Source organism: Hyposmocoma kahamanoa, unplaced genomic scaffold (assembly GCF_003589595.1).
Source record: "Hyposmocoma kahamanoa isolate Upper Pololo Valley unplaced genomic scaffold, ASM358959v1 64, whole genome shotgun sequence".
Classification (NCBI taxonomy): domain Eukaryota; kingdom Metazoa; phylum Arthropoda; class Insecta; order Lepidoptera; family Cosmopterigidae; genus Hyposmocoma; species Hyposmocoma kahamanoa.
This window is the reverse complement of record NW_020653852.1, coordinates 8590597-8659540: the sequence shown is the minus strand read 5'-3', so window position 1 is coordinate 8659540 and position 68944 is coordinate 8590597. Positions and strand designations below refer to the sequence as shown.

Below are 68944 nucleotides of genomic sequence, written 5' to 3'. Positions count from 1 at the left end.
GCCGTTTACCAGTTACTAAAAATCTCATGTGCGATATACATTTTAAAGATCACAAACATTAATGTAACGGGAATAATATTTATAAAAATGGATTTATTACCACTATTTCTTTACCTCTTTTGAATTCTGAACGTTAAACTCACTAAGCGAGATTTGCGGTTGACAGAACATCCCAAGAGGCTACATTATAATCGACACGATTTGCTTAAGCGGTGCCAATCCACCAACAGCATCAGCACCCTTTCAGATTGCCTCTCCCGATCGGAAACTGCGTCTCTCCCGAGTCGAGGCGCGTAATTGCGATTCACAAGCGGCGGGTCGGAAACTTTTGACTTTTCAAATCAGGTTCATCTTCTCGATTTCGGAAACCCATTTGATTTCGAGACTCGGATGGGCTACCCGATCGGATAGATTGCGATTTTAATTAAAATCAGCCTGCAAAAACTACTCTACCAACAGAACGCCTGTTGCTGTTAAAGTACTGGTATGGAAGCCAGTCGAATGTCGTGCGATAGGGAAACAGTTTTTCGAATGTATGCAGGTTGCACAGCGGGGTGAGGCAGGGGTAATTGGCGTTTCCCAAATTGTTCAACCTGTACATAAACAGACTAATTGAGGAGCTCAGCGGTGCTAGGGTGGGGTGCTCGATTGGTGGCCGTATCATCAACAATATTAGTTATGCTGATGATATGGTGCTGTTGAGCCCCTCAGTCGGTGCTTTGAGGAGATTGTTGAAAATCTGTGAGCAATATGAAAAGTGAGCTGCTAGTTTTCAAGGCGGACACGAAAACGTATAACACTGTTCCACCTGTTATACTAGATGGTGCTCCTCTCAGGGAAGTATAGCAATTTAAATACCTGGGTCAGTGGGTAACTGATGCGCTCACAAATAACTTGGAGCTGGATAGGGAGCGCAGGGCATTGACGGTAAGGTGCAATATCTTGGCTCGCAGGTTTGCACGGTGTACGAACGAGGTCAGGAACATCTACGGCCTGTGGGTTAATTAGACGCAGAAATCCTTCAATGCCCTGAAGGTCCACTACAATAACACCTTTAGAATGCTGTTGCGGTTGCCCCCGTTCTGTAGAGCGTCCAGCATGTTTGCGGAGGCGCGTAACGACGGTTTTGACGACGCAGTTATACGGAAACGCATTTCGTCGAGTCATGAGCATGATGCGTGGCAGCGGTAACAGCCATCTGAACACCATATCGAAGGATGTAGCGTATTCGATATTGTGCCATTGGACCAGAATTCATGTTACCAAGAAGGGAGGGTGACATCAATTCTAATTCCGCAAACCGATTGTTAATTTCTATTATTTATTTTGAAGTGTTTCAATTTTTTTTAAGTGTAATTTACTAACATAATCCAAAGTTTTCAATTGTTACTAACAAAGTGGAAATAAATAATTATTATAAAATAAATTATTCTTAATTACAGAATATCAAACATGTACGCAGAGTCGTCCGAAGAATACCTAACCTTCCAGCTGTCTGACGATGGTATAGAAATGGTTCATACAGAATACTCTTCCACGCTTGGCGAGTTGGTAGAGCTGCATTTACACCATCATCGGTCTATACCGGTATTTTTGTCCGCGCTTACTATGGAACTTTTTACTAGGACTACTATGCAACAGCAGGATTGTTAGGTCATTAAATAAATAGAAGTTCGGTTTAAACCCTCGCCGTTAGGCGGAATTATAAACAATAGGGATATCGAGGTCGAAAGTTAATACGGGCCCTACCACTTTTGGGTTCAATAGTACCTTGTGCCGAGAAGAAAATGAGTTATTTCGAATTGAGTCGAAACCCCTTAAACTAACGACTTTTATTCTATAACACACTTTTTGAATTCACTTGTCGTCTGCAGATTAAACACGCAAGGTGAAAGAATGCGGTATTATGTTATGTTGGGTGCTATTAACATATGTAACATTTGGAAAAAAATGTTCTTTTTTCAAAGCGCAAATTTGTAACACACACAATATAATCAGTCTTTCCGGCTCGGTGTTGCCACTTCAAAAACTGATTCTATTTTGACTTTCGACCGTGTTGTCATTTAATCCACATTTTTGTAATAACGCACACACTCCATGGTTATCACATCAGCTCTTTATCGATTTGTATGGGAAGGAAAAAAAAGCGTTGTGGGAAATTATAAAAGTCGTCGAACAAAAGTGTTTTAATCGTAGAAACCAGGTTTCGGGTTAATTCAAAACCTTATTCAATGGATGTCATTTTCATATTATGTATTGAACTGGTAAATATAGTGTTCATACAAACTCACCATTGGAATATGTATTGTAAATGGAACTCCAAGGAGTAAGCACTTTATGGTGCGATTTTAGGTGGATTAATTCTTGCGTGAAATTATTGTGTGTCAAGTATGTAAAATCAAAAGTTGATGTAATGTAATATCTATGTGCATGAATGTTAATTGATGGTTAAGTGACATGTTTCAACTACATAAATTAATTATAATTATTAATATAAGCAAAATTCCTTTGACATGACAGGACTTGAACCTGTGACCACGCCAAACATTTTTTTCGAATAGATCGAATGAAAGTCTTTGTGTTCAACCTTTTTCACCAAATGTTGTTAATATCACGGTGATTAAATATCTCGAATTATTCAATAAAAATCAATATTACTTTAATATTGGGCCAATAGATGGCACCACGCGTTAAATATCCACGAGCTTTCTCACGGGAATTATGCAGTTTAAAGGTAGCGAAGGCCGTTTGTAGAGCATGGCGATAACAACTATTAAGAAAACGACCATGCTAAGCCTGTACATAATTCAATGTGATCAAGAACAATGAATATCGGGCTTTGCTTGCAAGCCAAACCTGGTTGCGGTTCTCAGGGCCATATTATACATACACGCCAAATTACACGTGTGTCGTTCACATCAACTATTGTTAATTGACCTATATACACGAACACAGAGTAGGGCGCTAATTGTTGGACGTCGTGCATGGCCGTGATCTTACATTATAGCCAACCGTAACAGTCAACTAAAGAGGTCGTTCATCTTCATGATAAGTTTACATGGATAATTAATAAGAAATTAAGTATAAGTCACGAATTTTATTAGATTTATTTTACCGGTATTAATTGTAACTCTTGAGGGTTTATGCTTCTATAATTGAAAGTGATTAAAACTCGAGATAATCACGTACCGGTTTAGTTGACTGAACTCGATCGAGCGTAGATATTAGAAAAGTGGATTGTATCTCAAATCTAGTTTAAGCGCGTTCGCGCGCTGCACCCGGTACGTATTCGTTCCGTATCCGAGAATTTACAAATCTAGAGAACTCGGACCCACTTTGGATGTCGCTTGTGCAGTAAGTCTGTTTCATATCCGACAAAATACGAATATCGCTTGCATATCTACAGATAAAATGATTCCTGTGACATTTCGGACCGTCATTTCTCGGATTCGGAACTGGGGGTCTACTCTCGATCTCCGTCCGACATCCGTCCGAAACAATTACTGCCAAATAAGCGATACTTGACCAAATGAAAAGAGGCGTGATGCGAATGAAGCTTCATACTTGATACTTGTATTTTAATATTACTTATTTGACAGTAATTGTTTCGGACGGATGTCAGACGGAGATCGAAAGTAGACCCCCTGATACGAATCGGACGCAGTGCAAAAATGCTCTATATGAACTCGTATTTTCTTTTTTTTTATGAATTTAATAGTAGTTCATGTGACTGTTACGTAATGAAAGGCATTAAAATACGAGTGTGGGTTTAGGTTATTTCATAAAAACATTTCACGAGTGTTTTAACGCTTAATTATGTACAGTTACATACACTGCTTTATCTACGCATATATTATAAGCTCTCTGTCATATGTTCAGTAACCGCATGTTGCGACTAGCGAAATGGCGGCAAATAAAAATTTTTCTCACGCATATCACACAACCCTAGTTTTTATTTTTAATTCATAGACAAACTAGAATCGGCCCCAACTATCATGTCGTTCGATATCAAGTAACGTGTGAAATTGTCAAAATTGTTTGCTATTGATATTTCGCTTCGAATGAAACTTCATCTCGACTGATATTAGAATTGAGGTCCAATCAAATTGTTGCTTTTCAGAGATGTTCGAAATTTGAATGTAATAATTTCGATGTTATTATGAAGCAATAATAACATTTTCACGAAAGTTCTAACAAAACCGTTTACGTTTATGCTGGTCGTAATTTGCGGTTTTTGAACATATTATAGAGAGTTTATGATATGTGTGTAGATAAAAGTTACTTTTACTATTTTGAAGTCCAAGCTTCAGAGCCATTCTAGTTTTAAACAAACAGGCGAATATAATTATTATTAACTCTTTAATAGTTTAACCCACCGCTTCTCAAGCAGAGGCCGTGAGTTCCAATTCAAGCTCGCACTTCAGACTTTCTCGGAATTTATGTGCGGAATATTTGAAATTTACTATGAGATAAAACATCTTGATGAAAGTTCCACATCGAAGAAGGTTCACAACACTCGGATTGAGTCCCCAACCCACATGGGGCCAGGGTTGGCGGACTAGGGCCTAAACTCTCGCCTATGAGGTGAGTTGTGCTCAGCGGTGGAATGTATACGTGGGTTGGTGATAATGAACTTTTTAGTCATGGGTAAGCGACACAAACATGAACCTTTATAAGTAAGCTTTTAAATGCGAAAGAGAAATAAGTGATCTAAATAGTAAAATAATACAAAATGAAATAGCTTAGTAATGTAATCACCAAATTCAAATAACTTATAGCTCCGAAGCTTGGATTTAAAAAAAAGTATTGTAGTCACTTTTTTATGTGAATGTGCATGAAACTGAACAACTTAAGCCAATATGTTAATTATGGTGGTATACTTTACTTATTTTCATACAAATATGTTGTTGAAGCTTATTAGTGTGCTCTGCTATAGAACTTAAAAGCAATGATTAAGTTTTAAGTATATACTAACCAAAAGCTTATTATAAGTTTAAAGTATTCCATGATTCGAATTTTCGCGATCCGAATGTAATATTATTTGATCCCATGGTAAAACATTCCTATTAAACAGCTCTTGTTATATTGGAACTGTATGTTACATTGCGACATGTAAACTTCAAGTTAAGTATGAACTTTCACCGTTTTGGAAATTTTCATGAGGTAAGGTAAGGTTCATTGAGTATCGAATATTGACGAAAAATGTTAATAGCGCCACAATGGGAGAATTCATATTTAATTTGTCAATTACGCGCCTTCAAATAGTATAAATTCAATATAAGTGATTCAAATGATATGAACATTGTTTTATTATAGTATACATATTTGCAGTAGAGCTCCTTGTAAAAGAGTTCATCCAGTACTGCCTAACCTTATTTATTTCTGCCGCCAAGCAGTAATGTCAGCATTACTGTGTTCTGGTTTTGAAGGGTAGGTAGGGGTGCTGGTGAAATTACAGGCACATGGGACTTTTCAACTCATGTCTCAGGGTGACGGGCGCAGTGGCAACTGCCCCTCAGATCTTTGCGATTTAAAGCTCTGGGTGGCACTGCGACTGTTATGGACAGGCGTGTAGCTTATCATCAGGCGCACGACTTGCTCGTCCCGTCACTTAATATAATATAATAAATAAGTACTCATACAATATGACACTCCAATCGGAGAAGCAAAGATTACATCTAATGCCACGTTCTGGCATATTTTTTTACTTCCTCCACTCGCATACGGTACTCTTCTGTCCTTGGTACTTATCGTTTATATAATCAGAAATAGAGACGAAATGTCATTTTATTTGGTTGAAAACTATTTTGCCAAATGATTACGGTGACAACTGTGCTCCGACTGGCCAGCCCGAATTTGAAACGATTGACGGGTGTCGTCAATTATTTCAATTCAAAACGACCAGTTTAACTTGAGCTTTGCTATAATGGACGAAAATGAATAAATAACATATTTAATTACCGATAAAATGTGATTCCGTTTGTTTTGTAATTAGATGTTTTGATATTTATCCCACACCACCGAATGGGACAGAAATTTAGTTGTTAGAGAAATTTTTCTTTATTACAATAAATACAGAATATTTAGGAAATGAAACTATTTTTCCGGATTTCGTCTTGTTGGGTTGACAGTCAACCGTGACCATGGGACCTGTAAAGGGCCCGAAACGTCCGATTGTTTGAAAAAACAAATATACGCGATTTAAATCCGGAAAAATAGTTTCATTCATCATTCATTATCAGAATATTTTTTGGAATATACGGAGACGTACATACAGGTTAGTTGTTGGCGCTGTACTATTTCAGCTTTCTAATTTGTGATTTCAGCGCAAACGAGAGTTGACATTTATATATTTAAAAATGATATAAGGCCCCATTTGCCTGATGAATTGCCAGGAATGGATGGCCATTATTTCGTCTCTATTTCTGATTATATACTCGATATCGAGTCAACCGTGACCAAGGGACCTGTAAAAGGCCAGAAACGTCGGTTTGTTTAAAAAAACAAATATACGCTATTTAAATCCGGAAAAATGAGTTTCATTTCCTATGTGTAACAAACGCGAAAACCTAAGAACTCGATATATATACTCGATATTGGTACTAAAGACCTAGTCTTTAAGAAGAATGGTAAAATAAACAGTATTCGTACGAGTATACAGAGGGTTATTTGTAAAATACGAACAACCTCGCAGGATATTACTAACATCTTAAACAACAATTTTTGTTTGAAGACAATAATTCATCAGATTTTACTTTCATCCAAAAATAAAAATATTTTAATAGAGAGCGCTAAACGGTGGTAACTCTGTGCGGTAATAAAAGAAGCGTAAATACCAGTCCGATGCAAAATGCATCATGCAACGAAAACTTTAATTTTTGGTATATTTATTATGTTTTGTAAAAAGTCATTGAACAAAAGCTGTTTATGATGTTGTAGTACGAATAATAATTATATGTCTAAAATGTAAACAAAGTAGTTAACAGAGTAAAAAAATACATTTGAAATGGTAGTTTCCTAGTTTAGAACAAGCTGGTTATTGTGAAAAAAGCTTAGAACAAGTCACATTTTGCAATGTATATTTTTACTTAATTTTTCTTTTAATATAATAATTATAATAAAAGACTATGTTTAAGGTCGTAAATAATTTTATGACACGGGTATCGGCGATGAAAACATTTTATGTGCCGCCATTTTATCGTGTCATAGATGTCATTTGTGCTTCTTTTCTCGAACTCGAATGTTTTCTTGTCTCCGTAGTAGGTACGTTAGATTATTGGTTGTTGTTGTTAAAGGTTTTGTTTACTGGTAATATTTTGTAATATATAATTAAAATTGTAGAATATGAATACATACGTCCTTTTACAATTACGTTAAAAATAGAAAGTTTAGCATACCTGCATTCACCCTTTGAGAATGACATTTCATGACATTTCTTTGTTTACATTTTGGACCTCTAATTATGATTCATTCATATTCATATTTATAGCTCTGCAAGGTTGTTAGATTTTACAAATAACCCAGTATTTACGAAAAACAATATTAGACTAGGCGTCTCAGTAGCTTGGCCAAAGGATTAATTGGGGTGGCTTAGTATTTAAAGTGATTAAAGAAAACTACATAATAATTCAGTGTAAAATATTTATGAAGAAACGAGGACAATATATTATACATCATCTAAAGTTTGCAATGAATCAAAGTACAACAATTTAGTTAAGTAGACAGTAACAACTTGATAATAATAGCACTAAGAAGTAATTGACGCAGCCTAAAAACGTACAATGTAACTTACGACGTGTCCACATTCAATACCTGTTACAATAGAGGGGCTAATATACTTATTAAAGAAAAACACACATTTACAAAGAGGATTAAAAACAAATAGGCATAAGGTATGTAAGATGCTAACAAATTATGTGTAGATAATTTTGGAGCCGTCATTTTTCTTCAGATGGTTCAATTTAAAATACAAATAAAAATACTATACGATTTGATATTTTACTTTCCTGTAAAGGCGAATTTATAATGGTCAACCATAGGTAAAGCTAATCTCAAATAGCGCTACCATCGCTGGTGCTTGCATCAATTGTCATTGATGTTATAATTTGAGGTTTTAAACATTGGCCTCCATGGAACTAGCCTTGAAACTCTTAATTTTTCTCTCTATCTTCCGCGATAAAACTCATCAGGTTTAGGTGTACCATTTTTTCTGTATAATGCATTGATACATAGCTTCTTTGGATTTCGAAGGAAAGCGACGTACTTCTTTATTTGGACATTGTATTGCATTGCACAGAGGCAGATTAGTTATTATTGTATAATGTATTGTTTAATGTTTGAAATTTTACTATGCGTGGTGCATTGTCAAACTTGCGTACATGCACCACCTAGCTGGAGTAATAATCATATGCATTTAAAAAGAAATGAAGTAATATCATGAAATTGACATTTAATTTTATAGTGAATTGGCCAATGTTAGTTTTACAGGTTGTTTAAGAGTTATCAACAGGGTGTGGATAATTACATTTTCTTCAGTTTCTCCAAAAAAACTAACATATATATTAATTTTACTTCAAACTGACTATAATTAAAATAATTGGCTCTAAATGTATCTTTACCTATTTGTTAGTACATTGTATTTGTTCACCATGCTGAAGTATCGAGTCCATATTAAAATAATGGCATTCGTATCATGGTACATCGGCGGCGATATTAATTTCACCGCATATGAAAGCATAGATCCCGTAATTAATCCTGGTGACAAAGCCAGCATAAAACTTATTAGCATAGTATCTGAAATTAGTGACATAAAAAGATAACTTAACAGTTACACAAAAAGATAGACATTATATAATAAGATAAAATATAAGAGAAACCTTAAACTGCATTTTAAGAAATATTGAAAAAAGAGTATCTTAAGCCTTTGCATTTAAAAAGTTACTAAAACAGTAATAACTAACATTTAAATATTCAGGGAAATCGCGTTAGCCGCGAAAGGACAGAGCCAATTAACGTGTAAATTGAATGAATGAATAAAGGTAATGTTGTTTATTGCAAAATAAAATTTACAATGACAACACAACACAGTAATGTAAGTATATTAGAATAAACTAAAGTGCCACAGGCGGCCCTACAGCTTAGTAGCAATTTATTCTAAGTAATCATTCAAATCAATCAAATAAATAGTAGATTTACTATCTTGATTAGGAGGTGCAACGTGCCACAAAAAAATCAAAATAATACTTGAAAAATGTGTTTCTCTTGTATTTTTCATTGAATTTAAACAAGTGAAAACTACGAATACAAAAATGGTAACGTAGTAATTTGTAACGAATTATGTATATTTACGAATGTGGACCTTAAGAAATCGAACGTTTAAACTATTTAAAGCTAAGCAGGACGTCAAGAGAGTCAACTCACTACAAGTACAGTGGCATCACACAACGCTTCCTTCCATTACACTCGCACTAAAATTATTCTTGGAAAATATTTGGAAATAATTTAAAAAAGTAACAATCAATTACTTTTCCCTAAAGTCTATAAATAGATCACCAATTTTTTTTGCAATTTAACAAAAGGCTTGTCGGAAATAATAATTAAAAAACTCTTACATACACATAATACTGAAAGCGTATTAACAGTTATTCTAAACGCGTCCGATTTTTTTAGATCTCTATATCTGACCTCAATTAATAAAAAAAACAAAGAATTAAACATAAATTCCATACAAAATTTTCAATAAAATTATTGCACTAAACTTCATAGTTCATAACTTATTAATAAATATTGCATAAGCGTTAATACCACGTTTCGTGATGTAAACTTAATCTTAAAATTCTAAGAGTTCATTAAGAATATTTATGTCAGTCCGATGAAATTTGCTTCACCTCTAAGCTTTGTTTGAATCGGCATACAACAAGACGGAAAGTAAATTTCGCTACAATAAAGAAACACCTAATAAATCCCGAACATTGTGCTAACTACGTATTGATAAAATATTTTGACTAAATATTAAGTACAATTTGGTGCTCAAATTTTAATTAGTAATGTGTTATGTGTTATTAAGACTATAGAATTATTTATCTACAAAGTATGAAAAGTGCTACAGGTTCTGTAAATTTAACTAATCTACTATAGAAATATAACTACGAATACGAATTTTGAAAAGGAACCTGCCATAATGACAATGGCTTCGGATAGACGAAACCGCTGTTTGTAGTATGATTTTTTTTTATAGATTCGGGTGCATCGTAAAGTGCCCTCGTTACCACAACTTTAGCCGGCCAAATCATCAAACGATAAACTGGCTTAAAAACTGTGACTAATGTGCCCGATTCCAGGGTAGGTCTTTGCAAATCGACATAGGTACATAAAAAATGTAATAGTGATTTATCGAGGATGTGGCCGAGGTGCCAAAATGACCGCCGATTTTGTTTATGGTACAAATCTGAAGACGAAACAGTGTTTCTCATCATTTTTCACAAAAATGTTGAGTACTTTACCACGTTTCTTCGAAGCGAATTTCAAATGAATATTACGTGCACCCCTTCCGAGAAACTTTTCAGAATAACTAGTGCCAAATAATTACTTTTTTTAAAGGATGCTCTTGTACGTACAATTTAATGAATTCTATGTAAATTTCATTTTGTTAAATGTATTTTACGTCTAACAAAATTGTACTTTACATTTAACAGAATGAAATTCATAGAAGAGTAATATTTGTCGAATGTAAATTCTAAATAGTGGGTATTAGGAATTTCACAAAAGTACTTTTTTAAAGTACGTACAGTTGCTATGCTATTTTCTTCGTCACAATATATAACGAAATATTATGTTTAATCCCGTGAAACACAAAATCTAGAAGAGTCTATGACTATAGAACGCGCGTGTCGTCATCACCTCTCTCAAAATTCACACTATTGTTCGTAATATTTTTGCTCCCTGTGAACAAACGAGAAAGTTGAAATAAATAAATAAAATACGCCAGCAACTATACAATTAATTATATGGACTCGGGACTGAGGTTTACATATGAGTACCGCTTACTTACCAGAAAATAATAATTTGCAGATATATATTAGTTTACCCGTAGGAGCCATTAATGTTGTGCTGAAATATAAAATGTTACAGATTGCGCACGTCTTTCGTATATAACGGTATAACTACAAAAATGTATTGAACACTTTAAGTATTCCATTGAGCAGCCATTAACTTTACCGATAAATTGAATTGCCGAAGATATGTTTGTGATAACAAAAACAGTATCGGGTTTTGTACCTTGATGCACACAGTGCATGATTTTATATTTTAGGTAAATCGACTAGTTACTATAATAACATCTCATTGATTTTTCTCTGATTTCACTTGATTCGTGTCGATTAAAATTTCACCTTGCTCACCTGTGCAAGGTCCGGGATGCATAGGATCCACAACGCGTCCGGCATGGCACGCAGCTCTTTGCAGTCTGCACCAGGAGGGGTAAGTGCGCGCATCGGAGCCGCAAAGCGGGCGGCGAGAACCGCCGCTCCCGCCGCCGCACGAGCCGCAGGACACGCAGCGGGCGCCACTAGCGCCGCCTGACATGCAACGCTGCCCCGCGTTGCAGGTTACCGTTGCGCAGGTTGCGTTCGCTGCGATCGAGAAAATAATCACATTTGGAAAGGTCGCTCAGAGGATGAGTAAATAATTTTAGCCAAAACAGTGAATATGTCCGGTTCGAAGGACCAAATAGACGGCAAAATAGAGGCATAGAAAGTAAAGGCTGTTGATGAAGCATAATTTACTGTTACCAATACAAGGTCCTCTGTAGGCAAGCGGCAGGGCTTTTCCGCGTTCGCAGGCGGCGCGGCGCAGTGCGCAGATGCCGGCGTAGGTGCGGCCGTCGACGGCGCAGACGGGTGCACCCGCCACGCTGCACGCACCGCACCGCACACAATGCGCGCCCAGTTCAGCATCGAGCACACAACGCTTGTCGCCGCCGCATCGAACGCCTTCACAGCTACCCACTGCGAATGCGAAGGGACAATGTTAACAGAATTACCTACCGTCGATGTCGGCAGAAGATATACCGAGTACGAACACAGTATATTTAGTTTTATTTTTCTTATCATATAGATGGCATAAACTATACTACTGTCATCCAGAACTCGGTCACACCGTCTGCGTCACCATCATTAAAATCTCAAGCGTGCAGATGTTAGAGCACGCAGGGCACGATGTGAGGTGTCCATCGCTTGAATCGTACTCGTACCGCACAAACAATTCAGGTTAGAACCATCTGAAAATCCCCATCTGAACAAAATTGTCTGTACTCTGGCAATCTGAACCCCCAGCCTATTTAATGACTCCAAGATCGGCCATGGCAATTCGTGTCCAGGAGGGAGACTCAGAATTCGGGACAAAGGTAGATAGATGGTACTCTTTGGCGTCAATACCTGGCTCAATGTTTTATTGTAGAAAATATATCTACTGAAAGAAACCTACATTTACTTTAAACATCTGTTTTAGAATTTAACGTGTAATCTGATAGACGAGATACCCAGCAAATATGTCGAGGCTATTCAATTGTTTTGTGCAAGGAGATATAGGAAAAGAAGGGATATATAACACAAAGATTTAATATTTCTAGTAATAGAAATCCTGAAAATAAACGATCTAAAATATAGCTCTTGAAGTAGCTATTACGACAAATGGTCTAGTCTAACTCGGGAATAACGGCCTACAGACACATTATGCAGCCGAGTTGCAACACTGGCCATCAATCAAACACAATTAACATGCAGCCCGCGCACAGGTCACACGACATTAGCATGCGGTAATCTATCACAGGCAATTTACCCGCATGATGGATCGCTAGCCCATATTGCAGTCTGGCGAATAGTATGGTCAGCTGCATATTTAGGTTGCGTCTACTATATTGAGCCCTTTGTACTATAAATACTTCTATACTACTTAATTGAATAAAGTCAGCGGACTAGGGCCCGAAACGTTGTTATAGTTTGAGAAAACAAAATTAAATATAAGCGTTTTAGATCCGAAAAACATAGTTTCACTTGGATCTCGGTGCCTTAGGCTCAATTTACATTTCGACGGAACGGAATGGAAGCGAATTTTTGTGACGAAATTGTATACGCCAGCACATCAAGCTACACATTGACGTATCTTGTTCCGTTGCACTGGAGGCGATTTTCGAACAAAAATGTATAGTCTGATGTGCCGTTGTCCGTACATAACAAAATGAACACTATCAATCCTGTAACTTACAAAATACATACGAGCCAAAAAACTAGTCGCGCGTCTTTCGGCGAATTCTTGCGCATGCTCGGGAATGCTCGCGCATTCGCGGGAATTTCCGCAGCTGCCTAGGCGACGCATATACACACGCCAGCACATCAACCTACATATTGACGTATCTTGTTCCGTTGCAATGGAGGCAAATTTCGAACAAAAATGTGTAGTCTGATGTGCCCTTGTCCGTACTTTACTAATGCTTATAAGTAAATGAAAAAAAAAAACGGCAATGTAAATTGAGCCTTATGAGCACATTGAGCGCTCTTTCATCTACATAGGAAGTCCTTAGTTCGACTTTCGTTTGAACCAAGTTAGGATTAGTAATATTTAAGGTTGTTTTGGTTGACGAGCAAGTAAATAGAGTGATTGTCGAGCACACGAAATAAAAGTTTAGCATTAAAATACCTTTAAATATTTATATTTTAACATCGATATACGGTGGTTTATTCGAGGATGCTTCTGGGATGATTTAGACGTTGCCTTGAGGGTGCACTTTTCTTTCTCGAAGACCAGTGAAAAAGGAGACAGCGAAACACTGCATACTTCAGATAAATGAAAAAGGCTAAGGCTGACATTTATAAAATTGACTTTGACTTTGACCAAGCAAAATAAGCTAAGCAAGTTTTTTGGATTTACAAAACGAACTTGCCTAAATTTGAGCAAGAAATTACGAAGTAAACTCAAAGTTTAATTTCTTTCTTAAATTTAGGCGGATTTCGTTTTATAAATACGAAAAACTTGTTTAGCTAGCCTCTTTTTATAATATCAGGTGACGCCTAGTGCACCTGATGGTAAGCTACACACCTGTCCATAACAGTTGCAGTACTATTCAGAGCTTTAAATCGCAATATCTGAGGCGCACTTCCGGTTCTAAAGGCTAACCTTTAAAACCGGAACGCAGTAATGCTGATATTACTGCTTGGTGGCAGAAATAGGTAAGGTGGCAGTGCTTCCCTGGACGAACTCTTTCACAAGGAGCTCTACTGCTCTATAAAATTTGTGCTTAATCGAAAACAAAGTTCTTTTATTATAAGTCTCAGCCTAAGAAAAGACGCACAAGAGAGAAATTGGAAGTTACTACGATGAGAAAAAGGATATTTCAATAATAGTAGAAAAACAATATTACCTTGGCTGTTTCGACGTATATGTGAATTTGTAGACGTGCTGTACCTACATAGGTGTTGTAAATTTGTTAATATTATTTTTAGGTACCATAATTCTACAAGAGCGGAACTTCTGCCACTGACTGTACAAACGAGATTACGCAAATTATTATGTCCAGTCAGGAACGTAGCTTCTTTGAAACAGGATAAACACGTCAAGCTTTATATTAATCGTCACCTAAGGGATACCTCTAAATAATGCCTGACTAGATAGCGGGATTCTTGGCAAAACGGTACAGGTTAAGGTACTTTAGTAGCAGTAGAGCTCCTTGTCAAAGAATTCGTCCAGAGAGGCACTGCTACCTTACCTATGTCTGCCGCCAAGCAGTAATGTGAATATTATTGCGTTTCGGTTTCGAAGAGTCCTTACCCTTGTGCTGGTGAAATTACAGGCACATTGGGCTTGTCAACTTATGTGTCAGGTTGTCGGGCGCAGTGGCAGTGCCCCTCAGATCTTTGTGATTTAAAGCTCTGAGCTGTCACTGCAACTGTTAGGGACAGGGGTGTCGCTTACCACCACGCACACGAATTGTTCGTCCCGTCACTTAGTATTATAAAAACGAAGATAAAAAGCAAAGGGTTAGTAGGCTTAGTAATGGGGACCCTGTTACGACGATATAATGGAAATATTTATTAATGATTCGGTAATAAAGTAAATGAAGCCTCATGTTGGAAATATTCACTATGATTGTAACATCAATTATAGTAAACTTAATATTGCCGTGTGGCAACATCTCTCTTCTCTCGGTGTTGCTGTAATTTGCAGTAGAACGCTTTGTGAAATATTTCGCTCAGAGAAGTACTGTCACCTTACCTATATATGCCCCAAACAGTAATGAGAGCATTACTGCGTTCCGATTTTCAAAGGTGCTGGTGAAATTACAGACACATAAGATTTGTCAACTTATGTCTCAGTTGACGGGCGCAATGGTAGTGCCCCTTAGATCTTTGCGACTTAAAGGTCTGATAGGCACTGCAACTGCTATGGCTAGACGTGTTGCTTACCACCAGGCGCACGACTTCTTTGTTCTGTCACTAGGTATCATAAAAATATGTAAATAGTTAAAAAAATGTTTAAAAATTCATTCTTTGCCTGCTGCCATGTTTAAAATATAAAAAAAAAATCATAAATATAATAATAATATTGCGCCAAACAACCACGCCAATTGTGTGATCTCAAACTAGGGAATTTCCTGTACTATGAGAACTAGTGCAACGGGATTTCACTCTGGGCCCTTCCCAGAACACCTAAATCAGAACCAATTTAGAAAAGTTCATTTCCCAAATTGGTCCAGCTGGGAATCGACCCTCGCCTCCTCATCCAGTGTCCACTGTGCTAACCGTTGGGCCACCGAGGTCGTCTATTGAACAACTTACATGGGGGTATTGATTAATTCATTATTTAGTTACATGTAACAAAGAGCATGAGGCATGAAAAGAAACTCAAATACCTTGTAGAGTGTGACACTTTTATTTCTCTTTATAAATCTGGTAGTAAACCAAACCCGTCCAAGTAAAGATTTTCAATACTATCGGCCCTGAGTAAATTTGAAATTTTTGAAAAGTTTATTAATTAGTTATGTGCACATATTTACAGTAATTAACTTAATATCACACAAACAATGTCATTTCATTTGGGGTTGCTCAACAACCGAGCATGAGAAGACTCGCGACGATATTTTTAAAAAACTTCGCCATTATGGTGTGGCGCGCCGTGATCTCGGCCTTCTTAATTTATGTTTGAGTTAGAGGGTCAACGTTAGCGGTACGAGGTGATGACCTCGCTACGCTTCGTAAGATAACTGCAATCTCTGATGAGAAATGGCAATAAACCTGATCGTCTCTCGAAATTCAATTCAAATTGTAGATCCATTTTTTATTTTCAGTTCGTAACGACTTACCTAGTGATAATATCATAAGTTACTGTTGTTAGCTGATTATAATTTTTAATTGTTATAAATTTTATATGGTGCCACGTGGCGAGATGAACAAGTCGTGCACCTGATGGTAAGAGACACGCCTGTCCATCTGTTACAGTGCCACACTGAGCTTTAAGTCAAATCAAGAGCTGAGGGGCTGCCACTGTGTCCGTCACCCTGAAACATAACAAGTCCTATGTGCCTGTAATTTCACCAATATCCTTATTCTTCAAAACTAAAACGCAGTAATTCTCACATTACTGCTTGTCGGTAGAAATAGGTAAGGAACTTCCCTGGAGGAACTCTTCCACACGGAGCTCTACTGCTACATACATTAAATACTATAAAAGGCATCGATGTGAAAAAGGCTTTATCCAATCTTTCAAATTGTGTATAATTTTAATTACCTTAAGTTCGACAAACAGTCACAAATATATGGATACGCTTGTATTTTATATCTATATACTAAAATAATTGCAATTCGGTAAACATAATTAATCAAGTTGGCGAAACGGCTCCGCTTCCAGTATACGCGATTTAAAAAAATCAACAACTTTCAGAGACGTAAATTGGTTCATTTTTGGGATACGACACCAACATAACACAATATTTGTTATGCAGAATCGTGCTGTCCGGACAATTTGGGCCCCGGGCAACAAACTGGGCGCCGGAGTATCTCTGAGAAATCAATTTAAAGATTTTTACGACGCCAAACGCCGCAGTGCATTTAATATTTAGAACAATTATAAATCTTTCATGAACCACTTATAGTGATAAAAATAGTACAAGGAGCAGAAATATAATGACGGTTCTTCATACCTGTCCTCTCCACAAAGCCACATACTGATTTACTATTAGGCGGCAATATATACGTTTCTTTAATAATATCCCCCTATTGAAAATGACTCAAAATGTCTTTTTACGTAGATTAAAACTTTTGTGAAAAGTTTTATACAAAAGGTTATTATTATATACAATTTCTGCTTACTCGCGTGATAAACTTTGATGAGAGTAATCTATTTGCTCCCTCAGGTTAAAGAATCAATAAGTTGAAGAATCAAAAAGATGTATATAAAAAAAATTATAAATTTTATTTACAAGCAAACTGTAAAGTTTCTTCTCAGGGGAATCTTGTCTGAGAAGAAACTCTACATCCTTACAAATGAGTAATAATGTTAGTCAGTGTGACGATTTCAAGTGTGGTTTGTTATAATGAAATAAATATATTCCGTATTTTGAATGTTTGCATCGTTTTTAGCCGAGTTTAGGGGTGCTCCCCGCTCACTTCTTTCCAGTACGTCTGGCGCTCCGTGGGCAACAGTCGGCGCGTATTTTACGCCGATTAGATCCTTTCACCACGATGGTAAGCATTAGTGTATGCCCTCGATACGATAAGAATAGATATATTCTTTATTGCACAAACTATGTCGATATTTGTAACATCCAAGTAACAAACATAGTCGAGTATGGCAAGAAGAAGGGTCTGCGCAAGCATAATTTTGGTATGAAAAGGGAGAAAGTATTGGAGTCGTTTGAGAGAATGAAATGAGTAGTGCAGTCGTCTACTGACCTCATTGACATGAGAAGTCCAAGATAAACCTACTTTAAGAGATTTTTTAATAATATCAGGTGACGGGACGAACAAGGTAAGCATCACGTCTGTTACAGTTACAGCGCCAGTCAAAGCTTTTAATTGCAAAGATCAGAGGGACACTGCCACTGCGCCTGTTGCCCTGAGACATAAGTTGACAAGTCCCATATGCCTGTAATTTCACCAACACCTTTACCCTTCAAAGCCGGAACGCAGACGGCAGAAATAGGTAAAGTGGCAATACTTCCCTGGACGAACTGTTTCACAGGGAGCTCTACTGCTACGAAATGCTACGAGATGGAGAACAATGTAACTTTACACGTTTTGGGATTTTGCCCGGGAAAATGGAGCATTATCGTTAAATTTTTGTAGGTAATATTTAGCTGCCTTTGAAGCATGACCCCTTAAGGTCCCCGGGACCTGCGAAGTTTTGTCAGTTGTACCAGTTTGTCGCGCCGCTGTTTGTATGTCGGCCTTTGCTTTATATTGCATTGTACACAAACATGTTCGCGTAACGATAACTCGCGTAACGGTTCTCGTAATTGTCTTCATTCACCAAAATGACATTATCGCTAGCTCATTATGCTTTTTATCTATAAAAAGGTCTTGCATCAAGTAATAAATAGTAACCATATTTGAACACCTCTTTAGTTTGTCAGAGTAAGTAAATTAATCTAACGAAATTTTCTCACTTTTACCTATTTCATTGTACGGTATATATGATTTACAATACGACAATGTGCACCATAATATATTTATATACGATACTATACATATAAGTACCAATTTCTGCAAGTGTCAAAAGTTTGGATTACACATATGTAACTGTATATATAATAAACCAGATTTTTTTAATTATACCATTACAAATAATGTTAAAAATCTTTTTTTAATTAAATTTTTATTGAATTGATATTCAATTATTTTTTGTGAAATTACTCTAGTTTGTTATAATTATTAATACAAAGATCGAACACTCAGAAAAAACACTCAGAAAAAATTCCTTCGATCCGGTCGGATAAATCTGCAATAGATTTCTCATAGATCGCTACGACTAAAAAGTCGTTGAAAGACCAAGTACAAAGACACGACGCAAGCACATAGAAAAATTCGTGAGGTCCGTTGGTTCGTTCCGTGGCTTAGTTGGTATAGCGTCTGGCACGGTATGCAAGAAGACGTCGGTTCGCATCCGACTGGATCGAAGGAATTTTTTCTGAGTGTTTTTTCTGAGTGTTCGATCTTTGTATTAATAATCTTTTTTTTTTATAATATCAAGTGAAGGGACGAACAAGTCGTGCGCCTGATGCTAAGCCTGATCTTCTTGGTTAGGTAGGTACTTTCAATTAAAAAAAATATACCCATTGAATATTCTAGCATAATTATATTATAATTTCATGTTGCATCGTGAATCAGTTATTATTTCGATCTAGTAAAGTGGTAATGAAAAAAAAAACGATTCAAACTTTATACGCGAATAGGCCTTACTTACATAGATTACTCCATGCGAATACTTATAATAAATACGTTAAGTATTATTTTGTTTTTCCTCTGCAACTTATTAGTATACCTCTACATAATATTTTACTCTTATCGCGTAGAGCAGTTTTCATTCACAGGCTGCCCCGAGCGACAGGTTTCCATATCGGGAGTAGCAATGAGCCATTATGCGCTCCGATGCCAATAGAGATGTATACTCAGGCGCAGGCGAAACCATACAAACTGCACTTATTTAACCTCCTAAGGCACCGTGTACATCAAAGTTACATCAAAATGTACATAATACGTGATTCAGACCCGAGACAATATTATTTCTATGATCATGTGAACGTTCTGTGTAAATTATAATAAAAATATCGCAATCAAATTTAGAGCTATTCTATATGACCATAGGGTATCTAGAAAAGTAAGTTTTTCATAAAGAACTATTTCATAATATTTAGTAATGTACTTTTTAATATAAGTTCATTTTAATGTACATTGGGCGTGTATCGCTTTCCCTATTGTAGTTTGCTGGGACTTGAGAGGTTAAATTGCAGCTTTTAACTCTACTTAAATGATGTAATGTTCTATTTTCAAGAAATAGTTTCGATGTTGTGGGCATATATTATTTCGGTATGGTTCAATATAATAGCCTGAACTCTACCACATATAGTACATCGTAGAACACGTTTATTTCTTATTTATTGCAAATTTTTCAAACCACTAACAAACTTCAAGGAAGTTAGATCTGGATTACCTACTAGCAATCAATTTTATATTTTTAAGTGATTTGTAAATATGTATTGCTGCAAAAATGTTTTCCATTCAAGTATGAACTATTTGTATTTTTTAAACTTATGTTTGACCACCATGATACTAAATTATTTTTATCAAATTGGGGTGAGCTTCAGCTTAAATTGTTATGTAAATATAAAAGATAATTTACTGCATTTATATCTCTAAGTAATTTTATGTCTAGGAACACGAACAAATTCCGATAGCGGAGGAGTGTCTATACGGGACCGGGATTAATGTATGCGTGGATACTCGATGTGCGATTGTTCCCAAACAAAATTATATTTCTGTATACCTTTAATGCTACTTGCGGGCGCGGACTAAGGTGACGTGGATCATGTAATGTATATTAAAAAAAATGTATATACAAAATTTTTATCCTAAGGAAGAAATCGTTACGTAGCAATAAGGTCGTCTGTTGCACATTAACTTACTGTTTTTATAATTTTTAAATTAATTGATAATCATGGTGTTTTACTGATGATCATGATGATCAATTATTTTGTTGATATTCATGATATTAAATTATTTTTTGTGAAATTACTCCACCACTTTGTTATAATTATTAATACAAAGATCGACCACTAAGAAAAATTCTTTCGATCCGGATAGATTCGAACTAGCACCTTCAAGCAATTCGCGCCAGATTTACTATTTGTATACTTAAGTTACTGTTCTGTGCTGCCACTGCGTCATAAAAAATTAAATAAAACATTTTTTTTAAATTAACAATAATAAAATTAAAATAGACTTAAAATCAAAGAAATTAATAGATACGAATATATTATACGTATAATCCCTAGTATTTAAGTTATACGAAGAAAAATTCTCGTGTGCCTAAGGGATTTAAACGACGACTAAAAATTCACTACACTTCATTTTGTTATAGATATCTGATAAAGTATATAGTCTTCCATGACTTCATACTTTATCAGATATTAAAATCTCAACGGCGTACCACAGGGCACTTTTCTTACTCCTTGATGCGCTTATTTAGACGCGAGCGCAGGCGGACCGCATTATCTATCGTAAATGACGCCATTGTCTGCGACTACCATGCTCCGCTGGCATAATTTAAATAGCATTAGTTAGTTATATTTTTTAATATATTAGATGTCGGTCACCGTATTTAATTGATTGAAAAACTTTGGTTTATATAAACCCAACAGGCAAGAGTCGCAGACCGTACCGCCTCGTCGTTAGTTAGAGGCGTTTACCTGCCCACCAATACTGCAAATCCCAGTACAGTGTTTTATAATTTCCTTACAACAAGAATCTGCCGGCTGGTTATCAATGCAAAACCAATTTATTATCATGACTAGATAGAGTTATTTAATATCTAATGTACAAAGTAAGATAAATATGTCTTTTTAACCGACTTAAAAAGGAGGAGGTTCTCAATTCGACCGAATTTTGTTATGTATGTTATGGGATTACTCTGGTATTTGTGAACGGATTTTCATGATTATTTCTTTGTTAGAAAGAGGGTACCTCAGTATTGATTCCATTTTAACTTGAAGCAATTATTCCACTTCTAAGGGTGGCAAACTAGTTCCGGTGACCGATTTCAATAAAACTTGGCAAATAGATGTAATTCCACGAATTTTTGAGGTCGTTTTTTTTATAAAAAAAATATTATGTTATTAACTTGAAAAATAATAAACATTCTTGTTGCAGCGTTTCCTGAAAATGATGTTTGCTATTACTGTGTTTTGGTTTGACACGGTAGACTCCCCCGGCATCGTTGGATGAATGAATTAATTATATAATAAAATAATGAATCAATCAAAACTCAAGGTGTCGTCATTTTTTTTTGGAAGTACACTTATCTACAAATAAATTGTAGAAACTGGGTATTAGACATGTCCGCATGTCCCAAGAATGCGGGGCCTCTATAAATTTATTACATTACATAGCAAAGACATTACTATTAGAAGGTGAATAAAATGTCACAACAGTGTTTTATATAATTTACAACATGTTATAATGGTCTTGGTAGTGTAAGAATCAACGTTGGCGCCAGTTTGGCATGCCTCGTTAGTTTTAATACTATTTTTATGTGGTGTGTTAAAAATAAACCGATTCTCTAATTAATTTGCCTTGAACTGACTATGAACTCTATAAAGGGTTGCACAACCCTACAAACTTGTAATTGTAGATTTTGAAATAGATAATATTGCTTGATTCGTTATACGATAGTAATTATAATAATATGCCTGAGAACTCTTTCTCTAAGCCGTGGTAGCCTAGTGGTTTGACCTGCTGACTCTCAAGCAGAGGCCGTGGGTTCGAATCCGGCCTCGCACTTCTGATTTTCTTGGATTTATGTGCGAAATTGAATTTGAATTATACCATGACCTTTTCGGTGAAGGTAAACATCGATTATTTAGAGTTTACAGTTATGTTAGGGATACTATCTTCATATTTAATTTATTTTTCATTATTTTAAAAGCTATAAGAAATAAGATGTATTGCCACAGCCTCGCTTACGTACAACAAGGTCATCGGATGCTCTCGACAGTGTTTTTAGCGAATTTGCGTTCCGCGGCTTACGTCAACTATCGCTAAATGCACGATTTTCATGTTTTTATCATTTAGTTTATTTAGTAAACATAATTCATTCTTAGCTATTCTTTTACGATTTGCGTAAGAATATGAAAGGCTACGGAAGCATTAAAGCGTGAAATACACACAGAGCGGGTGCAGGTGGTCTAATTCCCCGTATTTATATGGACGACAACACACCGAGCGCGGGCGCGTGTGCCCGTTCCGCGCCCGCGCTCGTAATTCAGCGCAATTGACATTATTTATAGAAAAATACTTTATGTGACATTATCTCGAAAGTTAGCAAAATGCAAATGCATTAGTTATGACAAAGAGAGCAGTAAAGCGTGATACAGACAGAGAGCGAGGGTAGATCGGGTGCGAGTCGGGTCGGGACCGCGGCGGGTCTAATTCCGTGTATTTATATGGACGACAACACACCGAGCGCGGGCGCGTGTGCTCGTTCCGCGCCCGCGCTCGTAATTCAGCGCAATTGACATTATTTAAAGAAAAAAAAAACTTTAAGTGTCAATATCTCGAAAGTTAGCATAATGCAAATGCGTTAGTTATGACAACTAGGGTCGTAAAGCGTGAAACACACAGAGTGCGAGTGTAGGTCGGGCGCGGGTCGGGTCGAGATCGTGGTGGTTCTAAATCCGTACATTGATATGGACGACAACACACCGAGCAGGCGCGAGACGTGAGCAAAGAAAGAAAGATTTCTTATTCTGTTATGATTCTGTCAGGTTTTCTTTAGAAGGTTTTCTCAGAAGCGTGACACCACATGCTACCGACGATACGACAATTCGTAAGATACCATTTTGAATGAAAATCAAAACGCAGACGACATGATGCCGTGACTCGGCAGTTAAAACTGCCCAATGTTACGACGAGATATAAATTCGTACCATTGTTATAATAAACCTACAATCATATATGAACATACGTCAAAAGTCACAAAAATATGTACAAAATATAATAATAATAACGTAGACACTCAACAAAGCCCCGCACTAGGGAAACCCTGTGCCGTGGGTGCCATGGATACACACACAGACAACCACAAATTACACACAAACTCACGAGAGAAATAAATGCAGGCCATACAAATATTTCTCCCGGCCCGGGAATCGAACCTAGTACCTCTCTGAGTGGCAGTCCGGCATGGTAACCGTTCGGCCACGGAGGCAATTAATATAAAATGAAACAAATAAACAAATTATGCTTATATAATTATTTTGCTTCTTAATTTACAATGTGTTCATCTTTTTATTTAAAAGTGAAGGCTGGGTGACCCATCATACATATAATTCATGTACGGAACACCAGACCCCCCACAAAGGTTCCTAAATATTTTTTACTATTAATGTATTATTTACCACTGCCTTTGTGCAAGTGAATAAAGTTATAATTGTTTATTATTAAGCATAAAAAAGTTATCTACTAATTTCGTTCATACAATCTTAAAACATTGCTCCTGAAAAATGTACACTTTGCGGATATGACTTTATTACATCAAGGGATACGAAGACTTACCTCGACAAGGTCCTGGGTAGTCCAAACTCAGGTGCTTAGCAGGCCTCCGACAGGCTCGTCGTCGCAACCGACATAGCGAGCGGTAGGTCTTGCCATCACTGCCACAGACCGGACCAGCGCGGCGGCATGCAGCGGCACACACGCATTTGGCGCGACCACCTCGCACCACACAGCGTCGACCAGAGCCGCATGGCATGCTGGCGCACGATTCTAGAAAAAAAAATGAGTATTAACCATTATTATAACATCACGTCAGTCTACTTTGGTCACGTATATCTTGACAGAAAAGCGCATCGCCAACAGGATGTTCTAAGTTTACTAGATTATGGATCTAAATCGGAAACTTTTTTTTATAATGTCAAGTGATGGGACGAACAAGTCGTGCGCCTGATGGTAGGCTACACGCCTGTCCATAACAGTTGCAGTGCCACTCAGAGCTTCAAATCGCAAAGATCTGAGGGGCACTGATACTGCGTCCGTCACCCTGAGACATAAGTTTACAACTCCCATGTGCCTGTCATTTCACCAAAGTGAGTGCTCACCACAAAAACTTTAACCCAAGGAACGATCATAGTCATCATTAGTTATACTAAATCAGCCATTGCTGTTATTGGGTAATTTTCCGAAAAATTTCAAATAATGAACATTTTTCCAGAAAAATTCCCAAAAAATTGGAGAAACACTATTTGGAAGGCTCATATTATGTTCTACGTTCAGAAATATCTCTTTAAGTTTTATTTAGCGTTAATAATAGAATAAACTTACATAGCTAAAAGCCACTACGAGAAAAAAAAACGAGATTTAAAATAATTTCACAACAGCAAAAAACACCTTTTTAATGGCTCCATCATTTTCGTTCAGTCATTTCAACTTTTGACAGGTGTCAACGTCAAATGTGGAAAATGGTAAATCCGGAAAAATATTTATTACCCTGAAAAATATTATTTTTTCAAAATGGAACTTTTTCCGTGACTCAACACTAGCCATTGCTAAACATGGGTGTACTCGTAGCTTAAAGAGCAATTGAGTACGATATAATCGTATTATTTAGTTATTCTAAAAGTTTGCAGATATTTTTAAAATTACATTCTGTATACTAGATTGACACAAACGGTACTCACACCGTTTGAAGACCCCAAATTTACTTAGATAAAACAAACGAATAACGCACCACTCTTAACCCCGCGCCAGGGAAACCCTGTATCGCAGGTGCCACAGACACACACATAGACAACCACAAACTTTACCCAAACTCACGAGAAAAATAATTTTACGCCGCAAATATAATTCTCCCGGTCCAGGAATCGAACCCGGGACCGCTGCGTGACAGGGCAACATAGTAACCGTTCGGCCACAGAGGCAGTTAATACGGTATTTATTAGTGTTTTATAGTTTCACTACTTAAAATACCCATCAATTCAGGATCTCACATAATTTCTTCACCGTTGCGTTGTAAGCTGTCAAACGGTTATCTGCCGAGCGAGTGGTCAATAACTGCCCCAACGACTGTTGCTAGCTCTGCTGTCCGAGCTAGATAGGTATATTATGGAACAAATGAAAGATGTGTTAAACCTGCGTGCTCGATCAACAGCCAAGCAGATTTTCAGATAACTTTCTTCTTTATTTTTGTTCTCTATTTATTTATATTTTTTCTACCATGATATTCAATTATTTTTTTGTGAAATTACCCATTAGTTTGTTATAATTGTTATAGGTAACAAAGATCGAAACACTAAAAAAATTCATTTCATCCAGCTGGATTCAAACCTGCACCCTCAGGCAGTCCGTGGCAGACGCTTTGCCGATTAAACTACGGAACAAACCATGACAGACCTTACGAATTATTCCATGTGTTTGTTACACATCTTTGTTTTTGGAATGGACAACCAACACAAACATATACAGAGTATAGCTAATAAGGTACAATCAAAATATAAAAGCATTATACATATTGCACTTCCAGGCTACCGCACTATGCTAGTAGTAAATAAAAAGCGAACTTTGGTATAGCAAGTTTGGTAATTACACTTTCAAATTCATATAGCAATAGGTTACAAATGAATATAATTACTTAATATAATTGTATTTGAATTTTTGGTAAACGTGAAACTTTACATTTTAATTTTGAAGCTGGGCAGGAAATAATTAAAAATATCCAAATCACATAGCCTATGAAACTGATTATAAATTTTAACAATTCTACTAGGAGCAGAGATTCCAAGATTCTTTTTTTTACACAAGTGCGCATTTGACCTCCATCTCATCAGATGGAAAGTGACGATGAGGTCGACGATGGAGCATGCACATCTAAATAACGCCTGTTCATTCTCGCCTTGAAAAGGTCCAAGTTATAACGTTCAGGGAACACGTCTGCAGGCAGGGAATTCCACTCTATAGCCTTTCGCCATATAAATATCCACAATATCGGGGTGGAACCCAAGCCTACATCTAGTCCCCTAATGATGGAAAGAGGAAGGCGGAATTAAACCGTGTAATTCCATCGCACACTCTCTGTGATATATCCTGTAAAATACCGATAACCAGGCAACTTTACGGCGGTATTCAAGATTAGTTCTAGAGACACGAAATTTAAAAGGTGTATAATTTCTTAGTCCTGCATTTGGTCTAGGAATAGTCAACCTAACCTTACTGAGAAGTGCTGGAGAATCTATTGAATTACTCACAATTTTATGGAAAATACGATCCAGCATAGTTCTACGACTAGACAGAGACAGCGGCCCATATGTTTTCAATTGTCCATTCCAGTTTGAAGCCCGTAAAAAATGTATCAGAACACAAAAGTATAATTTAAAATCAATAGTTGATACTGTTATGTGTTAGGATGTTAGGTAGAAAACTAACATAAAAGCGATTTAGTTCGTACAGTAGATACATACTCCTATGTTGGACATTTTTCACTGTTTATGATGTTTTGGTCAAAGTGTAAATAAAATTCAAATGAAAACATACGTAGGTAGTTTAAATCTATTCGAAATTGTCAAAACAAACATTGATCTTCGCTGACTAGATACGCAAAACAAACTAATCTGATGTTATGTTTATAATTTTTTTTTAGGTTTCGGAAAACATATTGGAAAAAAGAAAAAGATGCTTTATTGAGGTTTTTTGTGAAATAACTCCGCTAGTTTTGTTATGATTATTACAATTCAAAGATCGTAGAATAATACTAATACATAGAATTTTTTTGTCTTCGACACGATGCGACATCACAGTTAGCATGAGGCACCTGTAAAGGTACCGTCTGCGGTGAGAAGGTTCTAAAATCTCTCACTAGATGTCGCTAGCGGCGCCGAATGCCGAAAACCGATAAATCTATAACAAAAACACAGGCAAATTTCGACAACTCGATGACTTGACCTGTATGTAGTTCAGCAACGCTACGGTACAGCGTGGTCGTGGTTTTTATGTCCATCGGGAATAAGAATTTTCTTTTTCTATATGTTCTATCTTTGTATTAATTAATAATCATAACAAAAGATACTTGGATACTGGTCAGATGTACAGTTAATTAAGTTTATAAAAATTTATACTTTTACAGGGAAATACTGCTACCTATTTCTGCTAACAAGCAGTAATGTGAGCATTACTGTGTTCCGGTTTTGAAGGGTAAGGGTGCTGGTGAAATTATAGCCATATGGGTCTTATGCATCAGGGTGACGGGCGCAGAAACAGTGTCCCTGAAATCTTTGTATTTAAAAAAAAACCTACAGACTCAACATAGCCCCGTTCTAGGGAAACCCTGTGCGGCGGGTACCATGGACACATACATAGACAACCACAAATTACACTCAAGAGAAATAAAAGTAGGCCATGCAAATATTTTTCCGGGGCCCAGGATTCGAACCTGGGACCTCTGTGTGGCAGGCATGGTAACCATTCGGCCACAGAGGCAGTTATATAATTTAAAGCTTTGAGTGACACTGCAACTGTTATGGACAGGCGTATAGCTTACCTGCAGGCGTACGTTCGTCCCGTCACTTGATATTATAAAAGCAAAATACTACAGATGCAAATTTTAATTTCAACTTTATCAACAATAAACAGTAATGTACAATACTTAGGCAATACTATTAAAGATTGATTGATGTTGCGCGTTCATTTTGTTTAAATATTCAAGAGATTTTTATTTTAATAATATTGCTTATCCCGAAATGGAATAATTAATGTATCATGAAAATACGGTCTTATCAAACTCTCCTAAGTACTAAGACAATGCAAACGAAACTTCAAATATGATTGTTTTCTACGTTAGCATCGCATTCTTGTCAATATGCCAAACCGTTTTTGCAGTGGCGTTCGTGTTTATCTAGGTATCGGGCAATGCACTCGACGTCCTAATTTTGTCTCAAAATAATGATCATGTACTTCGATCATTTATACTCGAAGATCATGTACACTTTATTCACACTTAGTCATAGGGGTAGCTTTGAACTCTATGTAAATGACTTAAGGTAAATTGTGTCGTAAGAGAGGTAGCCCAGTGAGACAACGGTTGCTTCTCAATTGGGAGATCGGTGGTACCAATTTCTGAGGCTGTATGTAGGTATCTAGGACTTTCATTTCGAACCAGGTTTGTTGCCGCTCTTACCAAATAAGGTCACAAATTCGCAACAGTGGTGCGTTCAGCGGAACGTTCAATTGGATACATCCAATACAAGATACAATATCCGCGTAATCCTTGAACGTCCCACTGAACGCACCACTGTTGCGAATTTTTGACCTCAGTTGATAAGAGCTGCAACAAACCTGGTTCGTGTGCCTCCAGATCGTAGGAATTTTTCGTTGTGTTGTTCGAACTTTGTATTAATAATATTAATAACAAATTAGTGGTGTATTTTCACGAAAAACATATGAATATCATAGTCATGATACACATCATGATATTGTGTACAATAAATTATGTAGATTTGTTAATATTTAGTAGCTCCCGCTAACGGTGACGGGTGGCATCGTGATGAAATCTGCACGCAAAGAAGGTTCACAGCCCTTGGAAAACGTGTGAAGTTTTCAACCCGCATTGGTCGTCAGATTACTTTCTCCTTAGGGGAAATTTCATTGCAAGGTAGTTTAAAAATGTATCGAGAAAGTATATTGTTCGAAGACTTAAGCGTGAAACACACAGAGAGCGGATGCGGACCGGGCGCGAGTCGGGTCGGGACCGCGGCGGGTCTAATTCCGTGTTTTTATATGGACGACAACACACCAAGCGCGGGAGCGTGTGCCCGTTCCGCGCCCGCGCTCGGTGTGTTGTCATAACTACACGACCTGACCCGCGCCCGACCCACACCCGCTCTCTGTGTGTACACGCTTTATAGAGACGTTTTTAGAGAAATACATTGTAAATGTACCTGGTTTCTACAGTAAGCTAGTTTCCAGTTTGTCCTTGTGAAAGAGTTCGTCCAGTGAAGTACGCTGCGCCACCTTAACTATTTCTTCCGCCATGCAATAATATGAGCTACGTTTCGATTTTGAACGGTAAGGGTACTGATGTAATTACAGGCACCTGGGACTTGTCAACTTATGTTGATGGTGACTGGTGCAGTAGCGGTGCCCCCAGACCTTTACGATACAAAGTTCTGAGTGGTACTGTAACTGCTACCTATGGACAGGTGTGTCCCACGACGCGCCCGTCTAGTTAGTCCCGTCACTTTGTTATCACAAAAAAACCACTTTGTTTTTTATTTTGCACTGCTCTAAAACGCCTAATAAGTTACCCCTTCCCCTAAATCTAACATATGACGTAGTTACTTATGTAGAGACAACTTTTTTTTTTCGTTTTTTTTTTTACTTCATGTCATTTAGATTCATTTAGTTCATGTAAGTTTTCAGTTGTGCTATCATAAGGCAAGTCTTTTTCTGTGTGCTACCTTATCGTCACTTTCCATCAGGTAAGATGGGAGGTGCGCCCATTTTTATAAAAAAAATAAAATGAAAGCTAAGTGATATTATTTTTGTATTTACATAAATAAGAATTATATTTAGTTGAGCAATTAAATTAATACCTAATATTGATATACTGAACAGCCTTACTCAACCTTTATTGAGAAAAATCGAAATGAAACAAACTGCATTTTTTACATTTTGTAACATAGCCGAAACAGCTGAAAATTGAAAAGTTGTGATAGTTGATTGGTCAATTCAAACTTTAACAAATAAAAAACCATTTTCAAAGTATATATTTTCTTAATTTACAAGAACGCAAAAACAACCTCAAACCACTTGACAAACCTATATTTATAGTAGAAAATTAAAACGAATGAAAAAAAATGATAGTCGACTAATTTTTTATTTCCAAATTAAACGTAAGTACGTTATTTAGAAATTGAAGTTGACCCCTTAATTTAGAAGCCACTATTCTCTCATTAGGCTACAAGTGCAAATATTTTTACGTTTTAAGTAGGTTTTAAGTAAGCTAAGAAATTATCTTTCAAGTTCTGTCTTAAGCCTTGCTATTGTCGGTGTAGCATCGTTCATGTTTCTTTGTTGTACATACTATCACTTGATCCTCCTCGTAATCCTCTACGGTGACATTCTCTTGAAAAAACCGCCTATTAATATTAAATTTAGTTGTTTATCTGCACATTCTAAACGCGATGTCCCGTCTGCACAATAAACTCACCAATCGTTACTGTAGTTACAATTGACAGTAATAGATGCAATATATTATACAATTGAGCTGTTAACAGCTCAGTCTAGACGTCTCAATAAAATACTTGACAAACATCTAAGTATAGTTGTAGATAAAGTCATTAGCGCCCATTTTATATTGACTGCTTGATTAGTTCGTTGAATGTAACCGGATATAGTAACTCGTATCAGATTCAACACTTGTATTTTTACTTTTCTTGATTTATATTGGATATTTGATGTCGCCGCAGATTTTTATTGACCAAACGAAACTCCTTGGATGAATTAAATTTACACGGCAACTTCTTATAGAGCGTAATTGTTACTTCAGATCCTATACACCCAAGGTAAGGGTAAGAGAGCACTTGAGATTCCGGATTGCGCATTCAGCGCTCATAAGTAACTTAGAATTGAAATAATTATTTCGCACCTTTTGTGTAATAAGGCCACATCTGCAAAATGACTACTTTTCAGCAGAGAGGTTTAAAGTTGTCCAACGAAATTGTCGATAACTTTTTTATACTTAAATAGGGTATACATAATTTATTTCGTGTAGTTTTATGTTATTTTTTGCACTTTTTTTAAAGCACTTTTGATCCAATGTTTGACTGACTTTGACTTGACTTTCTTACACCAAAGGTACGATTTTTACTCACCAGCACAAGCATTACAAGGTACGCCTCCAGAAAGCGCCTTGTAGAAGAATATTTGTCCGTTGTCGAGGTCTGCGGGACTCCATGCGACAGGAGAGTTCTTGGCACCTGCGCAGCAGTCAGTGCGGCTCACACGCAACGCGGCCACCGAGCTGCAGCGCCCACCGCGGTCCATCCCAGTCCAGCAGATCCCGGCTGCAACCATTTGATACTTGTTTGTTATAATTATTAACATAAAGTAAAATTCCTTCGATTTGACAGGACTCGAACCTACGCATCTATACCAAAGGGCTACCGCTACTGATACTATAATCGTGATGATACTACTACTATAGTAGCAGTGGAGGTCCTTGTGAAAGAGTTCGTCCAGGGAAGTACTGCCTTACATACCTTACCTATTTCTGCAACCAAGCCGTAATATGAGCATTACTGCGTTCCCGTTTTGACAGGTAAGGGTGCTGGTGAAATTACAGGCACGTGGGACTTCAACTTATGTCTCAGGGTGACGATGCAATGGCAGTGCACCGCAGATCCTTGCGTTTTAATGCTTTGAGTGCTATTGCAACTATTATGGACTGGCGTGTCGCTTACCAGGCCCAGGACTTGTTCAACCCGCGTCATTTGGTTTCATAAAAAAAAGTTAACAGGTGCTTTATACAGGTGTCCAATTTCAACCTTGGTACTTGGTACTTATATCTAACTATCAAAAATGTCGACTTTTAATACAAAACTTAAAGTACCTACAACAACATACTGTATTGTAGGATTATAGGTAGCTTAGATTTACAACCTTGATATGACTAATGAAAAATGGACTCAAACCTCATTTTAGGTAATAGAGTTACAAAATATGCAATACCTGAATACAACAAGGTTATGGGAAAGCCTTGTGAATACGATAAAGTATTTCCAAAAACCAGTTGCTGTTTGGCTACCGTATATTTGCATACGCTTATCGAATATTTATCCGGTATTTCAATCTTAAATTATAACCTAATCTGTCAAAATAACATTAATAAATCACGTAAGCGTTACACTGTATCCTCATTTAACTTGATACAAAATTAAGCAAAAACTGCGAACATTTAGTTGTCTTTAACATTTTAGATGCAATAAAAAATAGTGCTTCATGCTCCAGACCAAACGATAAAAAAGCAGATGCCGATGTTCCGTCTCCTCCGTAGCGATCTAAGGCGTTAAATGCAGGGTTGTCTGTTTGTTAGTTTACAATTTACACATTCATCTCCCAAAAAACCACGGATGTTAAATATATTCATAGGAAAAACTATACATCAAAATCGACTAACCAACTGTCGACGTGTCCTCCAAGACTTGCTTTGAACCCATTTATTTATCCTGTATGGTAAATCCGGACATACAAACACATACACTAAACACTTAGAAGAATATCCAATCAATTTCGTTTTGGTCGTGGACCATGTACTCGTTCATTCCAACCCAATATTAATTTTTCATGTTTATAAAACATTTTGTCATAGACTTACTTCTCGCTCTCGTGATATCTGTCGTGGCAATCAATTTGCTTAGCAGCATCAGTAACTGGATAATCGTGTGAATTAATCAATCTAAATATTTCGGCAGCCCTATTCGACAACCTTATTCAGTCGAATACCGACGCGTGAGTCACCGTTCGGCTAGACGACCACCAGACACGGCATTTTTCAACTGCGCATCGCCACGCGCATAACACCACTGCTTGATTTATTGTTCATGCTAATTCAAAATTGGTTATGTGGTTTATACCTATATGTATTTGAATAATTCGTTTTTACTGAGGAACAGAGATGGGCAGTGAGTTAAAACCCAAACAACCCGTCTGAGTTTTAACCCTTTTCTGCCCAAACGATACGATTCGATTTTAATGAAGTGCAAGTGCATGCGAATTAACGAAATTTTATCGATTTATTATTTCAATGCGACTTTCAAGCGAATGGATTCAATAGAAAGGCAAATCGAGTCGTCTAGATCTAAAAGCCATAAACATTTAGTAATAATATCATTAAATCTGAACAAAGTTCGATGACAGCAAATATTTAGTTGTAAACAGTTTTTGCCCTCGATTCTGGGCGTTAATGGGCAAACAAAGCACCGGGTTAAAACCCGGGCGTTTGCCCATCTCTGCTTAGGAGTGTAATTTAATACACTAGTTGTTATTTTTCAAAGACACTTGACTGTCGCTTACTCATCTTAATACGTGGCTAGTATACCTATGTATTAGTGAACACGCTATTCATACGGTGAAGAAAATAGGAAAACATTAAGTATTATATTTATCAGTATCGTTACAGAGTAAGTAATAAAGTAAGTATTACGGAGACTACTAGTTCTTTTCGTTGAATGAACCTACGTTCATTCAGTAAAACGCTTCTAGCGGACGAATAGTATTAACCGCCGCGCCAGGTTGACAGAAAGGAGCGGACGGGATTAAGCACGTAAAAAGTCTTGACAAAGTTCAAAGAATCTGGACAAAGTTCTTCCCAAAGTAATTATTAACAAATTTTCCTATTAATACTCTGTCAAGTGGACAGTGTCGACACCGCACAGCATGACTTTGCTTACTTTAAATACGTAGACGCTTATTAAATTTCAACTATTTTTATTAACTGGAACAAATCACTGGCATTTTGGTTCGTGATAGGACGGAACGACCATGAAACTAAAAACCATGTTTTGTTTTTGGTATTTAATATTAACTTTGGCATATTTTTAGATAATTAATGGCCAAAATTATATTTTTATTTGATGCCTATATTCGAGTGTAGTATAGTTGAGTGTACTAAATAAAGTAGTACTAATTTTGTACTCAACTCTCGGCGAAACTTCTTCAGATGTTTTTATATATAATTATTTAATAGCGTTATTTTTTAATATTCTTCATTTTAGTGCACAATTAAATTAAAAATTATTTGTAATTAGATTGCACATTGCAATCCACTTCAATAACCCAATTGTATTTACTAAACAACTTGTGAATTGTTTTGTAAGTTGAGGCGTGCGTGGTTCTAGTCACATAAAAATAAAATATTATTAAGTTATGGCTACGTAACATTATAAATAATTATTTTTTTTACCTCTGGATAGGTGTAAGGAGTGTTTTTAGAATGTTGGATTTTCGATGTGAACCACCACCCATAAACATTAGGTGAATGAAATAATAGTTGACATCGTGGGTAAGTCATCAAATATTTTATTTTATATTTCTAAATTATAATTTGTAAACAACTTAAAATTACCTACAAATAAAAACTCTAAATTGTGATTTGTCAACGTTAACATTTTAATGTGAAACAATCCCGTTAAAAAATTCATATTAAAACAAAAGAGAGCTCTTGCTTTCAACCACGGATATTAGTAATTTGCCGTACATACACAAAGCCATTCGATCAATTATATTTATTGCCTATAGAATAAAGTTGAAATTCCTTTATATTTTTCTGTTTAATATGGTAAGATGGCTCTCAGAAGCAAAACGGCGGTTTGGCCATATTGGTGGGTCAGGTGTCTTGTGTTATTATAGAGTGTTTGTAGTAATTGCAGTCTAGAGGTGACCGGTTATTGCGCTATGTAGTGCTATCATCAGGTATAATCATCACCTTCACAAATTAAATAAACATTAATATCTTGTACTTCAAAACGACACACACACGTGGCGGTGTGTACGCACACTCACATTCATCGCCAGTAATATACTTCAGGTGAAAATAATATTTCACAGACATCTGGTTTTAATATTTACGGAGCAATAAAAATTATGTTGTTTACTTTGGACAAGAATTTTACACGTTATGTTTTGTTGGTAGGTCAATGCGTTATGTGTACAAATTTTAAATTAAGAACTTCCTCAACTAAATGCCTACCACATGAGATAATAAGTTCAATTGACTTTGAAATAGGTATTTCCGAAATTCATTTACTCAAATAACAAACAAAACCATTTAGTTCTCTTTGGTCTGCATTAATATGAAACACGGGTGTGATTTTACGGAATTCATAAACAGGAACGGAAATTCTTAATGCGTCTCTTAGGTTTTTGTTATACATAGTAAATGAAGCTATTTTTGTTATCTAAATCACATATATTTGTTTTTTTAAAAAAAAAACCTTTATTTTGCGTCCTTTACAGGTCCCATAGACACGGCTGACTCTAAATTAAAACAGTACATTTCGGTTTGTCTAGATATATTAAAAACAATGTCACTTAACTTAGAAATATTTTATAGTTTTATCATTGACTTACAAATAAATTTTATCATCTTGTATCCTAACAGAAGTTGATTCTCCTTTTCATCATCATCATCAATTGAATTTATGATATGAGTGATATTAATTCATATTTACATTTTTACTGAATTCAAATTCACATTCGAATTCAAAATAATCTTTATTTCATAGGTAAGCATTATTACATTTGAAATCGTCACAATGGTCAACTCTACCGCTCATTCGTAAGGCAGATTTCCCTGAGAAGAATGAGCAAGAAACTCTAGGGGTTGCTCTTTGTAAATAACATTTACAATATTTTTTTTTATTTGAAACATCAGAGATCGAGACAACCTCCATGAGCTAAACGGGTTACTACCACGGATTTTTGTCATCCAAGTACGCGAAGTTGTATAATAACCTTTAGTATAAAATTTTTGTTTCACTATAGTTTTAAACCTCGTGAAAGGAAAATTTTGTATATCAACCGGAATCTTGTTATAGAAGCGTATACATTGCCCCTTAAATGATTTTTGACTTTGTGAAGACGACTATCAAGAAAAGCTAGTTTATTTCTATTCCTCGTATTAATGTTATGTCTGTCACTATTTTTCATAAATAAATTACTATTCCTTTTAACATAAATTACAGTTTCATAAATGTACTGTGAGCCTAGTGTAAGAATGTTAATTTCCTTAAACTTATCTCTCAAAGATACTTTGGGGCCCAGATTGTAAATTGCCCTAACTGCACGTTTCTGCAGGACAAAGATTCTATTGATATCGGTGGCATTATCCCAAAGCAAAATGCCGTATGTCATGAGACTGTGAAAGTAGTTGAAGTAAACCAATCTAGAGGTTTCGACGTCTGAAAGTTTCCTTATTTTTTTAATCGCGTACACTGCAGAGCCGAGCCGTTTTGATAACTTACTTATACGGGGACCCCATTGCAATTTAGCATCTAACGTTATACCTAGAAATAAAATTGTATCCACAAGATTCAATTTTTCGTTTCTAACTACAATGTTTGTAACCGTCTCTCTAACATTGGGTAATGTAAATTTCACACAATTTGTTTTTTTCTCATTAAGAAGTAGGTTATTAACAGCAAACCAATCAACTACTTTAGATATAGCATTGTTCACATCCTCGTAGGAACATTGGTGCCTTTTAACTTTAAATAATAAGGAAGTATCATCAGCAAACAATCCTATCTCATGTTTTATACCCTCCACAAGGCTAGGTAAATCATTAATATAAACTAAAAACAAAAATGGGCCTAGAATTGAACCTTGAGGGACACCCATGCTAATTGCAGATCCTGATGATCTCGTACCGTTAACATCGACGTCTGTACCCTACCACGCAAATACGATTTAAGAAGGTCGAGATCACGTCCCGCCACACCATAATGGCGAAGTTTCCTGACCAGTGTATCATGGTGCACACAGTCAAAAGCTTTGGAAAGGTCACAGAATATACCAATAGCATCATGTGAGACTTCCCATGCATCAAACATATGATTAATCAACTCGACACCAGCGTCGGTTGTAGAGCGACCCCGAGTGAAACCAAATTGTTTAGGAGACATTAAGTTATTACTATAAAAATGTGCACAAATCTGATTTAGAATAATTTTTTCAAATATTTTACTGAGAGTTGGTAGTATTGATATAGGTCTGAAATTGGTGGGGTCAGAAATACTACCAGATTTGAAAAGTGGAATAACTTTACTTTGCTCATGAGGTCAGGAAAGACACCATCATCAACACATTTATTAAAGACACAGGCTAAATAAGGCGCAATACAGTCAACTATAGAACTAATTACTCTGACTGAAAGATCATCAAGATCAGCAGTATTTTTTATGTTTATAGACTTAAAGGCTTTAACAATATCGTTTGGAAATACATGACGGAACCTTAAATTAGTGATGCTAACTGCATTATTTTCTTTTAGTAAGGATTCAGTAGCGGTGGGAGATGAATTTAACGACTTCGTAGTCAAAATTGGAATGTCAGTAAAAAAATTTTCAAATATTTTAGCAACTTCTGCGTCTGTGTTTACAATTTTGTCATTAAATCTTAGTTGAAAATCTAAGTTACGAGGTTTGACCCTTCCAGTTTCGCTGTTTATAATATTCCAAGTCGTTTTTACTACATGCGCGCTGCTTTTTATTTTATTATTTGTAAACATTGCTTTGGCTGCAACACAAATACGTTTAAACATTTCCGAACATTTCCTAACAAAATCATTAAAACTGTTACTAGTGTTATAAGTCCTTTCATCGTAAAGATCATATAGTCTTTGTCTACTTTTGTGAATTCCCACAGTCCCAATCACAAAATTTTGAAAATTGATAAAAAAAAATTGACATTCAATTATTTTTATGTGAAATTACTCCACTAGTTTGTTATAATTCTTAATACAAAGATCGAACACTCAGAAAAAATTCCTTCGATCCGGCCGGATTCGTTATACCAATTAAGCCACGGAACGAACCAGCGGACCTAAACAATTGTTTTGTGCTTGCGTCGTATCTTTGTATTTGGGTTTTCAACGACTTTTTCTCCATAGCGCCATCTATGAGAAATCTGTTATATTTCGGCTAGAAAGTCGTTGAAAAACCAAATACAAAGAAAGATACGATGCGAGCACATAGAAAAATTCGTGAGGTCCGCTGGTTCGTTCTTGGCTTAGTTGGTATAGCGTCTGGCACGGTATGCTAGAAGACGACCTGAATGCTAGTGTAAATAATTCGCCAATAACTAACCTGAATGCTTCTAATAACTAACCTGAATAATTCGCTTCAAAACGAATAAGCACATCCAAGGAAAATGTTTAAGGCGAACGTTGAATAAATCCAACTTAAGAGCTACGTAATAAACAGCTTCTTGGAATAACTTTTATAATAGTTACGTTGTTAAAGAGAAGGTCGCCTCATCGTACAAGACAATATTAGCCTGCACATGAATGGTCGAACGAGAATAGCCGCTTCTAAATCTGTACACCTAATTATACGCACTAGTTGCTAATTCTAAACAACTAACCGGGCACTGCAATTCGCAGCGCTCGCTGACTGATCTGACCCCTCACCTCAACCTGAGACAGGTTATTTTAGGCAAGTTACGAAACGAAGAAATAACGTAGTATTCTCAAACATTTGTTTTTGTAAACATCGAAATACTCATTTTATGTAGTTTTTCGAAATTATTGCTCCTTATCGGGTTTTTAAGTTTTCTGTAGTATACTAAATCGCGTGTATTCCCTTTTACTGTACGTACTGTATAGAGTCAGTTGGTTTGTACGAAAAAACAAAGAAAAAAAAGATCCATAAAAATAGCTTTATTTCCGATTTATTCAACTTGTTCTAATTATTGAAGAAAAATTAAAAACTAAGATATAAGTATGACTTAGACGCCTTATGTCCACTTGCACTAACTTAAGTTCGTCTAAAACCAATGCTTGCAATGCAAAAGTCACTTTTAATACAGTGTGTTTGGAGTGTCTTATCAATTTAAGCATTGGTTTGAGACTTTAGTGCAAGTGGACAGTATTCTGTTCCGAATTTTTCTAGTACTCAATTTTGTCTAATTTTAAATTGTTAAGAAAAAATGTAATATGTGCTTTTCTTTCGAATTAAAGAGTTATAATATAAATCAAGCCTTAATGTAATTTCGCATTGTTTCAGCACATTCTGCCACTGAGACGGTGACATATTTGATCTCAGTGATTAAACCGTCACTTCTAAAAGACAAATTATTTTTGGCACGAGTTTGGAAACAAATAAATATCGGAGCTAATATGAATCACATGCGTGCCTTTCCTAACGATTCCGAAATAATATTGGAACGAAAACAAACGGATGTATCCTGTTTATGCATATAGTTGCTATTTATTTTTAAAATTGATGCATACTTACTTTTTGAATGAACAATTGTGCTGTCAACCGTCACATGTTTTGTTTATTCTAACTTTAGTGTTTTTTCAAAATGTATTTACTCACTTTTATGTAGGTATATTTTGATTGTGTAAGACGTTTAGTGCAAAATCTAAGACAGTATTTTAATTAGTAGCAGTAGAACTCCTTGTAAAAGAGTTCGTCCAGGGAAGGACTGCCACTTTACCTATTTCTACCGCCAAGCAGTAATGTGAGCATTACGGTTAGAGTGTTAAGGATACTAGTCTGCCCTCCTTGTCATGACTAACGCACTTTTGCATTCGGTAACTTTCGATATATTGAGACTTAAGTTTTATTATCACCTAAAAAAATGTCAACTGTGCTGATTTTGCTTAATAATAAAACTGAAACTACATATTAACAAATAGGAAATGAAACTGTTTTTCCGGATTTAAATCGGGCCCTTTACAGGTCCCATGGTCACGGTTGTCAGTCAACCGTAACCATGGGACCTGTAAAGGGCCCGAAATGTCGGTTTGTTTGAAAAAACAAATATACGCGATTTAAATCCGGAAAAACAGTTTCATTTCCTATGTGTAACAATCGCGAAAACCCAAGACCTCGATTTACATATTAACAACTTATTAATACTGGCTAGAGGAGGTTGTAAATCTAGTTTCGTGGCTTAGTTGGTATAGCGTCTGGCAACGGTTTGCTAGAACATCTTTGTATTAATAATTATAACAAACTAGTCGAGTAGTTTCACAAAAATAATTGAATGTCAATTTAATACAAATTTAATTACAGTTAATAGCGACATCTCTAGCCAGGGCTGGTAGCTGTAAGTTACCTGACTGGATGACGAAATACTTTCATAGATTTCTCATAGACGGCGCTACGGCTAAAAAGTCGTTGAAAAACAAATACCAAGATCCGACAACAAGCACATAGACAAATTCGTGAGGTCCGCTGGTTCGTTCCGTGTCTTGGCCGGCATAGTGTCTGGCACGGTTTGCTAGAAGATGTCTATCTAAGAAGTGTATCTTTGTATTAATAAATAAAATATATAATGATCATCACGATGCTCTAATTGCCATTAATTTTATATAATAATATTGTAAATTGAATATTATAATTTTGCTATAATTACCGTATCGGAGAGGCCACAATTAGAGCCTCATATCTTGTCACATTCGCTTTACTGATTATGCATTGAAAATTATTGAAACAGAATGCAAAATAAATAGCGCGACGCAGAAAACATAACATAATAATAATAATGGTTTATTTTCGCAACACAAGGAAATAAATATACACTTATTTTGTAATTGACTAACAATTTTAAAAGTTGTATCCCTCGTGAGAGACTGGAGACCATACTGGGCAATTAAACCTGTATTACAGCTCACCAGGCCCTCACCCTCTCAGAATAGTCTTAAATAAAGTCAATAATCTTAAAAGAAAAAAGCAATATACTGTTGAGCAATAAAAATTGTAAATACTATCAATTATGCAAAAAATATACGTGTTAATATGTGCAAGCTTATAAAATTATAAGCTCGTTTGACCTCGCCCTAAGTTTCTTCGTATTCAACTTGGCGTTACGATATCGACATGATCTAGCTACAGTCTACTCGTATGTGTACCTTCCAGGGCTTTACTCAAGGCTTCTAAGTAATGGCTAATTTAAAGCTTACTTTTTGCTTTTGAGGGCCGAGGACTGCCTGGAGCAACACCATTTGTATTAATATCACTATCACCGTTTATCCAATTTATTGTAGTAAACCTACTTTTTAAGAAGCACTTTTGGTTTGTAAAGTTTGTTACGAAAATACACACGTTTTCCCTAGATTGAAAGAAATTTTGTGACTAAATATTTATTCGATTCTCTCGTAGATCGAATAAATCTTTAGTGATCGTATTATTTTTTTATTTAAAAATATTAATAATAGGGGTTAAAGTATGAAATTGCCGATTTGTACTGAAAATCTAAATTGTTTATTTTTTAAATTTTTAACAAATTTATTTAATCAAAATAGTTGCCATTATTATCTACATATACATTGCTGCCATCTAATGGGAAGGTTATTAATGCCTTTGCGATAGAACTCCGACGATCTAGACTGCACAAACTGTGTGAAAGCATTTTGTACTGCCTCCTGGGAAGAAAACTTCTTGTCACGTAGATAATTGTCCAAATCACGAAAAAAATGGTAGTCCGTTGGAGCAAGGTCTGGTGAATACGGAGGATGACGAATGGTTTCTAACTGCAGTTCCTGAAGGGTCAAAATGGTTTCTCGTGCTGTGTGAGGTCTCGCGTTGTCATGGAGCAATAATGGTGAAGATCGATTCATGAGTCGGGGCTGTTTTACTGCTAGTTTTGTCAACATGGTTCGGAGTTCGGCACAATAGACATCTGCCGTTATTGCTTGACCAGATCGGAGAAAACTATAGTGAATAACACCATGCTGAGACCACCAAACAGTTACCATTACCTTTTTATTGGTAAGTTTTGCTTTAGGACACTGTTGTGGCATTTGACCTGGGGTCAGCCATTGCATTTTTCTTTTCCGGTTATCATAAAGAATCCACTTTTCATCACATGTTACAATTCGATCCAATATTCCTTCATTTCTGTACCGGTTCAACAAGGCAACACAAGTTTCAACACGCGTTTCTTTCTGCAGATCAGTCAAATCATGAGGCACCCATTTTTCGTATTTTTTTATTTTATTGATTTGACGCAAGTGAGTCAATATTGTGGGTAAGGTAACGTTAAACCATGCCGCCAATTCCTGGGTAGTTTGACTAGGATCGGCTTCCACTATCTCTCTTAATTCATCGTTATTCACCCGTGTGGGCGGTCTTCCTCGTGGCTCGTTCTTTAAGTCGAAATTTCCATCACGAAAGCGTTTAAACCAAAATCGCACGGTGCGTTCATTAGTAGACCCCTCTCCAAACGCAGCATTGATATTGCGGGCTGTTTCTGCCGCGTTAGTTCCGCGTCGGAACTCGTATTCAAAAATCACTCGAATTTTCGCAGTATCCATCTTTCTTGTCTAAATTGAATAACAAAAACATTTGAAAGTCGATATTCAAATGTTTCAAATTTAAAAAAAAAATCACAGAAACCATTTGAAAAAAGTTTCATTCGAAAACCTCAAACCATGAAGATTCTATGAAAATTCAAAGAACCTATTGCAATAAAACGGCAATTTCATACTTTAACCCCTAATATTAAATAGACAGGATATTCTGCCTATTTTTTACGTATTTTGCGAGTTCAAAAAGTTACGTGACAAAACCCCAGAGTTGTAAACTTTTAAAACGTGACTTGAGAAATTTGAAGTTACCCAGAATATGACTTAGTAGACTATAGAGTCAAAGTGAATGCAAAGTCAAAATTGTAGTTACTTTAGTACAAATAAACTCACGCAACTTTTATCTACTCCTTTGAATTATTTTATGTATGTTTTATTATACTAAATCTATGGTTTTTATTAAAGGTTAAAGTTAAAAAATATTATTGTTGTGTATTGGCTACTTTGAAATGGAATAAAATCTTTTTAATGTAAGATTCAGATTAAAAACTCTTTCAAATTAAATCTTAAGGCTCAACTCACACTGGCGCAGAGTCGAAGCGTCGCGACGCGTCATGTTTTTCACCTATAGCATATTAATCTCTACTTTCCCATTATTAAGGTACAAATTTGTGTTATGCAAACATGGAGTCGAGCGGCTTTACGCGTCGACAAGTTGTACCTTAATAATGGGAAAATAGAGATGAATATGCTTTACTTAAGTTACTTGGGCGCAGTGAGGCGTCAGACGTCGATTGCATTGTCATTCGAACGCACTAATGCGAGCGTTATCGTGCTTCAGCAGGCGTTGTAGTTGAAAAATAGGACGCGACGCGACGCTTTAACTCTGCGCCAGTGTGAGTTGAGCCTAAGGCTCCTAAATAATAATTTATGTCCAATATGGCGTTGCTCTACGTGGCTCTGAAGCAGATGACTCGAAACATTAACGACATGCATCGAGCAAATGGAACTACCGAACGCACTATGCGTTTTTGGTTTTTGGCCGATTCTGCAGTGTAATTTGTAACTAGGTAAATGAGCGTCATGGACAACCAGGGACTTAGGTAAATAATGACGGGTTGCGAGCCATTGTGAAAATAGGTCTATGGCAAACTATTAATAGCTAATTCCCAAAGGCATTATTAGTATAGTTTGATATAACCATTATATTTATATTTTATTTTCTGTCCCAGTAACAAACTAGTCAGCTAACTATCTACAGAACTGACTATACCATTTTCGTAAATTATTTGGAAGAACTTGATGAGAAAAAAACCGACGCATCACAAACACATTTTGAAAGCTTAACACACAGAGCATAACAACGGGAAAAAACAGTAATTAATATTAATTAATCTGCTAAAATTCCAAGGTGTCAACCGGAGATGCGGCATGAAAACACCGAACTGTACGTGAAAATTTTGAAGCGTTGCCAGAGAGCACATCACACAGACGTTTCGTAATCTTTGTAACAACAACAATTTCATATTAGTTTAACACATTAAACTTGTAAATGCGAGTTAGTTGTTGATAAAAATTGTATTTTTTTCTTAGATTCAGCTTGTAGAGTGACTGTACCGTATTAATCCTAATACTAACATAGTTATAAGGTGTGTTACGTTACTAACTTGTATGAACTATGTTGTCTGAAAATAAATAATTTTTATTTTATTATTTTAGATAGTAGTTTCAACCTCCGTTCCGACCTCTGGTGGCTTACACACCGGTTTTCATGGTGTCGCCGTCTCTGGTGTCCCGGGTTCGGTCCCCGGCCAGGTTAATATAGTAAAACTTTTCTATATTGTCTCGAAACTGGGTGTATGCTGTACCATCGTTGTTTTCGATATCCATAACAATTGCTTTAGTTACATTCGGATCGGAGGAACGTATGTGATGTTGTCTGATATTTATTCATTTATAAAATTTCACAACTTTCGAAACAACCCTTAGATAGGCTACACGAGCTTTCAGTGTGATAAAGGCTTGATGGTGAAAACAAATGTAAACTAAAACAAAAAAGCAATGTAAACTTACAACAAGCAATTAAAATAAAGAGGTGCAATGATCTATAAATACAGAAATAAAAAAAAATTGAAATTATTTCAATTTTATAAAACAATGAGGCGTACGCCGATACGCCGACCGATGCACCTCGACCGTGAGTTAGTGACGTGTAGTAGTATTGTTCATTTTGTCGACGAAAACCATTAAATATACAAATTAAACATTTATTTCAATTTTACGTGTCTTACTTAACTAATACAAGTGTACATGTATCTTCAAATGTTCTTCAACGTCAATCTAAAATTTATTCATTAGACGTTTATTTGTACGGGTTCTAAATTTACTTACTAGGAAGGAAATGATTTTAAGATATCGAGTAAGTACTAATTATTCGTGAACTCTGTAAGGAAAATACTTATACTTGTTTTTTGATTGTATAAAAACAACATAAACCTTGATTCCGCTATCTGTTATGCATAAAGTACGTAGTATTTAAAGAACTTTGTATGTGTTAAACTGTTGGGATGCGCATAAATCTCTGGAGGCGATTGAACGCGTGCGTTAGCGCATAATTCAAGGCGGTCGATCACCAAGAACCGTCGTTTGACATGCAGACAATTGCTTCCATTGCGAACCAATAAACCCGTTATCGACGTAATTTCCATATCGGATACAACGTCTGCAATTTAACAAACCTAATTCGCATCAGAATTCCTAAATTGTAATTCGACGAGACAGTGGCCATAAATTATACGTGTAGTGAGTACGATTGAGTGATGCAAGATCCTATTCAGGTCACTGACTTAAAGTTTCCTTAATTTATCGGAATACTTTAACCACAATGCAACAGCTGTTTGACGTTTGTTTATTTGATTACGACCTAACTCAAATTTGTATAATGCTATGTTCATAATATATATCGATGTGGGTGAAAACATCAATATCAACATTATTAAAAAGTTTGTATCTTTTTAAATGTCTCTGGCTTGAGCCAGAACCAAATGTTCAATTTTGAAACAGTTCTATGTTAAAAATTAAAAAGTATCTAGGTTAGTAAATGTGAAATGGTAGAGAGGCGGACTATGGCCTTAAAGGAGCCCCTTTAGGAGATATCCAGTTGTAAGACGTATAATGGTTTGCTAATAATAATAATAACGAACACACTCATAGAACCGAAATAGGGAAACCTTGTATCGTGGGTGCCAAGAACACACACATAGACAACCACAAATTACACCCAAACTCACAAGAGAAAAAAATGTAGGCCATACAAATATTTCCCCCGGCCCGGGAATCGAACCCGGATCTTCTGCGTGGCAGTTCAGCATGATAGCCGTTCGGCCACAGCGGCAATAAATGAAAATATTGACTAAAATAATGAGGAAGTATTGTCGGTTTTTCACCAAATTTTGATGAAATGTTGACATCGTTAACATCAATAATATACCACCTAGGTAATCTGGTAGTGAAAATGGAAGTGGGCATTGCGTAGCATTGTTTTACTATGTACATAAAAATATATATTATCGACATCGACGCATCGAGTGTTTGCTCATTCCTAATCACCTCAAGTACCCGCGGATGATCGGCGGAGCGTCTCGTCGGCCAGACGGCCGGCTCTTTAATATTTATTTACACTTGTAAATGTTACCGCTTGAACCACGGACTCTCCACTCCTCAGCGCGGTTTCGACTTTTCAACGTTTAATACTTTAAAGAATTGAATTTTAAATAAAGTTTTTATAATTAGTAACGAGCTAGGATATCAATTATTCAGTTTTTTTTGCAGGAACACTTGAAACAGTAATTTCTTTTAACTGAACCTTGTATGTGTTCAATGCTAGTTACCGAGGCATCCAAATTCAATTGTCCGTCTGTACCTAAACATGTAATAAAGAAGTAATCTTTATTTATTTTTGTAGTGGTCTCAGTACGCCAATGAAGTAGATTTGAAACGTTTTAGTTAAATCGTAATATCGATTTAACGTAGGCAACAGGCGGATTCGGGGACAATCTATACTTTGTGTTAAGTAATTTGGGTATGAGTTCATTTTACAAACTTATTAAAGTTTAAATATATTTCGCATCCTTGATGTAACAAAATTAACATCAGCAAAATGACAACTTTTCAGGAGAGAGGTTTACAATTCTACGACCTTGTAGCTTGTTTCCTGTACCTCTGTAGTAGTAGAGTTCCTTGTGAAAGAGTTCGTCCAGAGAAGTACTGCCATATTACCTTTTTCTGCCGCCAAGCAGTGATGAGAGCATTGCTGTGTACCGGTTTCGAAGGGCAAAGGAGCTGGTGAAATTACAGGCACTTGGGACTTCTCACCTTGTGTCTCAGGATGTCGGGCGCAGTGGCAGTACCTCACATTATTGTTACTTAAAGCTCTGAGTGGTACTGCAATGTTAAGGACAGGCGTGTTGCTTACCATCAGGCGCTCGAATTGTTCGTCCCGTCACTTTCTTACCACTTTCACGTAACGCAAAAGCACTTTTGACGGATGATCACAAGTGAATTTATTATACCAAGAGTACGATTTTACGAGTTTTGGTTATTGTACACAAAAGAGACTGTCCAACTCTATGTAATAATTTATAAGAACCTGAATAGTTAAAGCTATTAACAGTCACTTATTAGCTACTGTAATTCACTACTTACACAAGTACTTTATACAAGTATTTGGCTACTATATTTGGTTTACCATAAGCTTTACGTTTATCACTCAAGGAACTATTAAAAACATTATTTACCTATTCTTAAGCAAAATTCAGGCGTGCGACAAGCGTTTCATTCGAAATTTATATTCTTGGTTTAAGTTGTCGGATACCTGAGTGACTTACAGCAATTCTGATACAATTTCAATCTAGCTCTTTGAATAATTTGCCTATAATGTCTCTTAGTAAGGCGATGACAACACTTGGCAGAGATTCAAGGGAAATTAATAGTTAGTTTACGGAGATTGATATGTACTAAGACGTAAACCTTCCGATAATCTGGTGGCTTCGCGGTTAAACATTTTAAAAAATGGCAAAAGATTTTTTTCAGATACAATCAACTTTTGGCTTTAAGTTAGTTATTGAAACGGGTAATATCGGCACAGTTTCCATTACGATACCAAGCTACGGGACGAACAAGTCGTGCGCTGGTGGTTAGAGCGACAGGCCTGCCCATAGCAGTTGTAGTGCCATTGAGAACTTCGAACCACAAAGATCTGAGGGGCATTGCCACTCCGCGCGTCACCCTAAAACATAAGTTGACTAGTTCCACGTGCCTGTAATATCACCAGCACCCTCATCCTTCAAAACCGGAACGCAGTGATGCTCACATTACGGCTCGGCGGCAGGTAAGGTGGCAGTACTTCCCTGGACGAACTCTGTCAAAAGGAGCGCTATAGGTACTAAAATACATATATATAATAATTTTATATTAATAGGTGGTTAGCCCTCGTTGGGACAATACGATAGACCTGGTAAGTAGCAGGGTTGATTATGGTGGTGCTTCACTTGATGAAGTACTTGAAGATTTCAACTTTAAATCTATAGCATTCATTGCCTTGAATGAAACTCCCATTGGTACTAGCATCGGTATTATGTTGACCTTCACTGGTTCTTGAATTACTTTTTTCTCCACAATCTTAAGTTGGTATAATTGATTCGTTTCGTCGTTATTTCCACCAAAATTCTCAAAAGGAGAGGTGTGTTAGACGCGCCTATGAATCAGTACTCTCATTTAATTCCAAACTCCGCGTCATTTTCATAACATACATATGTATTATAAATCATATAGATATGAGGCCCTTTTGGGGTGAATATTGTATTTAGTTGAAAGTATTTTATATTAATTGTAACTTTTATATCATTTTATATGTGACAGTCTTTTCAAAATAATTCTTTTAATATAAACTATATAGAGCGAGCCTTTTCTTTCCTTGCACAAGGTTACGTTCATATTATAAAGTTGTACATCCAAAAGGTTCAGTTCCCACTTTCGAGTTTATTAAATAACAATGTGTCTGGAAAACATCCGTTCTGTATTGGACTAGACTTTTGCCACATAATACACAGTATCATGTACGTTTAAATACAATAGTGTGGACGACGCTGACCTCTTTCCTTTGCCATCTACCTTCTTTACTGGTTCCTGAGCACATACTTTTAAAATTTCGAATCGTTCTCAAAATCCCTCTTCTGTCCACTATTTTTACGTTGATTAGTAAGGTCATCACTGTCATCAAAAGTCTCAAAACGAGAGGACGTGCTCATAGATACATATATGTATGTATATCGGCCCTTTTGGGCCTTCTCGTTTCTACTTGTAAGTAAATGTATGTGGACCGAGGTTTTTCTTTTCTTTCGTTAAGGTAGACCACAAGTGATTTACTAATCTGCCACAACGATCTCGACTGCTACTAAACGTTTCGGGCCCTTTACGGATCACATGGTCACGGCTGACGGTTTGTTAGAAAAAAACAAATGTATTTAGAGCCGAAAAAAATTTTTAATTTCCTATGTGTAACAATCGCGAAAACCAATGAGTTCGATAGTTGTTAATGTTTTATTTTTAAAGTAATTGGACTTGCTCTTGACCACTACCTAGCCTTGGAGCAATGATAGGGTCTACGATGGAACGAGCGAGAGACAAGATGATTCAGTCGTACTTTATAGATACTTGAGTTGTATGAGCTCAGAAACACTGTCGCAGGCAGTACATTCATATAATTCCGCAATTTTTTTTAATTCAATTTTGATAATCGATTTTGCCAACGTTTGCCTACAATGTAGAATCGATTCTCATCTACGGGTCTACACCAGGAAGTGTACTATGGAGGAGTACATCATGTACATCAAGTACATCATGACATGTGAAATTCCTTTATCTCATGGGCTCCTTAGAGATCCGTGCCCAAACGTGAGGCGTACGTGGGTTACCCTTCAAAACCGGAACGCTGTAATGCTCACGTTACAATAGACGAACTCTTCCCCAAGGAGCTACAGCACAAGTAACTACGTTGTGTACGTTGGTAAAAAATAATAAAAATATGGACAACAGTATTAATAATAATGGCAGACAACACCAATTATTCCGAGGCATAACCAAGAGCACCCACATCAGAACCAATTTACAAAGTTCGTTTCCAAAATTGGTCCAACAGGGAATCGAAACTAGGACCTCCTTATCTAGTGCCCATAGTGCTAACCGCTGGGCCTTCAAGTTCGCCAATTCAGGGTCTAGCTATTAAGCTGTTGTTGTTCCTAACACAATAAAAATAAAACTCATCGGAATGTGTTCTACCACAGATTATTAAGTATTTTTCAACGTTATTTGGTTTGTTTACTTTTCTACAAAATTTCTATTGAAACATACTATAATAAGTGTTATATTGAAGAACCATTTTAGTTAACGCGTCTGTTTAGTTTCATCGTGTTGTTTACACCGTCAACCGGAGTTGATCGCATACCGCTCAAGAAAATGAATTAATTACATTTAAGAATAGACTATGGTGTTATCTGAATTACGTTACATCCGGGCTCTAATCTCGAAGCGCGAAATCCGTAGTTACAGCCGTTTTTCTATTATGGATAACCTACAGACTTGAGAATTTTCATATGAATTTTTGGCCGACTTCAAAAAAAGGAGGAGGTTCTCAATTTGACTGTTTTTTGTATGTACGTTACGCGATAATTCCGGCTATAATTTGTGTACCGATTTTGATGATTCCTTTTTTGTTGGAAAGAGGATAGCTCATTATTGGTCCCATTTAATTTTGAAGAAAATATTCCACCTTTAAGGGTGGCAAACTAGGGGATAAATCCGCCAATTTCAATAAAACTTGCAATAAAACTAGAAGTAATTCCTAAAAATTGAGGTAGATTTTTTTAATAAAAAAGTTCCAATTATGGAACATAACATTGCCAAATTATATTTTTATTTTCATCTGACAATATAATCATTGACATAGACAACTCTAGAGTCATAACTTGATGGTCCCACAATAACTTCTACTACTAGTTAGTTCTAAAAAAAAATAGTTTTTCCTATTACTGAAGTAAACAGGGGTAGCTGATAAGTTAAAATATTATAATATTATATTTTGTGAAGAAGTGAGTCACAGAACTTCATTGTCATTGTTCTGTAATTGTTTGTGACTTGTGAATGACAATTAACATATTGACGATGGAACGTCATAGACAAGCAATTACGTAGCAGGTATATGTCTGTGTGGGTCACCATTACGATAGAGATTAGGGAGTTACCACACTCATAGCGGAACCATACTAAGCCGGCTATAAAAAGCGTTATGTCCATTATGATAAGAGCGAAAAAGACGTAAACTTGCCTGGACATAAAGGTTCTCCTGACTGGTTTAATAAGTATGGTGACTGTCTAACAGGATATATTATTTTGTATATTCGATAATTTGGGATTGATATGTGACATTTTTAATAATATGAAAGCATGACATTGGGCTAAATAATAAACGAGTCTAAATATAAACCTATGAGTATTTCATCAGGACGACCTTCTGTTCTGAGAAGTGCCCCAAATTAAATTCCGTTGCTCTGGTACTCATAGTGCAGGGAATTCCCTAGTTTGAGACCAGGCAATTAGTGTGGTTGTCTGACACGTGTTATGATGATTGTATAACAATTAGGTTTCTTTTTTTTTATAATACCAAATGACTGGACGAACAAGCCGTGCGTCTTCTGATAAGCGACACGGCTGTCCATAACATTTACAAGGTTCCTTTTTTCTATTGTTTATTTTTTTTTTTAATATTCTATATTAATTGTCATAGCTTCGTTTATATTTGAGTTATTTATAACAAAATAAATTATTTTTTATCTTTATCTTTTACATCGCATTTGTGATCTTTAGAGTACACAACACGCTGTCGTATTGTTGTTTACATAATTATTTAATTTTTCAATCGCGTCGTAACATAATATATTAAACTCTAGAGTTCTTAGGTTTTCGCGATTGATACACATAAGAAATAAAACTATTTTTTCGGATCTAATTCGCGTTTATTTGTTTTTTCCACTCAACCCAACGTTTCGGGCCGTTTCGTTTCGTTTAGATCCGCAAAAATAGTTTAATTCCCTATATTATATTAAACTACCATAGCAAAAGCACTGAGATACTGTTTTGCCTTTCTGTCATAGATCAAGGAACATTGCTTGTTGTACAAGTAAATTAATAGGTAGTTACGTACCTACTTACCTAACACATTTTTTATTAGGCGCTTTTTACCGGAGCACCATAAATAACAGAAACAAGCTAGTGGTTACTGGACGAAGCTTTTTATGACGCTCGAGTTTTTTGTTCTGCACATTTCATTAAAAAAATACTTTGTACAGGTAATAGGTTATTACTTATATTACTTACTTAAACAAACGCATTGTGAAAAATGATAGTATATGGCATTTATAAAACACACGTACGCGTGTAAGCATCTATGTTTTGCGATGTTTATGTATTGATTAATAAATAAATTTAATACCCAACAATAACGAAATAAAAAATTAAGTTTGACATTAAATATCGTGCAATTTTGTTGTGTGAAATTTAAAAAAGTTTGTATAATGATCGATAATTAAACAATTTAAAAACAGAATATCGTGTTTCATTTCGTAACAACTTTTTAAAATTATAATTTTATAACTTTCGGTAATTCATTTATTGTAGAAGCTAGTATCTAAACGCTCAATTTACCGAGTTTATCATTTATGATGTAGGGAAGTCCGAGTACATGGTTAAGTTTATAGCAATGCTCAATTATACCGTTGGATAGCCCTGAGACTATTAGCACCTAGCAACAACAAGTCTCAGTTGAATAGTGAACTTTTACTTGATTCATTATTACATTTACGAAAAGTAATTTTTCTTCGAATATTTTTATATACCTATATAGTTTAAGAAACAGTATAAAAGTGTGAAAGCAATATTGTTTTTCGAGCAAAGTTCGTGCACCGAACTTACCGGAATCGAAGAAAAGCGAGCACATTTAACTCATGAAACGACTACTAAACCTGCCGAGTGTGGAGCGGCGGCCGATGTAAAACGGCTACCGGTCAAGCGACTCCCGAATTATCACATTTCCGATTAATTAATTTGAATTCTTAATTGAGACACTGATAAGCGTGATTCAACACGCAGCTTTACCCGAAGCTATTCGAAAGTTAAAATTTCGAAGCGGTGATGGGTGACAAGAAGAAAAAAATAAAAGGAATAAAAATGTATAACGCAAATGTAAAAAAGGGTGTCCTCACCTGCTGCCGGGCGCGCGAGCACGAGCGGCAGCACGAGCAGCGGCAGCAGGGGCAGCCGCATACTCCTATGGGCGCATTGCGGCGCGTGTGGCGCTGTGCGCTGTCCGCCCGCCGGCGCGGCACTGGGCCGCTGCCGCGCGGCCCGCACGTGGCGGCAGGCGGCGCGCGTGCAACAAGTGCCCGCCGTAGCCGCTGCACCGCGCACCACGCGCATCCGACCGGACCATCGGCATCGGTGCGACGGTAACGGCGAGTTGGCGCGGACTGAACGCCTCGCGCGCCTTTTTTACACAAACACCGAACCTTCTCAATGGCTCGCCCGTCCGCTTGTTTTGCGTTCGACTTAAAAATGTAGAGCTGCTTGATAGCACTCGGTCTGCTGTGTACTCGGGATTTAGGTGCACTATCGCCTTTAAAGTAGATATTTTAAAAACAACTTCAGTATCTTCGAATAGGGTTAAAAATAGTCTTTAAGACGGAAATTGCAAGATTTGTGTACCGTATAACTTTTTCTTTTGTTTTAGTTTTAATTTGGGTGCTTTAGGATCCTTAAAATCACGACGTCAATAGCGAATTTTTTTTTCGATATATAATGTCGAAATAAGTAGGTATAACTTTCGTTTCATATACCCAAATTAAGTTAAAATGTATTAAATACCTACTCTGTACAAAAAATTACACCATTGGATTTAGGTGTTGCCAAATACTAGGACATTATTTGCGTTTACTTGCTGATAGTGTTAAATAGAAACAAAATTCAGAACCTAAAAAACCAAATATCTTACATTATTTATTTGTTCCAAATTACTATACAGGGGTCAAGAGCACGTCAAGTGACTCTAGAAAAATATATCCAAGTGTTTACAAAAGTCATTATGAACTCTACATAAGCGGAAAACGGGATCGTCTTATGAGACGTTATTAGTGTTTTTACACAGTTTTTTAACTACAATTGAGTTTATATTTCTTATTATTTTCTTAAAATCCCTAGACTGTAATGTTCAATTCGTAAATATTCTTTTGTAACTTTACTGTATGCAAAAAATTCATGTTAGATTCAGAAGAATTCATGTCAGATTCAGAAGAATTCATGTTAGAGAGATCTATTATTGATCTGTATGTTGTTTCAATATTAGTATATCACTAGGTAAAGATACTGGAATCTATTGAGTAGGTTTTCGCGATTGTTACTTACAGGAAATGAAACTATTGTATGTAATGGAAAAATATTTCCTTAGTCGAATTCCATGCCTACTACTACTCCTAAGAAAATTTTATGTTTTATCTATGTTATGTTGTCTACGACGACAGAGCCGATTTGAATTGTAAGTCTATTCTTGAGTGAAAGAAGTCCATCATGCATGGAAGCTTCTCAATTTTTTGGTAAAACAATACTGCATTAAAAAAGAAATGTGCTTTTCAGTTAGAATTGAAAGCCAAATTTCGGTATCGACCGCAAATGTTTTGGGACTCTAATAGCATAGCAAAGCTGTATATGAATTTTGGCCGCGGGCACGCGACGAGTCACGACTGCCCGACGACCGGCGGGCGGGAGGAGGGCGACAACGCGACGACGAGACGTGCAAGTGCAGCGCGCGTGTCGTCGACCCGCCGCATGCGCCGCCGCCGCGCCTTCCGCCTCCAACAATGCCTGCCGCCCCGTCTCACTGCCAGACACTCTAGACATTTCTTGAATCCAAATGTACCTGACCTCTCCATGTGATCTCTAAAAAACAACCTATACTTATCAACACGTTTCACTAACGTAACTTATACTAAAAGACAGGTGCTGCTGCACAAATGACTCTATTGTAATTCTACATAAAGCATGTAGCTAAAGTAGCATACAGATGTAGATAGCTTATTATATTTTAATGCAAAGAGAATTATGTGAAATTCATTAAAACTCTTGTCCAGTTTGTGATGTTTATTTACTAAGCAAGTGACCAACCAAGATTATCAGACACCTACTCACATGTTGGTACGACTTTTTAATTGAACTCTGTAACAACATCGCTTTAGTCACGATTCAATAAACCATGTTAAATAACACTACTAGGCTGATTAGTTTAACTTAATCGTTGATCAGGCGAGCATTGAACTGACGCATGGTTATAATTCAAGGGCGCTCTTCACTAGTTTGAGAAAAAAACTTGGTGGAGCAAAAACAATATTCATTGTACTGCAAATACTCGTACTCAATGATAAATTAACAACTTAGAATGAGTATCTATCGGGCGTATTTTTGTACAGACAAAATCCTAACAGAGAAGATATACTGCCTATAGTGGTTTTACAGCACAGTCATTGTAAAGGTAAAAATACTTGTTAAGTGAGTGCTGTAAGTCATTGCTTCCAGTTTCATTACAGGTTTGAAGCACAGTATTTTCGAATCATAGTACAGCTTTGAAATTATAACAATAATCATCACCGAAGAAAAATATTCTACAAATAAAAAATAGCGCAAAACCAATTGAATTAATGTGTGCAAGGGTTACGTTTATCTAAGGTATTTTAATATTCTCGTAACTTAAAAACAGCTGCTCCATATAAAATATTAAACAGCTAATAACTTTGCATGGCCTCTTATTTTCCCAAAAAAATATTTCTATGTTAGTATATACAAAATGAACACTGTACGTCACAAGCGCAAAGCTTTGTTTGGTTCGATTTCAAAGAGAATATAAGACAACTACAATCCCTCTACACAAGACTTGGGTAAGTTACCACGCATTCTTTACAAGCAGATCACATGCAGCACTCACAAGTATTCTGGTGATACTACAGGCACATGAGATTTGTCAACTTTACACTGTTGGCACTGCAACACTGCTGCCGTTAATTGCAAGGGCGTTTATGACAAAACTCAAAACCAAGAAAATAATGTTTGAAGAAATGAAATTAAAAAAATATCTGCTGTGCTCTTGCTGTAACTTCATACCTTATCCACTTCCACCTCCACTACCGGAAAAAATACTGATATATCGGCTTTTTTAAACAAAATGTCACATGCGCCCTTTCAACTAACGGCGGCAGAATTGTTATGTATAGCCGTGTGGATTACTACCAGGCCCATGACTTGTCCGTTCCGTCACCTGATATCATAAAAAAGTCCCCACTGATAAATAGCACTCTACACTCGCTAGTAATGGTCCCGGATAGCTATTTCTGTTATCATCCAGCATCTGGGAATACCAGTGCAGTACAGCGGAGCTCGCTTCGCCAACTGTCGCTGAGTGGACTTAGAAGGCTACGCTTCCGAACTTCGGGCGATAGATAGAGTTCCTCAAGGTTCCACACTGTCTGCAATTCTCTTTCTTCTGCATGTCAATGATATGTTGATTCCAAGTACCTTTGCGTATGCTGATGACAGCACAGTTGTAGATAAATGCTTGACCAATGCAAGGGTCAGTGGAGAGGAACTCCAGTCTTATCGAAAGTCCATGGCTAGCCGTTTGGATTTGACACTCAAGGCAGTCTCCGACTGGGGCAATACCAATTATGTCAAATTTAACGTAGCTAAAACGCAGGCGAGTCTATTCTCCACAAAACGGAGTCACTTTCTCCAGCTACTTGGAATGGATCTGTCGTCCAATTTGAACTTCAGCTGATACATTGAATCCATGGCCAAAAATGCAGCAAGGAAGCTTGGCATCCTTTCCAGGGTCAGGCGTTACTTTACTACTAAGCACAAAATCCGGTCGTGTATGGAGTACTGCCACCTACGGGATGGCTCTGCTACGTACCAACCGGGCACCTTAGATTTAATTGACAAGCGAGCCAAGAGGCTTATAGGTGACTCGGAACTAGTAGAGGCGAAGCTGCAGAGCCTTGAACACCGCCGTAAAGTTGCCTGCTTATCTGTATTCTACAGGATATATCACGGAGAGTGTGCGGTGGAATTACACGATTTAATTTCGCCTTCCCCTTTCCATCACCGGGGGACTAGACGTAGGCTTTGGTACCACCCCTATGTCGTGGATATTCCAAAGATTCGCAAGAAGCGTTACGCTTCCACATTTACATGGCGAACGGCTATGGAGTGGAATTCCCTGCCTACTTTTTCCCTGAACGTTGTAACTTGGACCTTTTCAAGGCGAGAGTGAATAGGCATTATTTATGTGCGCATGCTACATATCACTTTCCATCAGGTGAGGTGGAGGTCAAATGCGCAATTACATTTTTATAAAAGAAAAAACTTTACAATCCATACGGATCCTCATGATTGAGTCATTCAACGAGAGAGAATCTTGACAAAGCGATTTAGGATTTTAAAGAATCCGCACAATGATTTGTTCTTAAAAATGGCCTGTCGTCAGTGGGTTTCAAAGCAGATTTACACTTATAAAAAGTGTTTGGTTACAACTCTATATTATATGTATTGCAGTTTGTACAGGTGTGGCTTTATATCTAGTAAATGAACAGGTTGATGACAATTTAGAATTTTTAATGCGTCATGCCAAATTATTACTAAGTAAATATTTGTTTGTTATATATTTCTTATCCGTTCTCTATACAATGGATATTTCATACCCTTGGTATAATAAAGCGACATGTAATCATAGATCAAAAGTGTTTTACCACAAGAAAGTCACAAAAATAATACAAGCTACATGAATCATCGTGGTTATTCACTGGACGATTGTCACTAGTGAGTTTCGCATGTGGATACAGTGACTGCAGTTTGTCGTCGACAGCGAAAGAGAGTAGACAGATATGTCTGTTCTTAAACCTGTCATCTGCCGCTGGCCAGTCAACCCGTGACCATGGAGCGTGTAACCTTCCGAAATACAGGGAACATAAAAATAAATCATAATCATGGTAAGAAACCTGTAATTGGTGATAATCGTTTACATTAATCAAATTATTTGTATGTGAACTAGTTTTATTCGCATAATCTTTAAACCTGTCTTTTTATCTAAAGAAGGAGGCAAACGAGCAGTGGAGCCACTTGATGGGAGGTGGGCATCGTTGCTCATGGATATTTGCAACGTCAGATGAGCTGCCAATACGTTGCCAGTCTTTGAGAGCCCGGTAAATACGCTTTATGAAGAACCCCATGTCATAGTGCAAAGGAAATACTTCAGGAGGAAGATCATTCCACATCTTGCAGGTTCGAAGAAGGAACGAACGAGATGCCCACGTGGTCATATACGTGCGCGTGGTGTCTCCTGTGAAGTTGTAATTTTGCTGATGTGGTCTTATTACACCAGGAGTGCCATTTCAGTTACAAACTTTCCTGATGATATTTTCCGTCAATATTTGATTTCACCGAGACACATGTAGGTAACTAACAAAATTTAAGGAAGAGACAGCTTAAATACTTTTGTTATGATTTCGAGCTGTGTGACGTCAAATGAACTATTATAGCCCCCCAGTATACCGTTTTGACCTACGTGCTAAAATTTTCAAATGAATTCGTAATTTTATATATTTATTTATTGGCACAGTTACAGAACACACATTAACATTGCTAATACAAATTAATAAAAAATAAATCTACATTCCACTAACAGCCTCGCACAGCATTATCATATTATTGAACAAAGCTAAAAATTAATTTACAAATACAATACAATTGTAAATTAATGGAGACTACAATTAATAAATTATAACTTAAATGACCAAACCAAATTAACGAATGTAACTGTCTAAAAATTACTACTGCGTTATCTTAAGATTGCAAGATTTAAACAATGCGGGACATCTTTGAAAATATATGAACTAAACTCCTGTTCTTGTTAATTTCATTATAGACTCGACATACGCGGAATAGAGGATCATTGAAGGTAACGTTATGGCAAATTTTAATACAAAAGCCAGTTATCTGACTTTATATTAATAAATAACCAAAACACACAAAAAAGAAATTACTACTGGTGGTCTACTGCTAGACGTAGTACATCTACTACTACAAGACTCCTTCACACGTCTGACAATTCCACATTTGGCCTGCCCTAAGTACGAACTGCTACAACTGGAATTCATCGTTAACCAACTTCATACGTCCTGCTGCTGGGTACGGGTCTCCTCTCAGGTTTAGGCCATAGTCCGCTACGCTGACCCAATGCGGGGACACGTTTTCCCAAAAGTTGTGAACCTTCTTCGACGTCCAGATTTCATCACGATGTTTTCTCTTACCGAAAAAAATAAAATTTGAAATTAAATTTCTCACATAAATTCCGAGAAGCTCATAGATCCGAGCTCCGAGCCCGAATTCGAACCCACGGCCTTCTGCTTGAGAGGCGGTAAGTCACGGCTTTTTGCATTGCAATTGGAAGTGAACTACAACTCACTTTGTAATTACCCGAAGTTTGACCTGTGCCATTAAAAAAACACTATAAGTATACCCGCGGCCATGAAACAGCACTGAAATACCGGTAAAATAAAAAGTCATACCATTGTAAGAAATCTGTAACTAGGAATCATCATTTAATAAGAACCACAAAAATATATCGCTACATATTCAGACAACAAAAACGCCAATAGGTAAAGTCCACTCGTATTTTCCTCAAAAATCTCTGACGCATTGATTGATCGTGATCTCAATGTCCTGGTTACAGCAAATGTCTTTTTTTCTTTGTTACAAACTAGAAAAAAATTACATTGCTCAGTGCACGTAGGAATGCATTCAAGACATACCGATTGATGATTCAAATTATGAATGAGGTAGCGGTTAGGTACAAAAAATAAATCACGTGGACGTGGACTATTATGGATCAAAAGTCGTATACTTTTGTACAAATGTATGTATAATTTTAAGCAAGCTGTTAGTTTTGACGGCTGTGAGCCCAGTTGGTAGCACTCTGGGCGCTGATATGTACAGTATTTTAGTAGATGTTAAGAATTGTTTTAGCAAAAGTTGTGTAATCGGTTATTCGATTTCAAATGTTTATTGCTGCTTGCAATAACTATCAGATTTAAAAATAAGTTACCTAATCAATTAGGGTATAATTATCAAAATAATTATGGCATAATTGATAAAAAAAATTTATCTAAAAAATTAATAGACTGGGAAACCCAAGGGCCGGCAACTACCTTGCCCAACGCATTAGCATAGCCATGCAAAGGGAAACGCTGCCAGCATCTTGGGCACATTGTCGCGGGGACCCAGTTTTATTCATATAATTTAAAAAATCCTTGTTTTACATCCTAGTATTTAAGCTTTTATTGTACCTTACATATATATTATCACAATAATAAACCTACTTACAACAATAAAAAAAAGAAAACAAAATGGCAACACTAAAATATGTTGGTGGCGTTGATAAAAAAAAAGATGAGAGAAGGAAGTGAATTAACGGGCGAAACTACGGCGAAACGTTACTTTGCTCAAAAGATTTATATTTTTACGGGTTTGAAGCGATTACATGCCGTTTACAATTAATATGTGTTATAGGTACGTACACTGTTTTTTTTCTCTCGAATTTTTCTTTCCCAAATCTAAAACTGTAATGGTGATTATCTGGCAGTTATTATAAATTTATTTTACGTAATATTTCAATTACAAGTACAACGTCTTATTATACTCGTATATTTCAACCGCCAGATGTTTAATTTCATTGAATGAATGCACTCCTACACAAATTGTGCTAGACATTCGATTAAAACGAAACTCGTACGATTTCGTTCCTTCAGATATTTCCACTTTATCACGATGTTTATATGTGTAAGTTGATTATTCTTACGAGTAAATCTCTGCGATGTTGTTAGAAAATTTTTATTTAAATATTGACCTTTTGGTAGAGGTCAGTTTCAATCAATGGCTACTCTAGCGACAGCTCGTCTTCGAAATGTTGTATGCTGTACTTTGCTGTTAATGAAAGCAATCAATATTCAGATAATATGGATATTCAAAAATATTCAAAACTTAACGATGAAATTGGGTTGTCGCTATAACGTGGCGTAGTCTCTAAAATGCTAGCAACTTCCCTTTTCCAGTGCTAAGCTAAAAACACGGGGAAAACAAAGTCAATTACCAGTTCCTGGTCTCTCAGATACTGCTACTTAGATACTTCCTTCATTTTTATTCACATTCACATTTATTTATTCATTATTATTCATTCTCTTTGTAGAAATAATGGGCATTGTTGATATTATTTTTTTATTAAAATCCCTTTTTGCGGTGGTTCAGCATGTGTTGAAAGGAAGGAGACAGGGAAATCCAGGTAGTCAGTCATGTTAGTTCGTGCTGGTAAATTGTGCGGATGTTTATGTTATTCTGCGCGATCCAGCCGTCGTTAATATATGTATGTAGACATGCGGTAATACACTAAGCTTGCCGTGTACATCTAGCAGGTGTCCGTTCAAAATTAACTGACTTGCATTAACAAACACCTATACAAGACTTAGCAAGTTCTTACAAATGAATACTGTAAAGGTCATATTCAATTTATTATGGTTTATCGAAGTGAAATAAAAACAACTCTTTAGGTTTTACCATATTTCAAGTCATGTCAATAATAAGTTACAACTCTACGAACGCCTTCATATAAAGACGCTTATAGAAGTGGTGCAGTGGCACACCTGTGGCGCGGCAGACACGTGGCTGTACGTCTTACTTCACTAAAGTGTCAAACACACTGACAGTGGGTGCGGTCGTGCGGATCGGGTGCGGTGTCAGGTCGGGAGCACAGCGGGTGTAATTCTGTGAACTTCTTTATTATTGTGAGATGGGTACAGGTCGGGATCCGCGCACGCACACGTAATGTGATGTCGTCCATATACATACACAGAGTTACAACCGCTGTGCTCCCGACCCGACACGCGCCCGATTTGCACCCGCTGTGAGTGTGTTTTACGCTTAATTGTTACTGACTAGGTGGCGCGTGTCACGACCGTGTCAGATATTGTATGAAAATGAATAGTGACACAGACGCGCCACTGCAGCGCTTCTATAAGCGTCTAATTTGAAGACGCCCTAATGATAAGTGCCTCTGTAAAAACGTTTGGCGAAAAAAAGCCGGTTGGCGAGTCGTTTCATTAGCATTGTTTGAGGTCTACATTTTTAGACCTCAAACAATGCTAATGAAACGACTCGCCAAAAACTATAAGATACTTGATAATGATAGAGTTAAAACTGCCTCTGTGGCCGAATGGTTACCATGCCGGACTGCCACGCAGAGGTCTCAGGACCCATTCCCGGGTTGTGCGAAATATTTGTATAAATATTTACTTCTACCGTGAGTTTGGGTGCAATTTGTGGTTGTCCATGGCACCCGCGACATAGGATTTCCCTAGTTCCCTACGTTGAATGTGTGCGTTATTTATATTATAATTATTTCAGAAAGGAACAAAACAGAAAATATTAATAATACAGCAACTATGTTTGTTCGTAGAAACGTTCAAAGAAACTAGATCCGTTAAAATATGCGCGTTGTGGCAGGGGGCGGTGCGATGCCAAGAATTTGGTCAAATCGCAAGCTCATTTGTTTACCTCACGGCTATTTCCGAACACCGGTCTCACCTCACTATGAAGTCGTTACAGTTACGTGCAAATAATTTAAGAGTTAAAGACATGTTATAGTCCTGAGCTAAGGAACTTAAACACAGACGAGTGTCGGCACTTATTAATACACGTTATCGTGATATTAACATCTTCTGGAAAACGTTTTAGTAGCAGTAGAGCTCTTTGTTAAAGAGTCCGTCTAGAGAATAAAGAAATATTAGACAGCGTCACACACGTTTCTCTGACAAGAAAGTAAGTGGGTACCGAAAATACTTGTTTTATGGAAATCGGAATCAACGACGTTACCACAACTGGGTGTTTGTGGATAAAATGTAGAAAAGTTAGTTCTCTACATTGACCTGGCAGGGAATAGAACCCCGGATCTCAGAGATGGCGACATCATGAAAACCGGTACTCAAACCACACGATATCGGAGGTCGTCGGTAGAGAAGTACGCCTTCTTCCTCGCGCCTACCTATTTCTACCGCCAAGCAGCAAAGTAAGCATTTCTGTGTTCCGGTTTGGAAAAAATGGTGCTGGTGAAATTACAAGCACATGGGACTTGTCAACATAATGTATCAGAGTGATGGGCGCAGCGGCAGTGTCTGTCAGATCTTTGCGAGTTAAAGCTCCGAGTGGCACTGCAGCTGTCATAAATAGGCGTGTCGCTTGCCACCGGGTGCACGATTTAAGTTTTCATACTTGGAGTTGAGTTACTGCGCTTACTCGTATAGGAATATTAAGAATATTTTTCGTTTACTCCAATTGTTAACGAAGTATTATAATGAGTTCTTAACGTTTTAGTTTGCCACTCCCGAAACATGTAACTACAATTGATATCAATGTTGTTTTTAATATAGAAAAGCAATACTTAACAGGTTTGGTATTTAAATAGTTAAAATTTTTGCCACAATGTCAATGAAAACTGCTTTCTATAACGTTGTTGTAATGGAACTAGGCTGGCCAACAATCCTAGGCTCCAAACGACATTCCTGGCATTGCCACTTAGAAACCAGTCCTTAAATTTTAAGTAACAATTTATAATTATACCCTACGTCGAACTATATAACTCCAATTCTGAACAAAGATAAATTAGTAAATGTCGTATGTCGTTCGTGGTCGAACTCATGACCGCCTATCGCCATACTGCCCTTTTTTATGGTGTCCATTCAGTCCGGCAGTTAGCTTTACAGTATGCAGCATGAAGGATAATCCCACTTATTTTAAATAGCACTTACGTGAAAATTAACAGAGCGAAACTTAGTAGACTGTTCGTGGTTGAACATTAATTCGTTTTGTTAAACTTCTTTTTGGTAATGTCCTTTCCTATCGCACTAATCTAATTCAAGTAACAAGGATTGTTAAGGATGTTATTATATGTTATACAAAGAAACATTTGTAAAATTACAACTTTTTAGGAGAGAGAGATTTAAAGATTCTACCATGATTCTACAAACAAAATTAGTAGGTCATCCGGTGGCGCAGTCAAGGACATCAGTGGCCAACTGCAAAGTGTCAGTGTTAAAAAAAAATAGCAGGTAACTTATGCTTTTTATGTTTGTTTAGGCAAAAAAATCCGTTAAAACCAAAAACAAAGATGGGTAACAAATGCATAGTAAATTCCGTAAGGTCTATGACTTGATCAGTTGGCAGAGCGGTCGCCCTAATAAGGACAGAGACGTTTATCAAATCCAAGGAATTTTTCTTTTTTGTTAGATCTTTGTATTAATAATTACAACAAACTAGTGGAGAAATTTCCCAAAAAATAAATTGATATCACTGTAGTAAAACTTCATAATATTCATTACAATCATACAAGTATCTCATACGTAATTTGTTTCATGTAGTTCGTATGCATTATTTTATGAGTTTCATATGATTAAAGCACTTGTGAACTATGATCACATGTGGCGGTTTTTATATCAAAGGTACCAATTGATATTTGATGACGTTTTACGCGATTTACTTCATTTAAATCAATTTAAAATTTAATTAACATGCCCAATTTCGTAATAATCTTCAACGGAACCGGGATTTTCAGGTTCTTTCGGTACTTCCGGTACTAGCTAGTTGTTGTTCAATGGTGATACAATCAGAGAAATGGTAAGCAATAGTATTCGGCGGGTTAAGAAAGTGATAGGTTTCAAAAGTAAAAACGGGCAATATTAAAAATAACGTCAGTCAACTTAACTTTTCAGCCTGCTTATTCTTGGAAATTAAAAAAAACATATTAAATAAAACTTTTACAATCAAAGTAAGTAACAGAACATTCTTAAACCTCCTCTATTTTTTAAGACAACATCAAATATAAAACAAACGTGACTTGGTCCATCATTAAAACCGAAATTACACTATAGATGCTGATTTCCAAATGTACAGATATAACCGTGAAACAATTTTGGATACCCAGATGTCTCATTCATTACTTTAAAAGAACCGAGAATTCCCGGTACTTTCGAGACCGGGATTTCCCGGTTCTGAATCCTAAACGGTTGTAAGGTCAAAGATGGCTTTTTTAGTAATTCATTTTCGGAACAGATAAGTATGGTGGCAGTACTTCCCTGGACGAACTCTTTCATAAGGAGCTCTACTGCTACTAAAATGATGATAATGACGAAGATACCAATAATGCTGTGCAGCTGATGATGTTTATAATTTATAATGCTTAATCGTGATGATGATGCTGATGGTGCGGTGACGCTGATTCTGATGGTGCTAACGATGCTAATGATTATGCTAAAGGTACTGATGATGCTGGTGGCCCTGATGTTACTGATGATGCTGATGATGACTAGTGGTCAGGCATGACTTCGAGATTGCCATAAGTACCATCAGATCAGCACCATCAGCATCATGAGCACCATCAGCGTTATTAGCACTATCAGTATCATAAGCATAATCGGCCCCGTCAGCATAATCCACTTAAATAATAATAAGCACCATCAAAGTCATCAGCATCATTAGAGTTATTAGCACCATCAGCACCAGAAGCACCATCAGCATCAGCATAATAGCACCATCAATAGCATTAGCATAAAAGCAGCATTTTCGTCATTATAAACATTTTAGTAGTACAGCTTCCTATGAAAGAGTTCGTCCAGGAAAGTACTGCCACCGTACTTATTTCTTCCGTCAAGCAGGATTACTGTAACGAAAAGTCAGTTATCTACTGCATTTTTTAGATGATATCACTAAAATTACTTTAAAATACAACTTTGACTTCCTAGGTGAGTAGTTCTGTCTAACGATGCAGTAAAACCATTTCCGGAAATCCGGAATTAGAAAAAAGCGATGATTTAAAATTTGGTGGTTTTAACAACTCTGTATCACTCCTTGTAGCTATAGAAGCCTGCAGCCGAAGGCTGAGTGTTTTCATAACTCGAGTTTGTATTTTTTTATCGTCCGTGATACATACAGTTTTTCATCACATTTGCGAGGAAATAAATACAATGTTTTTTTCTTGTATGAATAAATATAGTTCACAACACAACAATTATGGATTTTGCAAATGGCGGGATTTTAGTTTTTTTTTTATCAACAGATGGCCGGCTAGCTATTCTTCCACATTTAAGAATTCGAACTAAGTAAAAAGCAACTCGCATAGAGTCATAATGGACTGTAAAAAGTCTAAATTTTTATTAAAAAAATAATTAAAATCAAATAAAAGAAATTCTTAATAATAAGTATTAGGTAGTATGTGGCTGAATTGCAATTACATCTCTATTTATATAACATTTAAGCGAATGTTTTAATTTTCAACTCTTTGCTTGAACTTGAACCTATGTAAGGAAGCATATCACGCTACAAATTAAAAAAAACCTGTGATGAAAAATTCATTATTTTGTATTTTTGTAAATTGCCTATAGTCTTTTGACTAAACAAATTACTAAACAATTGTAACAATATGTACAATACATTTACTTACAACAAATATGCCTTTACATAATGAATTTCTGTAGAAACAGCAATAAAATATTCATGTCGTCTAGACCTGGCTTCAATGTAGGACGTTCTAAGTCAATATTTTCAAAAGTGTCTGGTCTCTATGTTTCTTACTAACAACAGTAAATAAGTATGTCATGCGTTCTAAAATGGACAAAGGACATATTGTCGTCGATAAGACTGTCTATGTTTGGCATTAAATGGAATATACTCTTTGTGGGGAACATCAGCGTTGAAAATCGAAGGTCGTACAGTACGACTCGTACTTACATAATTATACACAAAAAATGCATCAATATTAGCGCATGCACGGATAAATATTTGTCCAATATGGCATCGGTTGGCAGACGGCACGTCATTGCAAACGCTACGTCTAGACGCAAGCGGTACAAACAGTCCCTATGGTTGTTCAGAGATAATAATTCTGTATTTGCATTGAGTATCATTAACTATCTGATGTCATGTCGGATAACCAAAATTGTAATAACCATTAAAATTACGAAGGATTGACCCCGTACATCGCGAAATGACCAAGCGTCTGAAGATGTTGTTGGTCATCAAATCATTAAGTCTGTCTAGACCGGAATAGAGACTTGGTAATATTTACCTACCGGTTATTTGGCCTTTTTGGAATTTTTGTAGTTTAGTTCTTTTATTTTTGTTCCGTGTTTTATAATTCTCCATAGGTATTTGTTGGATCTTGTGTTAGAGGGATATCTGACTTATGTTATAAGTAGACGAAAGGTTAAACTCATCATCATCAATAATCAATTATATTACCTACTGCTCGACACGGATCCAACATACTGGTCCATTGCGGTTTGGTGACTTGGTTTTCGAACCTTCTTCGACGTACAGGTTACACTGCCCGTGAGGGCTGACGTACATACTGACATACATACATTGCTACGAAACACTCGCTAATGTTCCTACATAATTTAGAAATTAAAGTCGGTACAGACTGAAAGTGGTGAAATCACCGCTTATGCCATGAAACAAATAATATTTGATTAACTGTTTTTGCAAAATCCATTGGCGATGAGTCGTGTAGAGATACCTTTTTTGCAGTACATGTTTTTTCCGAAAGTGTGTGTCACTTCAATTGCGTGACCGCTTGTACAGTCAACAGCACATCAAGCTATAGAGATATCATGCTATGTTGGATTTACCACATCAAACTATACTTATTTCGTATAGGGAAGTACGGCCACCTTACCTATTTTTGCCGCCAAGCAGTAATGCGAGCATTACTGTGTTCCGGTTTTGAAGGGTAAGGGTGCTGGTGAAATTACAGGCAAATGTGACTTGTCAACTTATGTGTCAGGGTGATGGGCGCAGTGACACATAAGTGGCACAGTGCTCCTCAGATCTTTGCGATTTGAAGCTTTGAGTGACACTAGAACTGCTATGGACAGGGGTTTGGCTTACCACCAGTAGCACGACTTGTTCGTTTCGTCACTTGGTACGGTAAAAAGAATTAATATTGTTTCTGACATACAATGTTATTTACGTACGATTTTACAAGCCGTTCTTAGATTTAAACTGTACGGTACTTTAACAACACTGTTAACTGAAGTCAGTGTAGTTTTAAGGGTGCGATAATGAAAAAATATATGATAATGATCAACTACGAACTATAAGAAATACATTCCCGACACTGACCGACATGAACTAGTTCGTTTTGCACGGTCTTAATAATTCATCGGTCTTTTTAGTTCAGTACGAACTCAGAAACTAGATGAACAAAATGAGCTAGAAGACCGACCTAGTTCAGTCGATTGAACTAACTTGAATCGCTCCCTCTGAGTACCGATCAGGCACAAGTCTATATGTCTAAACAAACCTCTCCACGCTACGTATCATTCCTTTGCTGTACTTCAATCTTATTATAAGTTCACTGGTTGTGCTTCAATTCGTTTTATTATATAGACGCTGGAAAGGTGAAACGCAAACGGTGTAAAGAGCATTTGGAAAATATTACAGGAGAGCGATTCTAAAGTAACGCTTTCAAGAAAAAAAAAATCATCAACTCTAATTTTATTTATTATGTATGGAAAACTAGAAAGTTTCAGCTTTTCTATATAACAAATAAAAATACAGTTACGTTAGTGTTAGTAGTGTGTATTATATATCTTTAAAAAAAAATACTTTTGAATAGCTCTCCTGTTAGCCGTTTTATTTTTCCAGCGTCGATTTATTGTTTCATTCGGAGTTTTATTAAAAGGTTAAAAGTTATTATCGATTTTAGTACTGATTTTCTAATTTATTTTTTATGAAAAATAGACTCACGTTTGACCACATGACCACAATCTTACCTGATGTTGAGCGGTTTTTATTTTCGGCAGTTTGCCACAAGCGGTAATATTTACAGCACAATATATAATTTAGTACAAAATCCTCTACGAAAACTTGAAACTTTTACTTTATTTATCACATAAAGTAGTGCTCGTCCATGTTT

The 68944-nt window shown here is 36.5% G+C and overlaps 2 protein-coding genes across 2 annotated transcripts in view; one reads left to right on the top strand and one right to left on the bottom strand.

Annotated features, from left to right (window-relative positions):
- LOC113230847 (mitotic spindle assembly checkpoint protein MAD1-like) overlaps positions 1 to 1653 on the top strand; it is a 27603-nt gene extending 25950 nt beyond the window's left edge. The window contains exon 10 of the mRNA XM_026464946.1: positions 1463 to 1653. Within this exon, the coding sequence (XP_026320731.1) occupies positions 1463 to 1653 (191 nt within the window). The remainder of the gene's footprint in view (positions 1 to 1462) is intronic.
- Positions 1654 to 9216: 7563 nt separating this feature from the next.
- Positions 9217 to 53355, bottom strand: LOC113230955 (follistatin-A). Its single transcript, XM_026465066.1, has 6 exons — positions 53097 to 53355; positions 31622 to 31813; positions 24318 to 24527; positions 11790 to 12005; positions 11400 to 11630; positions 9217 to 10941 (listed from the first exon to the last, which is right to left on the bottom strand). The coding sequence occupies exons 1-6, from the start codon at positions 53308 to 53310 to the stop codon at positions 10874 to 10876; spliced, it is 1131 nt and encodes a 376-aa protein (XP_026320851.1). The 5' UTR covers positions 53311 to 53355; the 3' UTR covers positions 9217 to 10873.
- Between the last annotated feature and the right edge of the window lie 15589 nt (positions 53356 to 68944).

Bases quoted from the DNA above. Each gene is read 5' to 3' on its own strand.
- LOC113230955 (XM_026465066.1), bottom strand. From the start codon at position 53,310: ATGCGCGTGGTGCGCGGTGCAGCGGCTACGGCGGGCACTTGTTGCACG. The intron at 12,006-24,317 runs GTAAGTCTTCGT...TCGCATTCGCAG, and splicing joins CTACCCAGGACCTTGTCGAG to TGGGTAGCTGTGAAGGCGTT. The intron at 11,631-11,789 runs GTAACAGTAAAT...TCTCGATCGCAG, and splicing joins CTACAGAGGACCTTGTATTG to CGAACGCAACCTGCGCAACG.